Source organism: Medicago truncatula, chromosome 3 (assembly GCF_003473485.1).
Source record: "Medicago truncatula cultivar Jemalong A17 chromosome 3, MtrunA17r5.0-ANR, whole genome shotgun sequence".
NCBI classification, from domain to species: Eukaryota; Viridiplantae; Streptophyta; class Magnoliopsida; order Fabales; family Fabaceae; genus Medicago; species Medicago truncatula.
The window spans coordinates 41,825,753-41,896,698 of record NC_053044.1 but is presented as its reverse complement, the minus strand read 5'-3'; the positions used below and the strand labels follow the sequence as shown (position 1 = coordinate 41,896,698).

General features: G+C 32.0%; 9 protein-coding genes, 1 non-coding gene and 1 pseudogene across 12 annotated transcripts; 6 read left to right on the top strand and 5 right to left on the bottom strand.

Annotated features, from left to right (window-relative positions):
* The first annotated feature begins 4,121 nt into the window (after positions 1-4,121).
* TRNAS-UGA (transfer RNA serine (anticodon UGA)) lies at positions 4,122-4,203 on the top strand. Its single transcript has one exon. It is a non-coding gene; the product is annotated as a tRNA-Ser (tRNA).
* A 4,981-nt stretch (positions 4,204-9,184) lies between these two features.
* On the top strand, positions 9,185-11,314 carry LOC11444168 (nuclear transport factor 2A). Its single transcript, XM_003601710.4, has 2 exons — positions 9,185-9,572; positions 11,011-11,314. The coding sequence occupies exons 1-2, from the start codon at positions 9,276-9,278 to the stop codon at positions 11,083-11,085; spliced, it is 372 nt and encodes a 123-aa protein (XP_003601758.1). The 5' UTR covers positions 9,185-9,275; the 3' UTR covers positions 11,086-11,314.
* Positions 11,315-13,006: 1,692 nt separating this feature from the next.
* Positions 13,007-14,076, bottom strand: LOC11438519 (uncharacterized). 2 transcript variants are annotated; one of them, XM_024779680.2, is made up of 2 exons: positions 13,764-14,076; positions 13,007-13,643 (listed from the first exon to the last, which is right to left on the bottom strand). In XM_024779680.2, exons 1-2 carry the CDS (start codon positions 13,893-13,895, stop codon positions 13,218-13,220), a joined length of 558 nt encoding a protein of 185 aa, XP_024635448.1. In that variant the 5' UTR covers positions 13,896-14,076; the 3' UTR covers positions 13,007-13,217. The 2 variants fall into 2 exon arrangements, with proteins under 2 accessions (XP_024635448.1, XP_003601757.1); XM_003601709.4 differs by having other exon boundaries at positions 13,007-13,640.
* A 571-nt stretch (positions 14,077-14,647) lies between these two features.
* Positions 14,648-24,562, bottom strand: LOC11443052 (calmodulin-binding transcription activator 4). The gene is made up of 13 exons (XM_003601708.4): positions 24,409-24,562; positions 23,528-23,659; positions 23,289-23,404; positions 22,499-22,587; positions 22,118-22,163; positions 21,130-21,487; positions 19,337-19,488; positions 18,853-18,943; positions 18,538-18,758; positions 17,142-17,821; positions 15,904-16,462; positions 15,402-15,695; positions 14,648-15,040 (listed from the first exon to the last, which is right to left on the bottom strand). Exons 1-13 carry the CDS (start codon positions 24,416-24,418, stop codon positions 14,912-14,914), a joined length of 2,877 nt encoding a protein of 958 aa, XP_003601756.2. The 5' UTR covers positions 24,419-24,562; the 3' UTR covers positions 14,648-14,911.
* A 3,472-nt stretch (positions 24,563-28,034) lies between these two features.
* Positions 28,035-28,753, top strand: LOC11442683 (uncharacterized). Its single transcript, XM_003601706.4, has one exon. It carries the CDS (start codon positions 28,328-28,330, stop codon positions 28,535-28,537), a length of 210 nt encoding a protein of 69 aa, XP_003601754.1. The 5' UTR covers positions 28,035-28,327; the 3' UTR covers positions 28,538-28,753.
* A 1,144-nt stretch (positions 28,754-29,897) lies between these two features.
* Positions 29,898-30,670, top strand: LOC11442485 (uncharacterized). Its single transcript, XM_003601705.4, has one exon. It carries the CDS (start codon positions 30,180-30,182, stop codon positions 30,387-30,389), a length of 210 nt encoding a protein of 69 aa, XP_003601753.1. The 5' UTR covers positions 29,898-30,179; the 3' UTR covers positions 30,390-30,670.
* A 3,933-nt stretch (positions 30,671-34,603) lies between these two features.
* On the top strand, positions 34,604-40,059 carry LOC11429077 (probable phosphoribosylformylglycinamidine synthase, chloroplastic/mitochondrial; annotated as a pseudogene).
* A 3,759-nt stretch (positions 40,060-43,818) lies between these two features.
* Positions 43,819-45,529, bottom strand: LOC11438518 (uncharacterized). Its single transcript, XM_003601702.4, has 2 exons — positions 44,871-45,529; positions 43,819-44,273 (listed from the first exon to the last, which is right to left on the bottom strand). The coding sequence occupies exons 1-2, from the start codon at positions 45,244-45,246 to the stop codon at positions 44,257-44,259; spliced, it is 393 nt and encodes a 130-aa protein (XP_003601750.1). The 5' UTR covers positions 45,247-45,529; the 3' UTR covers positions 43,819-44,256.
* Positions 45,530-48,713: 3,184 nt separating this feature from the next.
* On the bottom strand, positions 48,714-52,842 carry LOC11427564 (MADS-box transcription factor 1). Of its 2 annotated transcripts, none has more exons than XM_003601701.3 (8): positions 52,385-52,842; positions 51,038-51,116; positions 49,840-49,907; positions 49,652-49,751; positions 49,526-49,567; positions 49,392-49,433; positions 49,141-49,280; positions 48,714-49,046 (listed from the first exon to the last, which is right to left on the bottom strand). In XM_003601701.3, exons 1-8 carry the CDS (start codon positions 52,567-52,569, stop codon positions 48,968-48,970), a joined length of 735 nt encoding a protein of 244 aa, XP_003601749.1. In that variant the 5' UTR covers positions 52,570-52,842; the 3' UTR covers positions 48,714-48,967. The 2 variants fall into 2 exon arrangements, with proteins under 2 accessions (XP_003601749.1, XP_024635953.1); XM_024780185.2 differs by having other exon boundaries at positions 51,032-51,116; positions 52,385-52,834.
* A 10,399-nt stretch (positions 52,843-63,241) lies between these two features.
* Positions 63,242-65,650, top strand: LOC11436316 (amino acid transporter AVT1H). Its single transcript, XM_003601699.3, has 3 exons — positions 63,242-63,628; positions 64,076-64,689; positions 64,787-65,650. The coding sequence occupies exons 1-3, from the start codon at positions 63,352-63,354 to the stop codon at positions 65,324-65,326; spliced, it is 1,431 nt and encodes a 476-aa protein (XP_003601747.1). The 5' UTR covers positions 63,242-63,351; the 3' UTR covers positions 65,327-65,650.
* A 1,055-nt stretch (positions 65,651-66,705) lies between these two features.
* On the bottom strand, positions 66,706-69,458 carry LOC11436315 (15-cis-zeta-carotene isomerase, chloroplastic). Its single transcript, XM_003601698.4, has 4 exons — positions 69,000-69,458; positions 67,980-68,126; positions 67,631-67,840; positions 66,706-67,251 (listed from the first exon to the last, which is right to left on the bottom strand). Exons 1-4 carry the CDS (start codon positions 69,381-69,383, stop codon positions 66,916-66,918), a joined length of 1,077 nt encoding a protein of 358 aa, XP_003601746.1. The 5' UTR covers positions 69,384-69,458; the 3' UTR covers positions 66,706-66,915.
* Between the last annotated feature and the right edge of the window lie 1,488 nt (positions 69,459-70,946).

Here is a 70,946-nt window from a genome sequence, read left to right as displayed (position 1 = left end):
TCAGATCATCTCCTCTCTTTGGTTATCGTTGTTGATGAGAGGGCTGCCTCGAAAGTTTTATCCAGGTATTCCTAATACCCTAATTCTTAATATCCTTGATAAATCAAACATGTTGTAGATCCGATCATAATCATGTTCAATGTTTTGTTTGCTTCCGCTATTGATTTATAATTGTTGAACATGTATTATGAAATCTTTATATTAAGACCGAAATTTCCAACAGAATGTCCATTGTCTGGCTTATCTGCATGGAGCATGATATGGAATTCATACTTCATTTTGATTTTGATATTATTTTTCATTGTTCTGTCTAATTTTCTGTTTATTTCTCTTTACACCGTCATATTTGTGCTCTCAATAGCTACTATTAATTTTCTTCTTGTTAAGGTGCGTGTAATAAAACAATCTATAAGTTTTAGTTGCAATATTTCTAGTTGGTATGTGTACTGTGTTGGTTTTAATTATTAACTTAAGTTAACACCAAAAGTCTCACGGCATGATGATTCTCTTATTTTTCGTAAAATTATTGTATATAAGACAGAGAAATCTAGTTAAAAAGGCATCCATATCAAATTTCTTGAATTATTCACAAGAATGCATCTCTCTACTTAAAAATATGATTTATTTTTTTTTTTTGCTTGTTTACATGTCGATTATTTGTGTATTTTTGTTTCTAGGACTCTGAAAAGTTTGAAAAATTATTGATTACTTAAATGAGAATGGTATGACCAATTGATCATGGATCCCATAGATTAATACCTTTTTCCATCATTTGAATGGTTTTCTATTCCTCACATTTGTTCTCTAGTAATATTCTACTTGTGTATCTGCAGCTTATGTTCCACATAGATGAAGCAAAGCAAAGGTCGCCCTGAACCGGATAAATGCATGACCATGATACTTGGTGCAAATTCTTGCTTGGAGATATCTGTGGGTATCCTCCAATGGGATCCAAAAGCCACTGCCACCCATCGGAAGAAGTAGGCTGCAAAGAAACATCAGATAGTAGTTTCCTACACTCCTCTAACAACTCTTTCTCCCACACCCACAATCTCCTCTGCCCTTTCCACGCTTCCCCCTTCCTCCCACCCACGCAAAAACATGTTCCTTAATCCTAACCCTTCATCCAAGACAAATTGTGTATGATTATTGGTTTTTATCTCCTTATTTTGACTGAAACAAGATTTTAGCACTCCTATTTCTAAATTTGAGATTTTACAAGGAGTTTTGGTATTTTTCCCTCACAACACTGTTTTAAGCTGTTTTTATGGCATTGCTCAAAAAAAAAAAAAAAAGCTGTTTTTATGGCAAATCATATTAGTTAATGATGTGAAATTATATTCCATGGTGTGACATTGTTGATTTGGATTATAGATCGGATAAAACTTCTGTGCATTTTCTTAGATGATTTTTATATGATTCGTAAATAAATCAACCCTAATTTCCTCAAATCTATCACTTTTTCAAAATTTGTTATAACTAAAAAAATCTATTTTTAATTAAGAATTAAACGAAAAATTCATAAAAAAAATGCATCTAAGTTTTGTCTTTCCATAAAAGTAAAAGTTTATATATTCAACCAACTAAACTGAAAAAAAAAAAAAATATATGTAACATGTTTTTGGTTCAATTCAAAATCCACCTTATCGAATGTAACTTAGTCCTATTCGAACACTTTTTGTACGGATGTGGAGCTCATGGTCGGTATAATTTATTTATTTTTTTTCAGAAAAAGCTTCACATCATTAATAAAAAAAACATGGTATTTCCTCAAAAAAAAAACATGGTATAAAAATTACGTACAAAAGTAGGTTGTGGTATAAAAATTACGTACACAAGTAGGTCGTAGATAAGAATAGTGACACTTGTTGAAATAAAAAATAGTGACAATTGTGAAACAAGATAATTGAAATTTCAGATTTAAATTGAGGAGACTAAGTTTATGTTTCATTTAAAAAAAACAGGAGGAAAAAAAATGTAAACTTTACCCTAAAAAAAAAGCATATGACTCGTGAGCTTTATTAATGACATTTTCATTGTTCAAGCATAAATTATCTATTATTTGTCGGTGGTTAACATTAGTTTTTCAATATTAACCAAAAATTCAAAACTGCTTAAATGATCATATTAAGTGGACCATTTTTTTTATAATAAAAATGAAATATTCTAAGAGACACATTAGCCGACAACGATATGTCAAGAATAACCTTCCCTCCAAAAAAAAATGTCAAGAATAAGTTTTGAAACCCAAAAATGGTATTGAAAAATGCTATTTTATCGCGGGTCGTTAATTTGATACGAAGAAAAGAGAACACACCAACAATCCATTTGTCATTCCTAGCTGACAATTATTGTTCCATTAATAACTAAAGGGTTTGTCTAACATGTAGTCCCTCCGTTTTTAAATATAAGTAAAATTGACTTTTTAGGTTCATTCATTAATGATGTATGTGGTTCATAATATGGACCATATACATCATTAAATGAATGAACTTAAAAGGTCAATTTTGCTTATATTTAAAGACGGAGGTAGTACAACATTACACATGTTAAAACAAGGTCAAATGCATCTAAATGTCCTTTAAATTTTTTCGTTTTTTCCAAAGTGGTCCTTTAAGTTTTAAAAGTTCCAAAGAAGTGCTTTTAGTTTTTGAATCGTTTCAAACAAGTCATATTGTAGATAGCATAGTTGGTAATTGCTTCCTTGAACTCATCTTTGGTACCAAATCTGGCTCCTAACACCCACTTAAAATTAGTCATCTTTTTAGGCATGACAAATAGTAGATAATGCTCTTTGTTGCTATCATCTGAATCATCACCATCATCCTCTAAAATGACTTGTTTGAAACGATTCAAAAACTAAAAGGACTTGTATGAGACTTTTGAAACTTAAAGACTTGTTTGGGACTTTTGAAACTTAAAGAATCACTTTGGAAAAAACGAAAAACTTAAAGGACCTTTAGATGCATTTGACCTTAAAACAACTAATAGTAGTAACTTATTCTTGAAAAACAACAGTTATTTATTCAAAAAAATTGTATCTAATATTAAATGTTCAAGTTCCAATACAGAATTTCTTTTCTTAAGGACCAATACAAAATTTCTATTTTAAACTTCTTAACATGTGCAAAAGATAGAAAAACTCATAACTAAAATGACTAACAAACCGAAGAGTTCAAGATTTAACTAGTAAATTTTTATCTGAATTAATGATCAATATGACTAGTAAATGTAGTCGATCCCACCTAGCAGGATAAAACTTTGTTGTTGTTGTTGTAACGATCAATGTGACAAAGAATTGATAAAAGTTTTATGATTCAGCCATGGATCAGTAGATACAAGTTATAGCATATCAACATTAGTATCAAAGAAGGAAGAAGAATTTGTGTACCTTGAATTATGTTGATGAAGGATAACTGCCATGAGAGGAATGATTACCCTCATTCCGTTTAGGTTTGCACCATGTTGGTCAGAATTCAGAATAGTTTAACCGTCTGATGAGATGACGTTTAAATAGCTAAACGACCGAGGGCAGAGACCTCTAATTGGACTTAGCTAAATGGTTCAACCCATCACGGTTCATTTAGAAAAAATAGTTCAATCACACATATTCATCAACTAATTAATGCTTAACTGAATAGACCATAATTTATATTATGATATTAACTTATAATAATTGAACATTGTCAATCCATAATTAATTAATTAAATAATTAATCCAAGAAGAATTACACTTTCAAAACTTAACATAGTGGTTCGCCCCATGTTTAATCGATTAAGTTAATTCTTGAACTATCAATCTGCTATTTAAAATTAATTAAGGAGCTAACTTGATTATTTAATTGAAAATAATTTAAAGTATTGGGTATATTTCAGTTGCTCAAAAGTTAATTGAAGAGAGAAGGTTTATTCCAATTTAATTTTAAACAATAAACAAAGTATTAAACAGTCACGTCTTTATTCGTCACCAATTTGTGTTGTGGTAATGGACAATATAGTATGCCGACAGATTTGACATGTCAACTCAAAATGCCAATATATAATATAATAACGATTTTTGGACCGTCAGACTCAAAGATAATTTAGTTATATTTATAATCACTAAATGAAATCAACAATAAGTCGATATGTCCGAGTGGTTAAGGAGACAGACTTGAAATCTGTTGGGCTACGCCCGCGCAGGTTCGAACCCTGCTGTCGACGTTGTTTTTTTTTTTTTTCGCGTATGTTATTAAGGATTTGTTGTTATTCGGGAGTTTTTTTATTTATTTTTAATTCAGGAGTTAGTTGGATACGGAGAGGCACAGCGTTTTATATGCTTGTTATTCAGGTGGTACAATGGTTTATAATGATTAGTATCTATCCAAACATGCGGTTATGTGTTAAGGGTCTAAACATGCGGTTTATAATGATTGTTGGTACTTCTTTTGTATTTTATTGCAAGTCGTTTTTACATTTTTACACGTATTAAAAAATGAGAAATGCTATGTCAAATTCTTTGACACACGCCTCTTAACACACGCTCTACAAGCTAGCCACGTCATCCTATTTTTAAGACATGATACTTGCAACCGGCTCTTTTGGTTAAGAAACAAGAAACCCATTTGCAAAACATTATTTTCCTGTCAATCTTTCCAACTTTTAAAGTACAAACCTCCACTCACGAGTTTGAAGCTATTCACCGATCGTTCAACAGCCACCATTTTTTCCACAAACCTCACACTTTTCCCTTGGCATGGTAGATTAATACATGAAAGTGGTTTTTTTCAATCTAATTTATTCTTCTAATTTAATATTCACATTGAATTCTGCAGATTTAGAGCTTATAATAACAAGTGTTTTCTAGTGTCATAGGAACATTAGAGTGTTTATGCCTTAATTTGAAAATATAAAATCAAGAGCTTATAATGAAACCCACACACAAACAACAAATTGTGAAAACTTATATCGGCATCAATCTCCAACCCCCCAACCATGTCTCTGTCGCACCGGCAAGCCACCGCTCACCACTCTACCGCCAACTGCCATAGTTTGAAACTGGTACACAAACAATAGATTTTGTCTGCGACATCCTTTTTTTTTTTTTTTTTTTGTTAATCTCACTTCGTTAGCCACCAAGTGGATAAATCTGTTTTCCTTCACAACCATAACCATCACCAGAAAAGTGTGGTGGAATAGAAAAGTCGCCAACATAACTCGCAATATGTTAGAAGAAGAAAGGTCACGCAATGTTTTGGATTCCAGTAATAAAAAAAGTTTAAAAATTGAAACTTGAAGAACCAGTCATCCGGTAGAGGGTTTTCAAAATGAGGAGACGTGGCATGATTTTGGGGCGTGTGTTAGTAAGGGTGTGACAGAGGGTTTGCCGGTAGCAGTTCTCTTAAAAAATATAGTTAATTTTATGTTAAAAGGAGAAATTACTTAAATTAAGAGCGGTTTTATAAAATTATCTCTTATCATTGTCAAAAAAGAATATCGCTTATTAATGACATGAGAAAAGAGATTAAAATAGTTGAAAGAAGAGATAATAATAAGTGATAGATGGTACACGGATATTGTATAATAGAAAAAAGGTTTAAATATGCATTTAGTCATTGCACTTTCATCAGATTTTGGTATTGGTCCCTACACTTTTTTTGTTTGGAATTGGTCCCTGCACTTTGTAAAAATATTGGTATTGGTCCTTCTATTAACTTTCTGTTAAAAAAAAACACAAAACTATTGGTATTGGTCCCTGCACTTTGTAAAAATATTGATATTGGTGCCACGTGGCGTGAAATGATTGGGCCACGTGGCACTCCGTTGGTTTTGTGTTTTTTTTTAACAGAAAGTTAACAGAGGGACCAATACCAATATTTTTACAAAGTGCAGGGACCAATGCCAAACAAAAAAAAGTGCAGAGACCAATGCCAAAATCTGATAAAAGTGCAAGGACCAATGACACATTTAAACCTAAAAAAAAATATTAATGAAACACTGATATTGTAAAATGACTTATAATAAAATAAAGAGAGAGTCTTTTTGGCATGTTACACTTTTCTTGAAGATTGTTTAATGAGTTGGTTGTCCACACACATTTAATAAGATTACATGTAATATTAATAAATTGGGTAAACAAGGGCTTACTCCTCTTTCATTTGGTCAAATTTTGGTTTACGAAAGATTTTTTGATTTTGAACACTAATGTTATCTGAATGTACACTTAAGCTTATGTGGCATGTTGAGTCACGTTTTTTTATTATGTGGCAATCTGACTTTATAATTTTTTTTATTACATTTTACTTACATGTAATTTTTTTATTTACAATTAAAAAAAATCTTAAAAATACAATAATTTTTTACTCCTCTCTTCTCCCTTCTCCCTTCTCATCTCTTCTGCCATACATCTCTTCTCTCTTCTCACTTCTCATCTTGATATTGGAAAGTTGAAGAGTATGTCCGAACTATTCGTCAACAATTCAATGTAGAGTTTTTCGTTATCGAATCACAGTCATAATCGTATATAAGAATGTAAATTCTTGTTGTACATTTTCAAGTATACATAATTATAGTATTAAAGGTTCCAAAAGTATTAAAGCTTTATTAGTTTAGATAATTTTAAAAAAATTATCTTGGTCTCTAGTACCATACATCTTCCTAGATGTTACATACGTGAAGGTGGTGAAGGTGATGAAGAACAAAGAGAAAGGAAATGGAAGGAAGCGAGAGGATGGTGGCCACGATAAACATTTTTTGCACATTCAGCAAGTCATATCAGCCAAACGATTTGGTCTTAATTTTAAGGGAGAATATAAAGAAAAGAAGTTACCAAGATGTATCCTCAAATTTAGCCAAATGGTAGGGGTGAAACCCTCTTAACCTTAAGAAATTTAAGAGCATTTTAACTTCTTATTTTCTAGCTTGTTTGAAGAGGTTGAATATTTATCACTTAGCATTTGCAAATGATATTATACTTTTCCTTGAACCTTTATTGAAACAAGTTAATATTATCTTGGGTTAATAGTGTTTTTCACCCCTGTAATATAGGTCATTTCCGGTTTTCGCCCTTGTAAAATTTTCGGTTTGAATTGCATCCTTGTAAAACTTTTTTTTTCCGGAAAACACCCCTCCCCCATCCAACTCAGCAAATTCTCTTACGTGGCGCTGATTTGGCATTTTTTTTTTCATTTTTCATTTTTTTTAATTGGCCATGTGTAAAAAATATATCCACATCAGATTTTATATTTAAAAATAAATTTTAAAAAATAAAAAAATTCAGTTTTTTTCCAAAAATTTAAAAAATCGAAAATTAATTTTTAAAAAATTCAAAAAAAATATTAAGATTTTTTCCGAAATATAAAAAAACAAAAAAATAGTCATATTTGTTTCCAAAAAATTTAAAAATCGAAAAAAAAAATAGATTTTATTTTTCAAAAATTAGAAAATATAATCATATTTTTTTAAAATTAAAAATATCTTAAAAAATTCTGGAATTTAATTTTCAAAATAAAAAAAAAAGCAAATTTTCAAAATTACAAATATAGAAAAAATTCAGATTTTTTATTCGAAAATTTTATTCCACAATTTTAATAAAATATTGGGGAAAAAATCATTTCATTCCACAAATATAAGATTTATGATTTCTACCTCCTCTAAGGAAAAGCTTAATTCTAGGAAAAATGAAATTTCCATGACTTTTTTAGAACCCTCTAAATTTGTATTCAGATTTTTAAAAATTATATTTTTTTTCCATAATGTTTTTAAAAAATCTAACCTTTTTTTTTAATTTTGAAAATTAAATTCCAGAATTTTTTAAAATCTTTTTAATCGAAAAAAATCTTTATAGTTTTTTTTTTCTAATTTTTAAAATTTTTGAAAAAAAAAATCAAATTTTTTTTCCGATTTTTCCAAAAAAAAATGACTGTTTTTCTGATTTTTTTATATTTCGGAAAAAATCTTAATATTTTTTAAAAATTATTTTTTCGATTTTTTAAATTTTAAAAAAAAAACTGAATATTTTTATGATTTTTTGGATTTTTTTTTTTTTAAAAATTTATTTTTAAATATTTTAAAGATAAAATCTGATGTGGATATATTTTTTACACATGGCCAATTAAAAAAAATAAAAAATGAAAAAAAAATTCCAAATCAGCGCCACGTAAGCAAATTTGCTGAGGTGGATGGGGGGGGGGGTGTTTTTCGGAAAAAAAAAGTTTTACAAGGATGCAATTCAAACCGAAAATTTTATAGGGGCGAAAACCGGAAATGACCTATATTACAGGGGTGAAAAACACCATTAACCCTATTATCTTTTCTGATATTGATCTCTTTCGCACGACTTCGTGTAAAAAAGTAAGGAAACAATTATCATTTTCTTCTTCTTCTTTTTTATAATTTCCATATTCAACATGATAAACATAGTTTTCTTATGTTGCTTACTCCCTCTCCCTCTCCAACAAGTCGGCCTTAATTTTCTCTCTATTTTCTTTACAGTTTCTTCATTGAATGGTGGTTTTGAGTCAATTCTTGACCTGAAATCACTCCTCTTTATCTTTTTCTCTCTATTTCAATCTAAATAAGTGATTTTCACATAGATCTAGGTTTTTTCTTTTTGATTTCATGATCAAAGTGTGGTGGTTTGTTGTTCGTCGTCTTATATGGCGTTTGATTTTTCGTCTTCGTGCAATGTTCATTTGATTCATATTGAAAGATCGATTATTCAATCAAAGATTTGGGCGTCAACATTGCAGATCTGGAGGCCATGAATATTCCGATCACTTTAATTTTGTCATAGGCATTATGCTGTTATATGCTATTAACTTGGATGCTGTGAGTTTGCTCGCAGATTCATCCTTTACGTTTTTAGCGGTGTTGAATGATGTAATCTTTCGATTTGAATGAATGAATATCATTTTATTTTTTGTAAAAAAAACATAATTTTCTTAATAAAAAAAATAGATAAATATGATTTGTTATAAATTTTTGACAAAAGGTTTGTAACAATTTGAAAGTTACATGTGTTTGTACTTATATTTTTAATCAATTTTTTTTTATATTAAATAATATTTATAATTTACACGCATTAGTGCAGTAAAAAAGCGGAATGATAAACATGGAAATGTATTTTCCGCTAATCGTATATATGTCGTGGTATTAGGCATTTCCCTATATATATATATATATATATATACACACACACACACACTTTATTTATAAGAAGCTGAGTGAGATAGAGAGACTGCGTGAGAAGAAAGCAGAGAAACAGAAAGAGATCGTGTTACGGCGGCGTAAGAGCGATGGATCCAAACGCATTGTCAAAGGCATTCGTGGAACACTACTACACCACCTTCGACACCAACCGTCCCAATCTCGCCGCTCTCTATCAAGATGGTTCCATGCTCACCTTCGAAGGTCAGCAAATTATGGGATCTCAGAATATCGTCACTAAACTCACTTCTCTCCCTTTCCAGCAGTGCCATCACTCCATCACCACCGTTGATTGTCAACCTTCTGGCGCTAACGGCGGCATGCTCGTCTTTGTCAGTGGTAATCTTCAGCTCGCCGGCGAACAACACGCCCTCAAATTCAGTCAGGTCGGGTTTTCTATTTCTTAATTTTAGGGTTTTCTATTTTTTATTTTCTTATCAACAATTTTTGTGTTATTTAGGTTTTTGATGATTAAGATCTACGTTTTGTTAAATCTCAATTTTATTAATTATTACTTAATGAGAGTTTAGGGTTTTGATATTGTTTTTGTGTGATTGTAGTTGAATCTCTCGTTTTGCTAATAGTTTTGTTGTCTTAGAATTTCATTATTGGAGTGAATATCCAATTTAATCCCTGAAATTTGATTGGTATTATCAATATTCTAAATTGATCCTTAGAATTGTAAAAATGTTAATTAGGATTTTTAATCTGTTGGTTCTATTATTGAGAATGAGTCGTAGTCATTGCTCATATGCATGTTTGGTTTTGCGGCGAGTTTAGCAGAATCAGGTCGAGCCTATGTGATTTTGACATTCCAACTACACACTTATTATTATTATTATTATTATTATTATTATTATTATTATTATTATTATTATTATTAGTATGGATTTGGATTGTGTGAATGAAGTTAACTTACAAGTGTAAATTGAACTTTGATGAGCATTTATTCCATGTAGATTCCTCTCTGTATCAATGTTGTTTTCTTTAGGGTAGGGTATTGATTACTTGATGTTGTTGAACATTTATTGTGTGGAGTGGGGGAAGTGTTTGTGGTCCTGTTTTTGTTAAGTTGTTCTCAAATCTCAATGTCATCAACATGTCTAGAAAAAACGTGCCTTTTATGCTTGATTTGTTCACCAATCTAATGTTAGTTAATATGCGCCTTGTGGTCAACGGTTCTTGGATAGAGGCGTGTGCTTTCTTAATTATTTTACTCAGATTTCAGGACCATCCTATACTTCTATACGAAATAGTGAAATGACCATCCCTTTTATCACAAATCAAGTGAATGCCAAATATTGGTTAACTTGTCAACGAACCCATATTGAAGGGTCTGTGGAGGGAAAAGGAAATGCATCGCTAAATTCTCGTTTGGAAGATGGTTCTAGTTCCATCTCTAGACATCAAAGTCTCAGATTGAGTTAGAGAAGAACACGGGTTAATTAGGAAAGTGAAATTATGAAATGATTAACCACGGCATAAACAGTCTATTGCTATAAGAAAATGGTCTGTGTTTGGGCAATGGGCATTACTATTAGGGTTTCTGCCACTAATTCATGATTAGAGTGAAATTTCTAATTTTGAAGTTTTCCTCATATTGATAATGGTGTTTTATGTAACCAAAGAGAAAGACCAAATTTCAGTAACATATAAAGGTGGTCTTTTATTGCATTTACCAGTTATTATTGTCCAGATAGAACTGGGATTGTTAGTCATCAATATCACTTGGTAGTCCTTTATCTTCTCACACTGTTAATTACCCAATCCTACTCTCATTTCTCAATCACGATGAGTGAACTGAACAATTTTTTCTCTTTGCAGATGTTCCATTTGATACCAACACCGCAAGGAAGCTATTATGTGTGGAATGACATATTCCGTTTGAACTATGCATGAAGATAGACTGCTGAATGTATAAGTTTGCGTACAACTGTTTTGCTTCAGACATTTGAAATTAAAATTGGGTCTTTTGGTTTGTGTTAATTCTTAATTGTGTCTCCTGTTCAGAATTGTGTTTAAACTCTTCGAAGGAAAATTTGTTGAAGATCAATGAATATTGGGGGTTGAAAACTTTATACTGGTTCCATATCCATGCAATTTGCATCTAAAATTTGGCTTTTGTGCATTGGTCGATGTTTTAATTTTTACTAGAGTATTTGATTTCATTGCTGAGTTGGTTTTCCGTTATGTAGCCAGCAGTGCACAAGTGTGCTACTGCTAGCCATTTCAATTGATTGCCTTAGATATATATTTGGCAGATCAACTTCCTTCTCTTTTAAAATACTATTCAAAATTTATGCACTGCGACAATTCAAATTTAGAGGTCTCAAATTGCGAAGATGACTTGATCAAAAAGTGAGCCAATCTAAAGCAAGTCTTGTATTAAATGTTTATTACAGTATTGGTTAAGTACTATTGCAGTGTCATGCTTTGGCTTGTCAGTTTAATTGCTGCTTAGTGTTTGGTTGCTTTTCTGGTGATACAAATCAATTTTAGAATATATTTGGAAAAGTGGTACTTTTTTTTCTCATAATATTTGGATAGTTGGTATAAGGTTGAATGAAGTGAAATGGAATGAGCTAATTAGATTTTAGAAAAATACTCCATCTGTTTTTAAATATAAGCTAGATAGATGGATAGATGGTATCCCGTATCCCATTTTATCCATTTGACTTTATACCACAAATTTAACCCTTACCCTATAAATCTCGGCTTGGGTTTAAGGTCGTGACATACAAAGTCAATGGCAAAGTTAGTCCGTTTTTACAAGGAGATAAAAAAATAAAAAATCAAACATATCTATCGAACAATTGAATATCATTTTATTGAACAAGTGGGTATCATTTGACTTTCTTATTTCTATAGTTTTTAACAAATAAATTCATTTGTGGTAGCTTAACTAATTATCAAATATACTAACTTATTCAAACAATAGTAATTTTCTGGCTATCCTATACACACACAGCTACTGTCAAAGAAATTACCGGGTTGAGTCACGATCAGGTCACTTTCTTTAAGACGTTTCGTGGCACTATCCAAGTTGTGAAAGGTAGACTAACAACCACGCCGTCTCCAGGATAAAACAGCCCAGATCATTGTTACGATTATATACTGCACAGTATACAATCGGTCGTAGATATACACTGCACAGTATACAATCGGTCATAGATATACACCTCGAAATATAGTTTAATCGTTTGATTAAAACTATTCAATACGGTACGTAGCCGCTCTATTTGAAATTGAAATGGACATAAATGAGTAGAAGCAGAAGAACAACTCGTTAACACAAGTCGGAGGGAGAAGAGAGGAATCGCACAGGAATCATCGACTGTGAAATTCGGTGTGAAGAATGAGGGGGGCGAGCTCTCCTTTTATAGGAGGAGTTCGTAACAAAAAACGAGATACTTAGGGATTAAGTCTGCTTAATCCTTAAGCAAAAACTTCGGGATACTCGTTTTTTGGATCGGGTCGGATCATAACAATCTCATTTGTTACGCGTAGCGCTTTAATTAATTTATCATTTTCAAGTGACAAAAAAATATATATTATTTTCCACCCACGACCCAGTCGGACGGACGGCGGCGTCGCGCATGTGATATATATGTTTTTGTAAGCGTTCACCCGTTCACAAAAGTGGGTACCCTAAGAGCACACCTTTGGTGGTCACTCTACCCTTATATAAACACTTTTTAGTTGATGTGGCTCACCAATGTGGGACATTTTTAAGTCACACGCTCACACTAGTTCTTACATTGTGTTTTTCTTATCCAATTTTCTCACTAGATTTAACTGGTGCTCCAACAAACACTACACCTTAAAGAAATTTAGATTTCATACTTATTGATTGACTACGCAAATTGCACAAGAAAACGTAACTTCCACCTATTGACAATTACACAAAAATGCAACGTGAAGTGTGAATGAACATTACAAGCAATGGCCTTAATTAACTTTTCAATATAACTTTCAAGCTCAACCAACTGAGAGTGGATGATCAACCACTTAAAAGAAAATGACAATTTTTATTACTTTCCGAAATTCGGTACATCCACGTTGGTCATATCTGGAATCTTAAGAGAAGGAAGAGAAGTAGATTCATTGTTTTCTTTGTCACCAGCAGCATCCTGACCATTGCTGCCAGAAACATCTTTCACCATCTCTTTGAACATATTCCCAACGGATCTAAATGGGTGGTTCATTCCATCCTTCACTCTCATAACAAGTGAAACCTCTGATAGTTGCCAAGCCACAGTGAGGACAATCATCGCTGAAAGAAGACAATGAGTCACAAAATTCTGCTTCTTCACCTTTTTCAACTCTTTGATTATCTCATCCTTGTCACCATCCGCAGTTTCACCTTTTGTTTTCTCAATTGCAGAATCCACCTGCTTTAAAGGACTAGATGCTTCAGATTGCTTAACCGTTTCACCTCCTTTAGACATTTCCAACTGCTAATAAATCAAATTGAGCAAAATGAACATAAAACTTGTTTAATTTGAAAGACATCATATGACATGCAAAATGGACATAAAATATTGTGTTTGAGACATTAAGCATGAATTGTAAAATACCTGAGACACAGAGAATAGGTGGGAGAGAGTTTGTTTGTATTCAGTTTCGTGGTCTTTAAGGTTATGATTGTTGTCGTGAATATGTTTCTGAATTGCTTGGTCTATGAGTTCAAGCCTCCTATCTTGCTCCATAACCGCCGGAGAGAAATCTTTGTTTAGACTTTGTTCTAACCGACCACCGCTAAAAGCTCTATTTTATTGGATAATCAAAAGGAAAAAAACAAACACACAAGAGACGTGCCTTATTGGCTTGCGGTTTGTTGTTAGTTACTACTATATGCCACTTTCCTCTTGGAGTGGGAAACTGCTTTTGTGGACCTTTCCATCAATTATTATATCTTGATTAATAGGTTCATCCACTCAAATTATTATTATTAATCAAAAATATCTTTTATCACATGCTTATAATTTAATTATTTGACTAATTATAACCCTTAAGTAAAAATTCCTCATCCATAGTTTGTTTTTGTCCTTAAATACTCTTACTGTTGATTTATAATTCTTTATACACATTTTTTTTTTTTTTTTTTTTTATGTTAACCTTAGTAATATGAACTTGGATTGAGAGTGAAAATGAAATTTGACAAAAAAATTGTTCCACCCAAAAATGAAAGTTTATCACTAATGATTCTTCTGGTGGAGTTCATGAGTCCAATTGATTAGTTAAACTCCAAGATATTATCAAATCATCTATTATATGCAACATATTTTTTTAAGTCAAACTATCCCATTAAAATTAACATCAAGGAGAGTCGAACTTAAAATCTTAAGAGAAGTACTATCTCAAACCAACATCAGTAACCCAAGTGAGGTATTTTTAATATATGATTGCATCAATTTAGTCGGTGTAAGATTTTTACTAGTTGCTGCAACTACACACAAAATGAGAGGAAGGCTTTGACAAGCAAGAACATATGCAATAAGAAAGTGGCAAGTTACACCACTGACTTTGAAACTCTATCCAACATGCATTCAAGGCCATTTTGTACATTCGATGAAGTGAAAATGTCCATCACCTTTATCACTATGTACAACCTAGACTGATTTACAAGCTACAACCTCAAAGTTTGTTCTACATATCCAAATACAAAAACTATACATAAACGGTAAAGTTACACACCAAAATAGAGACAAATAAACCATGAAGGCTAGAGCGCCCAAGGAAATTGATATAAATCATCATCTTCAATATTCCAAGCATCATCAATATTCCAAGCATCATCCACAGAAGTTGATAACCGTGTTTCCATTTCATCACTCGTGTTGCCATGTTCAGCCTGTAAGAGAATGGTAAGTTATGCATTGTTCAGACCAAAGGAGCTCTCGAATTGACAATTTCGCTAGCTCTAACTGTTTAACTAATTCCTGATTACTTCTCGAGGAAAATCTTTTTCTTTATCCTACTTCCATTACTATTTACTAGATAAAATCTCATACTGGTACCGCTAACAAAGAATGAATTCATGTTATTTAATCAGATCAGCATGGATTTTATTTAATAATAGTGTACAAAAAATAACATATGAAATAACATTTTTCTGGCATTTCTTATTTCTGAATGCAAAAAGTGGGTGATTTCTCTTATTTCCGAAAGCAAAAGGTGGGCGTAAGTAGAGTAACCAAGATGTTAGCCTATACCTCGGCTCGACGACGCATCCCAAGCATGCGATTATACTGATGCCGAGCAGGCACAGAAGAGACCATGGAAATCACCCGTGCCAAAGCCTTTTGAATTGCTGCATGTACTTTCTCTTGCCTGAACACCTTGAGAAAATCTTCATCATCAGTTTCTTCTTTTGAATCTATTTCTTGTGGAGAACTTCGCAAACCAACCCGTTTTCTCCGCCACCTCAGCACAACCTTGTCCAAGATTCCAACTGCCCATATCATTAGCTTGTATTGCCTCCGAGTCTGGTAACCCCTCACATGAGCCTGCCCAAACAAATACATAAAAATCTGAGGTTAATATTAAGTTCTTGTTGTGGCTTGGTGTATGCATGCACCATTTCTACTTAGTTAGCTATATATCTTTTATTTTTCCATCTCTCTCTTCTAGAAACAATTTTATTCACTTTCAAAGTATCTAGAGCTCTCAGAATTTAATGTCTTTAAAATGTAATAGTAACATAACATCTATTACCTGTATCGTTACAACTTTTTGGCGAAAAGCTAAGTACTCTTTGCGAACTTTCCAGCCTCTATATTTCTTCTGAATTGATAAGGCAGCTGAATGGTAATCACGTGAGCTCCTAACATATCCACCAATGCCACCTAAACCGGTGACATATCCATTTAGACAAGTGGTGGAGGCAGCTTCTCTCTCCATCTGTTTTCTGAAAGAATGTGCACGGAAAGCAGCCTGTATACGTGCAGCTGCCTGAGCTGCATTTCTGACAGCACCCAAGGTATTTTTTAGTGAATCCTCATCATCACTGGCTTCAAGATTTTTCTTAGACACACTACTGACAGTTAACTCAGCTTCAAGCTCAGAAGAATCTTTAGGAACTTCACACTTTTCCAATGTGAGGGACGACAGATGACTTGTTAGATCTACTTCTGCAAGATAACCTGCCAGTCCCTTGTGGCCATTGCTGGCCGCAATAGATGCAGCAGTTTTACCATTTGGGTCTTGTGAACTTGGATCCGTCACTGCTCCAGCAGATGCACCAGCAGCTATAAGTGAAGTAACCATTTTTTCCCTACCATGGAATAAAATAGTTCAGTGATACAACATCTAGAGCATTAAGAATGGAACACAGCTAATTCTTAAAGGTTTCTGAAAGCAATTTTTTTAATCATGACGTGATCACCCTTTATTACTGAATCTGGTCTGACATCATTTGATGATGTGAGAAGACCAATCTAGGTTTTCATAAGAATAATTGATCATATGGAAGACAGTCAAATGAGAAAACTCCAGAAGAAAAGAAGCCATTAAATAAATAAACACTTCGATTCACACAACCTTCCGCAAACTTTTTTTTGACATAACAGTGTCATTATTTAACTAACGTAACTGACCTCACATGGTGTGAAAATACTTTTGTTGTTAAAATAAAGCTATGCATTTGCTATGTTGATAAAGCTTTATATACCCGTTCAATGATTAGTGTAACCTGCTCGTTAATTTCTGACATGCAAAGCATTTTTTTTGGGTCAAGTGCAAAACATTTTATTAAACGTGGCTATAATAATTATACCCTATCAATTTCCAATATTAAAACAGGCTTAGTTTCCATCCCGTGCTCTCTCCTTGTATATGTACTTCCTTTTCCCAAGAAAAAAGTAAAGGTTTCTAAACAAATTTTAGGAATCATATTTTGTTCAAAATCTTGAAGCATTGTTTGCTATCAACAGCTCAGTTCAGTTTTCCATTACCTTCCAAACCGTGCAGCCCAATGAAGGGCAGTCCATCCATTGATATCACGGAAATTAACATTCATGCCACAACTGAGAATGGGGTTCAGGGCCCACTCGAAACCCAATCCAGAAACTATGTGTATAATCCCTTGCTCTTTCTTGGACAAAGAACAACCAGCATCTTCATCTCGTTCATTGGATCTGCAAGAAAGCCAGTGCCGCAGCTTATCCTTCAGCAGCTCTTGAAGAAGACAATTAATAGTACCAGATGAAGTTACGTTGCCAACTAGGAGAGCATCTATAATATGGCTCCATGAATCATCATCTGCTTTCTGTTCTGTTGAAAATTGACCTCCAGATTCTGAGCTATCATCCTTTATAGTCGAAGCAGAGAGGAGCATTTCTGCAAATCGAACAAGTAATAACAGTTCTTCTGGACTATGGGCAACTTCTGTTTCCAAAACATTACAGTGAATGCAACTATTGGTCTTATTACGAAACTCAAACTCTTTGATTTCACTGCATGGTTCCTTATTTCCTGAAGTAATGCACAGAGCAACCTTTCCAAGAAGATGGGACGGAGCCTCACAACAGATTACGCCATCCTGAATTATTTCAGTAGGAACTTCAACGTCACCAAACATACAAGCCCAGGTAGAATCCGAGGGGAGGCAGAGAAAGGATCCAACAATGATCACCTACACATGGAAATAGGGAATTTAGGATTTAGAATATATACCGCATCAGTAGCAATAGCATCTGTATTATATCATCCATTAACAGAAAAATAATTGGCGAGGAAAAAGCTTAAAATGAGTTATGCTTAGAGCTTTCATGACATTTACTTAGTTAATAATTGCATTATATAAAAGTAATTATATATATGTTTCAAACATATTGTGCATGCACTTCATGAACCTAGGTAAAGTTAAGCTGGAAACACCAGTAAGATTAATTAAAAGGAATCACACTTCCGTCATTCAGAAGATAGCATTCACTAATGTACAACAACACAACCAAGCCTCATCCTACTTAGTGGGGTCGACTACATGGATCAAATTACGCCGTAACGTAATGTTCTATCATAAACCATATTTGGATCCAACTCATTAACCTCTAAACCTTCCACAATAGTTTCTCTTGTAGTTTTTCTAAGTCTTCCTCTACCTCTTTTGATTTGACTCTCCTCCATCTGATCTACTCTTCATACTACAACATCTGCAGGTCGTCTCTCTACATGCCCAATCAACCTAAGCCTATTTTCTACCATCTTTTCTACTATAGGTGCTACCTCAACGCTCTAAACGCTCTAATGGTGTCATTCCTAATCCTATCCCGTCTAGCATTCACTAACGTACATGAGCCATAAATCATTATACAGAGCATAATAAAGTAGGAATAAAAAGGTGTAAACCTTTGTTGCCTCATTGGCATAACAATATTCTGGGGAGACAGCTGTAATTGTAAATTTCTGTTTCTGGCCAACAGTCAAGCTTGAATATGCATCCCGAGGTTCTTGAATTTGGCTTTGGTCAAACAATGTTTCATAGTAGTCAGAATTAGTTCCTTGAGTTTCTATTGAAGAATATGGAGAAAATTGGACTCCACCAGTGTCTTGAGGAAGTAAAAACCATGCTGATGATATGGAACATAAATCAGAGGTGGAAGAAATTTCATTATGTGCCAAAAAAGTAAATTCTCAAGTTATTAAGGTTAAAGTAAGCCATACAGTTCTCATCATTATTGCTGTTGGGGTGTATCCGGTAACTGGTTTCCTGGTTGGCAATCATTTCTCTTCCAAAAGAAGATAGAGGCGTTTCCTGTTTCAAGTATACAAATTTTATTTCTTTGTAGGTCATAGATGAAAACTAAATATCAATAATATTTAAATAACAGCTGCAAATAACTCAGTTGTTTCAAGAAATGCCGAACTACATAAATAAGTTAGCGTCTTGCTAACAAGTGCCATAAGGGCACATATTAAGGAACCAAATATTGAAATATTCTCTTGAAAATTGTGTATTTAATTCTTTGAAGTTTAAAAATTATTCTTTTGAACATAAATTCGAAGATAATATTTCTATCTTTGGTTCCATAACATGTGCCCTTAGGGCACTTGAGTTGATAGCATTTGCCAATAGGTTATTTGTAAATTTAGCAAATATACATTATGAACTCTTTAAAAATCTGAAATCTAGCTTTGCAGTACTCACATTTTCAAATTCCTTGTATGCATGTTGTTCTGGTAACTTGTTCACAAATGAGGACTTGGATGATTCCAGCATCTCTGTCCAAGATAAGGTTTTTTCATGCCCACCAGGGAAATCATGGTCAAGTAATTCACGATAACGATTGCCACTGCAATCTACAGAAAATGTACTAATATTAGAAGTTTTTCCTTTACCCTCTTTATGGTTGATGTTGAATAACAATAACTAGAGTAAACCAACTACAAAGCATTTTTTAGAATAAATTGAATATGATTCAGAGCTAAATGTAACAGTGGAATATTTTCTAAAGGATTTGAATGGAACAATAATTAATTTTCATTGAAATGCTGAAATAAATAATTTATAATAATCAGACTTTTTATGTAATGTAATTTCACGTGCACAAATAAATATAAACTATTGTTTCATTTAGTAAATAACATAAAATTATCCGCATTAAATATTTAAAGAGTTTTGCATGGTTAATATATTTTAACTGGGATCCCACGAGTTCACATTGGAGTGATTCCAAATACAAGAAACCTAATTGTAAGGTAGTAGTGTCAAACCATTTTTTTTTCCCCTTGGTTATGTGAAGGAGAGCATTGGTGCAAAGGTTGGAGTTGCTGCTGTGAAACTAAAAGTCACGAGTTCAAGTCGTGGAATTAACCTCTTGCAATTACTTGGTAAGGCTGCCAAAAATAGATTAACAAGAGGCCCAACGTTTTCCTGGACTTTTCTATGGTAGGATCTCTGTGGCATGAAGTTGCCCTTTTTGACATTTGTTTATAATACGTGTCCTAAATATCTTTTTAAGATTCACATAAAACAATTGAGATATAGCGAATGAGGAATTAGGTTACCTAGAGAAAATTCATCATATAGAGTGGTTGCAATACCAAATAAAAAAACTCATGACTATGATAGCCTCAGACAGCTTAGACAAGCAGGTATGCTGTAAATTTGGCTCAACAGTTATAACTTATGGCTAATTAGCTATGAGGGTAAAGGAAGCTGCTGGCGTCTCTACCCAGGTAGATGACAAAGATCTATAACCGAATACTTTAAAGACAATCTATTATTAAATATATAAAGGCTGAAAAACAAATTGATGAGTCTACATGTCCTTTTTCTCATCTCTTGATTTTAATCCCTATCATCACCCTCTTCTTTTGTAATCGGCAAAAGTAAATCTAAATACTTTTATGTTTTCATCCAATCTTTGTAACTCCTCTCATTTCATACGCTGTTTTTTAGACTTTTGTTCCCAACATCCTAGTCTCCAAGTCAACTTTTCCCGTCTATTAAATTTAAGCTCCATCATCACCCTCTTCTTTGGTAAGATACAATAGTAACACCTAAAGCCTTTTATCTTTTCGTCCATATTTTCTAACTCCTCTCATTTCATGCGCTATATTTTTAGATTTCATTTGCAACCTAGCTGTTTTTTAGGTTTTAATGATTGACCACTGATTAAGATCATCCTCAAAGCATTCTTTTGTTCCTTTTACTAAAATCAACCAACTCAGTTTCCTTACCATACCTAGTAGCTTCCCTTCTATGTTCTATACACTTAACTAATAAATTATCATGATTATGTATAAAAATATTTTGTAATTAAACAGTGTCTAACTAGATTTTATTCGGTAGCTTGTGCGACATGCAGGTCTACTTTAGGATAAATGCTCAACATAAGGATTAACTAAGATGTTTGACTGAACTAAAACATGTATTAATTTAACCCCCAACCCCCAAAAAACCTATTAATTCTCATCGTGCAAGTTTGTTTAAATTACCTTTTGTTCCATTATATCCATCATATGGTTGTTTATGATCATCTGGTTCAGCGAAAGCAACGGGAATTTCATGCTCACTATAAAAGGGAGGAATTTCTGTGAAGCTGTCATCATTCAAACTTAATTGTTCCTCCAATTGGCGCAGAGCTTGTGCGTTTGTTTTCTCTACGTGATCCGTTCCATTATTCATGATGACTATATCCGAGGTGACCTCTAAGAACCCAGGACTGGAGAAATTCTGATTAGGTTCACATGAATCACCAACTGTGGATGTTGTCTCAGGGTTTGGAGTAGTATATGAGCTACGACTCTGACTAAACGGTGATGATTGTGTGACAGGACCAGAATTGGATGTCCCCTGTAACATATGGGTGATAACAATAATGTCAAACTCAAATGCAAGCTGCACAGAGATACCAATTCACAGGAGGGAATGTAATTAAATAATTGCCATTCAGAAAGTTGAGCCATTATAAGTGAGAATTTGATAACAAAATTAATCACAGTCCTCCACAGAACGGTATCCAAAGTGAATCTGGTCTTAAAATTAAACATTGGCATGTAACATGTAGACAGGTCATATACGTAGTTAGAGAGAGCACCCCGACCAGAAAAAAGAGTACATTTTGGAGGTATGAACCACATAATCCACTTTGGATATTCATGTTTTTGGAGAGTTTTGAACAAAATTACGAGAGAGAGAGAGAGAGAGAGAGAGAGAGAGAGAGATCTGAACTAAAAGAGTATAGAGATATTAGTAATAAAAAGAAAACAAGAGAAAAATTTTATGAGAAAAGAAAAACATAAATTATGTAACAGAAGTTTCAAAAGTGAATATTGAAAAAGGAAGAAGCGCTTTAAGTAAAACTTCTAAAACAGGAAAGAGAGTGAACCCATGTTGTGCAAAAGGGACTCCTATCCCCAGTTTTCACACTTCTAACATGCTGCAATTACTATGTTTATCTGATGACATGTTTTGAAAAATCACCTCATTTGTTTCTCTATAATGCACGAGAACAACATGCTCATATTCCCTGTCAAGACAACAGCATAAGAGCAAATACAAACATTCATTAAATCAACATAATAATATATAAACGAAAATATCTTAAGATTAGCAATGCATACTTAATGTTGATTGTTTTAAAGTAAATAAAACATTACCACGGTAAAAAATATAATCTTACGTTATCTTTATATATGTTTTCTCATAAATATCCATGATTCTATGCTGTTATGCATACTGAAGTATAATCTGACTTTGCCTTTATATAATTTTCTCTAACGTTTTTACGAAGGGTTTGAAAGATACAACATGCAGTGGTAAGCTTAATAATACGAAGGGATTGTCAATTAATAGTTTACTCACGGGTTCAACATCCAATAACTTCGCCTCTGGAAACTACGGTTCTCCTCTCCATGTGCATAGTAGCAGTTTAGAGCTTCAACATTTCCAACCTAATCATGCAGAATAATATGATTACTCAGATTGAGAAAATCAAAATATAAGATCCCATATCAAAACAAATGTTGTCATAAAAGTTATTGCTAATATAGCAATGATGGTAAATTATTTTGAAAACAAAAAACTGCTCAATACCAGAAAAACTGTTGGTCAGAATCAATTATATCTCAAATTTTTGCTATATTTCATATACATAAAAAGTGCTTGCTGAACAAAATACTTCCTACTAGTTCCAAAAGAACCTTGGAAGCTACATGGAAATAGATTTCCAAAAAAAAAATCCAATGAGAATCTTGATTTATTTTTCAATAAGACCTCATTTCAAAATGTTTCAGATGCCTATCCATTAGCATATTTTTGCAGTTAAAATAAGAGAATAAACAAAACCAAACTAGGGATGTATCAGATTACCGTTAATCATTTACCTCCAAATTTGAATTGGTATGAAAACTCCATGCTGTTATTATGGTACAATTACGATATGTTTCCTACATAGTTCTTATGTGACACTAAAAAACATATTTTGGTTTGGCCTAAAATTACAGTGCAAATTGAAGCATTTACATACAACATAAACTGAATCAAGAGTAAGCTGTTAATGTGGACTGCCATATGCTGCAGCAAGAAATACAAATTTGAAACCACCTATCAAGGAACTAAAATAATAATAACACCATATATTCTTTTGGCGCACCTTAAGCCGTTCATGCGCTTCTGAAACAGTTCTTCCATCTTTTTTCTTCCGCCAATTATGACCATCTTTTCGAAAGAAACGCATGACTCGTTTATTAAACAGATACACAGATCCACCTTTAAAAAAAAAAAAAAATCAATTGCCAATGTTGTTGACAATCAGTAATAAAGCACAAATAACCAGAAAATCAGGTCACTTAATTCTTTCATCAACTTTATTAAAGAGAATAAGGATGTTACCACGAGGCTGGTTAAGGGGAAAATCGGTGAACTTGCAGGTATCATGATTCTGCAAAATGTAAAGCACTTCTATAGGCTTGAGCCATCTTTTCTTAGCTTCTTGAAAAAGATCATTGATATTGTATTGCAAACCTGTCATGACAATGTCAAGTTAGTCCAATAATTTAGAAATTAGAACTCTTCTAACATTCAATCTTTTTCATCTCTTCATTTTTATGGAATTCTAAGTTGCTCAAAGTTGGGGCCACACACTGTGACTACTGGCTATAAATGTAGCTCATGTTAGACATAATGATGGTTTATTAGAACAACGGTGAGCCAGTGTGATTTTACAAAAGCTACAAAATGCAGCTTTTGCCAAATCACGGTGGCTCAACGTGATTCTGACAAACTCATCTAGATAACAAACATTCACTGTGTATGGTATAAGCACGATTCTGGAAGGGGTCCCACCATTTTGGTGTATTGAACACAGTTTTACCCTATTCTTTATATAAGAGACAATTTTCAAGATTTAACTCATCAGGTGACAACAACTTTATCCTTGCATTAAAACTCCCCCATACGTGGCAAACTCTTTGTCATACCGACTTGTTTATCGTTAAAAGGACAATGATTAAGCAAACTGTGCAGCAATAAGTATGTTTATTGAAAATACTAGCATAAGTACAATCAGAACTGACTTGACTGGGCATAAAAAGTTACAAACAGAACAGTAAAAATATCAAAAAGGTGCATCGCCAATAATAACACACACACAAATAAACAAAGTTGCAGAGTTTCCATCAACTGAATTTGAAAATTGCAAGGATAAAGTTGAAAGAGTGATTAAACGAGAGGAAGTGAAAAATGAAAAATATGCAGAAGGAGAAAGTTTTTACCAGGTAGCATCGTAATTGATTTCGAAATGGAAGAAGAATATTAGAAGTTAAGCATTTGCGTTTGGGTTAATCAGCTTCTCAAACAAAAGTGATCAATCACTAAAGAACAATTTCAGACACGCTGCACCGTTTTTTTAGTGCTATTTATTTAAGGTTTAATAGTTTTTTAAGCTTACTTTTACTTTTACATAGTGATCGAGTGGGAAAATTGTCGTCTTATCTCTTATGTGGAATTTGGTTTTTCTTTCTATATTTAAGAGGTTCATTTTTTTGACTCATTATTTAAATTCAATTAGATAGATAGTGATGTATTGATAAAAAAAAGTTAAAAGTAATAAAGCAGGATAATTCTAATTCTTATTTTCTAAAGTAGAAAACTTGTTTTTTACCCAATGAGTGTCACATTTAAAGAAAAAATAATGTTAAAATAAATATTTTAATTCGCAATGTAATATTAATTTCTTTTTATCAGCAGTATATTTTATTCTAATTAATATTATGTGCATTGTTTTTAAATTGAGAGGTTCAAACTTCAAATTGATATATTTTCATTTTGAATTCATGGTAATGGATAATAAATCAACACTTGATAAAATTGTTAGTGTAAGTCATCTACACTCTTGTGTCTTTGTAATAAGCAAAAAATCAATATGTTAGATTCATTTATTAAATAATGTACGTAATCTATAATAAAGATTTTATACATAATTAAATAAATGAATCTATCATCAAGCTTAGCTGAATTGGTAAAAATATTATATATTTTAAATGTGTGAGTTCTAACCATGAAGCTACGTAAAAAAAAAAAAATCTAAAATGTAGATCCATCATTTCACAACATGAATCTAATATATAATTTGTACGTTTAACGATTAATTACCGCATGAAACTACACAAACTCGAACAGCAGGGGATTGTGATCCATGATGAATTGTTGCGTGGAAATTTCGTTCCGGAAGATGGATGGAGTGTGTCTGTTCATACATACTACTATGTGCAAAGAATTTAAAAGTGAAAACAAAACTACTACTTACTCTACTGTGATGATGGCATGAACCAAGTAATAAACATATGGAAAGCGTTGTTGGAACGTACGTAGAGCACTCGCAAGACTCAACTAATTTGTGGTTCTTGGCATACATGAACTGACGTTGACTCAAGAAGAATCAACACACATCTTGTAATTTTCTTCTATTTTCAACAATACACACTTGACTTACTTGTTCACATTCAACGCTACGGTTTCCCCTTGTCCTCCTTCCTTTATGTGTAGGGCTATGCCTAACATTTTTTTCTTCCATGAGTACGAATGGATTTGGGATCTATAATTTGAAGCAATAGTAGACTCCTCTTTATTTGATGTCACTTGGATCAATCTGGTTCTAACAATAATAGTAGTATTTGTCATGTGGTCCTATTTAAAGGTTTGGTATCTCATGGAAAAAATGTGAATGAATACTTCCATTTTATTTCATTGGCTTGTGTATGGACTATGTCGAAGTATCACAATTTTGTTATTTGCTGTAGGCAAGATGCTATCAATGGCATATTCAACCATTAAAATGTTCAAGTGCGGCTTTATTTGACAATTGAGTTGTAGTTGTGTTTTGATGACACTCTCGTTGTGGAGTCTTTCTTGTAGTTACATTTTTTTTTTTTTTTTTGTTACATTTGTATTTTGTTAATCTTAGACAAGAGGGATAAAAAAAGTTTTAACTTTAAGTAGCTATTGTGATGTAAAAAGACGAATTATGTAATTTTGACTAATTAATTTATCATGTTATATATTTATAACTAAATACTATGTTTTAGACTCTTTTTTGGGTCCAAAATACTATTAGGCAAAACATATGCTTCAAGCCATCAACATTATTGAAAATACTAATAGACTCAAACTCAAAAAATCAAATGAGAGAATGATATTAATTGGTATTTATGAAACAGTGACTATGGTGACTTGATTACAAAGTAAAATAAGAATGATTCTCTATGATCCTTCACTCTCTTCTAACAGAACTCTTCATACTCTCCCTCATTTCCCATCTTAGCAGTCCTCTGCCCCTTGAAACAACCTTGGGTTTATTTCCTTTCTAGGTCACTAATGTGTCCACTATTTCCCCATGGCCCCCCTAACAATTATATAACTAATAACTAATCAGATGATGTTTCTATTGACATACATACTCCAATCTATTTTGGAACATAGGCTATTTTTCTTTTTTATGAACTTCAATTTGAAAAGAAATTCGGATGATGTTTATTTTAAATAACGTACTCAAACTGTTTCCATTTGTAAATGTTTCATTAAGAATATATATTAAGCATAATATGAATCTTCGGACCTCTTGTTCCAGACTTTGGCCTAGAAAATTGTAGCAGGGCTGTTGGAAGAATGTGTAGCATATTTGGCTTGAAAGGTAATATAATATCTTCCAACACCCCATTCTACTGCTAGGTGTAGAAGAAATACTTAAGAAAATTAATTATGTATTATTATTTTTCCACCATCGTATTTATTTACTAATATGTGTTTACTCTCTCCATCCTTGAATTCATGAACCCTGAAAATTTATACTCATATCGTGAACAAATTCACGTCAATTTTCTTTTATCAATTGTATATATAAGAGTCATGAGAGATACTCGGTATCTTAATTTCTATGTTTCTAAACTTTTTTTAAAAAAACTCAATCATATCATGAAATATTCATCCAAGTGCATAGTCAATATAGGGAGATGGGTAACTCATTTATTTGAGTTGAAATTTGGGGTCTAACTCAACCTTACAAAATCGGCTTGTAAGGTGAGAACTGCCTCCTATATAAACTCTTATTAATAGTCTTATCTATCCGATGTGGGACTTAGGTTTTTCCCAATATAAGAGATAAAGGAGGTAAACTCCTGGATTCAAATCCTGGCTAGAGATAAAATACTAACATAACAGTTAAGATACTAACATTTATCATTCAAATTAAAAATAAAAGTGCATACTCAATAATTAGAAACTGAGAGACAAAAGTAAATCTAAACACTTTCATTTGTGTACATCTTGGCATTAATTTGTAATGCTTAGAGAAGTCTGGGTTGCAATATTTCTTTCTTCTTTATAATCAGAAGCACGCATATATTTGCCCACCGAGAAAATTATTTGTTCATAATAAGCCGTTAATTTTTAACTAATTCAATATATTTGATAATGGTGATGTTTTTTTAGGAAATTGTTATTATACTAAAGCTTTCTTTTACAAAATCCTATATTTATGGAAATAAAAAATAATTTACATATGACAGTTAACAATTATTTTTATAATTGTAGAGTACTATATTTTCCATTTTTTATATTGATAAACATGAAATTAAAATACATTAAATATACTCTTTGATGATAAAGACATAGATATATCTATTGGGTGGGGGAAGGAGACTCGTTTGTTTTAGAAAATTGCTCTTCTCCCAACAAAAAACGCTGACTCCCTTACAAACCGACCAAATTAAAATACCCCGCCGCAGGAGGTATTATGAAAGTCAGCGTTCTTTATTGGCGGGAGGTATTTTGATCAGTTTATATGGGAGTAAGCGTTTTTTGTCGGGAGAAGATATTTTCCCAAAACACAAGTTGCTATAAATTCCTTTCTTCAAAGCCACACTAATAATATGGTGGAAGCTGAATTCTAATTATCATGTGAAGCAAGTTATTCTTAATCCAAATACAAGTACAATCTTTGTGACAAGCATCACATGCACATTGGGAGTGAATCCACAGTAGCTTAATCATCCAAGCCTCCCCCCATACCCACTTATTAAATTAATTATTAGTACATACATACCACTATATAAATTAATCAAATGCATACTAAAATTTGCATTCCATTGCATTGCATTGAAGGTGATCATAGAATTGTTTGAATTAATAATAAGAATGTTTAACTGGGGTTCCATTGTTGTGACAGTGATGTTGTTCGTGTTGTTGACACCGGGGCTGTTATTTCAGGTTCCAGGTCGTTCAAGATGCATTGAGTTTGGAAACTTTCAGACAAGTGCTGCTGCCATAGTTGTTCACTCTCTCCTCTACTTTGGTCTTGTTTGTCTATTCTTGATTGCCATTAGGGTCCACTTTTACATAGGATAGATAACTTATCACTTCCAATTTTACGTATGTTGTTTTTCTTTTTACTATGTTTTCGTTCTTATCGCTTGTGATAACAACGAATGAAGTTTAGTCTTTGTCCCTTGTTTGTTTTTCATGTACTATTTGTTTGTATTCATGACCTAAACATGCATTATTGAGAAATAATGCACGTATCTTTTCAAGTGAGAAGTTGAATTGAAACTTTTTTATATTTAATATACGTACTCTCACTACTCTAGTTAATGTAGATTACATATCTTCATTTTTGGATCATATGAAACTGTTAAAGAATAAATTATTGAAATCTCTTATGTCCAAAATAATTATAATTAAGGGTCATGAAAGTCATTTTACAACAATCTCAAAGTAATTTGAACCATTGTTAAAATTATAAGATTAAGTTTTTATTAATGAACTAATACCTCAAGTTTTTCCACGTTTCTAATCTGTACTCGAATCATGAAATCTAAAATACTACAATGTTGAAAGGTGTTTTTTTAATGTGTTTTTACACTTATATAGATTATATAATCTAAAATGGTTTATCATGCACCAAAAGTGAAAGAAGAAACTCTTACAATTTACTATTTTTAGTTTGAATCCAGCATTTAACATATATGAGCATTGAAACTTGTGAATCCAGCATTAGACATGCATGATCGTTAAAAAATTATAAAGTGCTAAGAAATTGATCCTTAACATTGCAAGATATTATAAAGTATGTAAGAATAGAGAGAAAGAAACAAATAGAGAACATAAGAGTGTTTTGTATTACTTCACAAATGTGTCTTTACATGACAATGTAACTCCTATTTATACGATACAAAAGTTGTAACTTACAATTACATGAAGAACCATGAGACTAAATATCAATAAATTCATTTAATCATACTAGTAATTAAAGAATATAGAAGATCTAGGAACAATGGATATCTCATATTTTTCATTTATTCATAACATAAAAAGAGAATTATATTCAATCTAAATCCTATAAGACTTAAGATTAGTCTCCACATCTTACCTAAGGAGATACACGATTTACAAAGAAGAAGAAAAAAAACAAATATGTCACAACTTGCACCTTTACAACTATAGACCATAGAGACACAAATGAAATTGATTTGATTTGATTTTATCTTGCACGGAATTAATTCAATTAATGAAAAACCACATATTAAAAAGATATGCTGGCACGTTATGATTGCTTTGATCGTTATCCTTCTACGACTCTCCCCCAGGCCACCATTGGCACCGACTATGACTTAAACTCAAACTAGCCTCTATTTATTTTATTTGTATCTTTGATTGATTCTCCTTTTTATAGTATTTCATTTATTCCTTCTTTGCTTGTTTAATAGAGTTTGCCCTTAATAAATTATTATCCACTAAGGTGAAAATTCTTAAATAATTATTTAATTAATTTTCAACTATTTAGTATACTAAATAAGCTGCCAAGTGCCACCAATCTCTTTACCTTGCTTGTTCATTCACTCCACCAAACCACTCCACACAACATTAATTAATTATGCTAAACGCAATATGTATCAGATTATAGTTTCACGTGTCAAATATATATATATATACATATATCTATGTGTGTTGTAATTTGTAAAATATTAGGAAAGAAATTGAGTATAGTAGAATGGCGGATTGGGGTCCAGTGGTAATAGCAGTGGTGCTGTTTGTGTTACTAAGTCCAGGGTTGCTGTTTCAAATGCCTGGAAGAAACAAAGTGGTGGAGTTTGGGAACATGCAAACCAGTGGTGTGTCTATTTTGGTCCATACCATCCTCTTTTTTGGACTCATTACCATCTTTCTTATTGCCATCGGTGTGCACATCAATACTGGTTAATTTATTAATCACATTATAGGTTTCATTTTTTGTTTGTTTTGGTTTGACAATGTGTTTTTCTAATTATTCTCATTTCACATCCTTGTGGGATATTTGATGTGCCTCCTTTATTATGTTTAGATTGGTCTTTGAGATTTTGGATTTAGGGTGATCTTTTTATTTGTGTTGGATAAGACCGGAATGACCTACATACACTGGTATCATATGATGTTCTATGTTTTGATGTTGTTTTCTTTGCTCAATTAAATCAATAAATTGCAAATAGGATCATGTTATGTATACCTATGCTATTTATTGTATCATAATTAACCCAATCTCCGATTCTTTTTCTTTTGAGTGAAAACTCATTTGAGAACCTCAAAAAATACGAAGGACATATTAGTCCATTACAAAATAAAATGATTATTTTGGTCCTTTACAAAAATCAATCGATGCATTATATGGTTCCGTACTTTCCAATTTTTTGTGTATTTGTTTTAAATTTTAGGACAAAATTGTCTCAAAAAAATTGTTGTAGAGATCTAAATATCACCTTATTTTTGTTTAAAATACACGTGAACCATTCATTATATGACATGCAGACTACCGTATAATCCAGTCATGATTCAAAGATGAAAAAAAAAAAAAAAAACACTTATTGGAATTTTATTCAGCAAAAGGACCAAATTGTCTTTATTTATCTTTGCAAGGGACCGCAAAAGATTATTTTCTTTATTAGGGACTAATTTTATCCTCCATATTTTTTCTGAGGACCCAAAATGATTTTTTTTAGTTCAACTTCTCCACGAATTCATATATTAAAAGCATATAAAATATTACATAGAGAGGGATTGGCATATAGTAGGACATTTCCCAACCATGTTTTTTTATAGTGCACAAGTAAGACAATCATTGGATAAACAAATTCCACAATTAAAATAAATGAGATACTTCTTCAAAAAAAAAAAAAGAGATATGATAATGTATTAATTTAATGGTGAAAAACAATATTTGTTTATGGTACAAGACTATTTTACTCATGCATGTTAGATAAAATTTGTTTTAAAATATCAAAATTGTTAGGTCGGACGTCATGACCAGAGTTCGAACCCCGATACCCCTACTTTATGTGTGTGAGTTTATAATGATTTTGTCATCTCGTCTATCCACTAAAAAAACTTGTCTTAAATCCTATAACTTTTGCTACACCAAGTTCATGCGCTACAAAGAAACTTTTGCACCACCTAAGCTACTCATTATTTCCTTGCAATAATGAATAATGTGGTTTATGTTAGCTACCTACACAGAGACCTGGGAATTTTGGTTTCCGTGACTAAATATAATATGGGCAAACTCTCATAATTATATTCTAAGAATTGTTTCATCTATGCCCAAATGCATAGATTAAAAACTTAAGGTGTCAAAGTGAAAATAAAACAGTTTAAGTTTCAAATTTACAAAAAGTAATATCAAAGGACAAATGTTTAATGTATAATAGCACTAATATTAATACAAGTTTGAGAGAGAGATTTATTAGTAGAAAAAATCCGGTTAAAGTTATCAATATAGGTTTTCCAAAGTATTTTTTTTTGTTACCATAAAAGGGAGCCGAATGTGTTTATTTTCCTCCTTAGTTTTATTTTTGAAGTACAATCTGACCGTTAGATTTCTTTCAAAAAATATTAACTTAATATATTTGATTGAGTTTAATCGGCGACAAAAAAATGCGGTAACTCACGTTCTTTTCGAGGTTACCACATTATCATTCCACCATCTATTCTATTGTATCTCATTATATTAAACAGTTGATTATTAATGAAATAATATAAGCATGTTTTACTAAAAAAAAAGGATGATCTGTTGCACCAAATATAAAAAAAATAAAATAGGATAACTTGGTCACTAAGATGAGAGAGTTAAGGAGATATGTTGAGTCCCACCCTCGACATGAAAATTAACAGCACTAACATTGGTCTTTTAAAAATAGATTTTTTCTAGATTACCTTTGAAAAATGGTGGATAATTTACCCACCAACCAATGAAAATGAGCAATTTGTTGGTGGGGTCAAGATAGTTCATGGATACCACTTAAAAATGTGCTTACGTGGCTAATGTGTATTGGTTGGGGTAAATTACCCACCATTCTTCCATGGGTACCCTAGTTGTCACCTTAAAAATAACTTATAATATATTTTTTGAGTGGTTAATTAATATTAATTTTTTTTATCAAGTAGTTTGGTGGCTAGAATTTATCAGATGTTTATGGCTCGAACTTCAACCGTACATATAACAATGCATTGTCTTTGCTAATTGAGTTATACTTATGAGAATAATTAACAATATTTCTTATATCATAAATACCATTCAACCCGTTCTATTTTAAGTGTCATTTAAATACGGATTTTGTGTTCATATTTAATTGTTATTTTGATAGGTAAAGAATACAATTTATCAATTATACATTTTCTCAATTATTAGTGTTTATTATTTCTCAATAAAACTAATTAATGTTATCCATTTGAAAAATTCAAGTTTGTTTTGGTTTTTTTGCAAATTTAAACTTCTTTCAAAGAAAATTTTGTTACCAATATTAACGGTTTCATGAATAGTTAAAATTTTATAAAAAAAATAAATCAGTAACGTTGTTCAAATTGAAAGTGCAAAATATGAAAACAATTTTGATGGAAAAATAAAAGATTTCATTAATGTTTAAAAAGAATTAAAAGTGAAAAACTCATTGGAACAAAAGTAAATAAAAAAATAGCACATAAAATTTATTGAAAAGAGGTATATTTTTTTAAATATTATTGGAAAGAGATAGTGTGTAAAAAATATGTATTTTTTTTTTGTGGTGTCAGGACCTTGCATATATTTTGTATTGTTCTTACCAACTAAGTTAAGTGAATTAAAAAAATATATGTATTTGCTAGTGGAGTAAGATGAGAGTATAAAAGAAAAAAACTTAAAAAATTCACTTCCTTAAATAATTATCAAAGAAATAATTATTTTATTTAATATAAAAACATAATTTTTGTTGAGAGGAAAAACATATTTTTTTACTCAAGAGTATAAAAACATAAATATATTATAGAAAAAAAAAATATGGTTAGTTGTTCAAATTGACGCTGTAATATACATGATGTCTGAAAAATGACATTGTAAAATAAAAAAAACACATATTTTAACCCTGTAATTTGAGATTCTTCTTATTTTTTTACCCTATAATATACGCGTAGTCCAAAAAAATAACCTAAAAGTTGAAATTTTTCATAATTTTTTCCATGCATTTTGGGAAGTTCAAATATGGCTTACACTAAAAATGATTTTTTCACGACCAGACGGATTAATTACGAATTTTTATTTTCCATAATCATGAATTTGTTAAATAATTTATAATTAATTTGTCTCTAGTTTAAAAACTAAAAATTTTTACGGTGAAGGTTCTTATGATGTTTTAACTATGTCTACAAAATTTGACCCGTGAGTACACTCTTACTCATAACTAAATATCTATTTTACATTTTTTGGTTGAAAAATAAAAATAAATAGAAACGTTTTAGAAATGCTATGAAACTTTTCAAATATTTTTTTATGTGTTTTTATAGTTGTGTATGAAAACAATCAACTCAAAATTCAATTTTTAGGTCAAAATTTCCATTGCTTTGTTTTTTGAGTTTTTGACACTTTAAAAATTCATAATTAGTTCTACTCCATTCGAAAATTCTAATTTTTTTGTGTTAAACTGTATTTTAACGTCTTAAACATGCATGAAAAAATTCATAAAGAAATTAAACCTCTAGGTCGATCTTTTGGACTTCACGTATATTATAAGGTCAAAAATGAGAAAAATCTCAAATAACAAGGCTAAAATATGTGTCTTTTTTTTTGTTTGTCAAGTAGCCTAGCGGCCAGAGAAATTCACCTTAAAGGTGAATAAGTGGGGTGTTCAGAGTTCAAACCCTGACCCCTGCATATAATATGCATTATCCCTTACCAAGTGGCTAAGCTCACAAGAATATGTTTTTTTTATCTAACATGACCATTTTTTACACTTGACGTATACGAGGAATGCTAACAGCACTCTTTTGAGCATTCTCTTTAACACTCACTCTCTTATTGGTTTAAATTATCGTGGATCTACACTTTAAAAATTAAACCCACACAAAATGGTGGGACATACATTGATCTTATCTAATGAGAGAGTGACTGTTAGAGAAAATGCTAAAAAGAGAGTGATGCTTACATTCATGTCGCTTATATTACATAGTCACACCACTTTGTTCCGCTAACACAGTCGCCACCGCACCCTATCCCTCTTTCTCTGAATCGCCGTCAACTGCATCCGTCGTCAAAGGTATGTTACTGGCTTCTCTCACACCCCTGCTCTTTTTTGTTCTTAACAATTTGTAATCGTTTTTTTGTTTCTGCAGAAAACAACCTTCGCCTTTGTCACTCACTCTTTCGTTTCTCTGTGCTCAATTCAAAAGGTACTAACTCTACTCTCTTCTATTCATTCATTCACACCAAAATGTTGAAACTTAATTTGTCAGTTACACATATATCTCAACCTTGACTGTGACCACCTGCATTGTTAATGTTATGGTGCTGTGAAGTTAAAACTGGATTGATCAAGTACACTTATATCTCTACTAAGTTTATTTAAGTTGATCTTGGCTTGTGACCTCAAAGTTTCATTACATCATATTTAATTTAATTGTTTGGAGGCAGCAAACTCTTAGACCAACAACCAACAGATACGTTATGAGACAGATTTTAAAAAGATATGAAAATTCAGTTATTGATTACGAGAGACCATTAGACCAAGCTCTCGAATTCTTCTAAGGGAGAGGCCTTGCCTTGAAATAGTAGACTATCTCTTTCCTTAGTTTGATTTATTTCCCAAGTTGTTGTGTTGTAAAAGAACTCATTCTCTCTTCATAGATTATGAGAAATGCAGTTTTGAATAACTTATCTATGACCGATTCCGTCCTCTTTGTTTCTTGTTTACTTAGATTGAGTTTTGATAGTTTGTCCTTAATGTTTAAATTCTTATTAATCAGTATTGAATGCACTATTATATGCTGTTCAATTTGTTTATGGTTTATTTGATGTGTATGTTTAAATCTATGCTCTATAGGTTGGTTGTATCGTATGTGTCAATTATGTTGTTTGTGGGAGGAATGTAGTTACATAGGTTGGAGTGATAAGGTAATTCTTACATAGGTTGGATGGAAATGTTCAGCCAACCAATCTCGACATTTCAACCAGTCCTAAACTAAAGCAAATTTTAATGTGTTGCAATGCTGTACAATACAAGCTTTAGAACCTTTTGATTTGAGCTATGTTACTAGGTTAAAAAAAGTGGTAAATAGAGCAAGCATTTTTTTTTTCTTACTACTCACTGCCATCACTGGGGTCTTAGCAGCGACATATTAGACTAACTAAGACCAAGGTTAATATGGGCTCGTTTTGACATTTGTTTGCTGTGAAACTTAAACAAGAGAGATTAACTTCATAAGTTGTGCAGCTTTAAGCCTGATGGTAAAGACCTAGTTGCTGAAAATCTAGAATTTTTTAAATCAGTGTAGGTATCAAGATATCTAAGACCTGATGGTGACATAGTCAGTTTAGTGATAGTATTTTGCAAATATTATGTCATGATATGAACAGCTCCTAAATTATGTACATACAAGTAGTTAGGTTATACTCTCTAGTCCAGTCATATTCGACATAAATAAATCGTTAAAACCCCTTATGGTTACTAATTGGTGTGATACAATTGGTTGTTTACGCAGCAGATAGAGAAGAGAAGTTTGGCTTCACAATATCTAAAGGAGACATGTTTCTAAATTGGGCTCAGCCATGCTCGCCAACATAATCTTAAGTAGAGGAAGCTCGCTTCTCCCCTTTGTTTCAGCTCAGAGTTGTGCCACCCTCTCTTCCTCAAGTTGTTTGCAACACAAAAAGTTGGTAAGTCTTTCGTTCCCGCCTTTTTCATTCTACATGTGTATTCTTCATTCTTCGATTTTTCATAAACACGGTTGGATCCAATTACTGCATCCTAGCATCATCACCGTTCAGTTCACATAACCACTATAGAAACTATGAACTGTTTTAGCACATATATGAAATGTCAAACAACCTTGATTAGTTACCTTTGGACTTAGACTTTGTTACGTGATGCTACTGTTTAGTTGAAGCTACTCTTTTCCTGAATGTGTTTTTTCTTCTAAATTATGTATTAATAACAGTTAGACTGGCAGGTTCTTTCCATTATCTTACTTACACACTTTTCTCTCTAGTAACTCACTTACACCCTTTTTTCTCTATTGCATATTTGCATTGCACCTCCAAAGCACGGACACCTCTAGGCTCTAGCATTAAGCGCGTCCCATTGTTCGACACCCCTGTTACACTGTTAGACAAGTGTCCCAAAACTTTGCTTCGACACACTTTTACACTCCTTAGACACCCGCGTCACACTTTTTTCTCTTTTTTCTTCTTCACAATTTCTAATATTTTTTTGTTACTACAGAAAACCACCGTGCAACCTTCACAGCTGTCAGTTACTCTTTCTTTGCACCCATCCTTGATCAATACAAAAGGTACCGACTCTACTCTATTCATTCACACCAACATATACTACTTACTTACACCCAGGGACGGAGCTAGATGGGGGACCGGCAGAGGCCATGGTCTCCCCTAAATTTATTTTAATTTTTTTTTACACTAGTATGTAGGGTTTATTTCAAGCTTACGCGGTTAGAGTACTTACCAGAAGATGTTTTAAATTTTTCTATACTAGTATGTAGGGCAACCTCAACAGAGGCCATGATGCCTCCAATATTTGTTTTGAAAAAATTTACACTAGTATGTAGGGTTTATTTACTAAAAATCAAGTCCTTTTAATTCAAATGGATTTGGAAATTGGAGGCAAGTAAATAATGGAGAAGATTGTACATTTTTTTTATCTCATGGGAAAAATGTTAATTCCTCACACAATGTTGCTCTTAAATGAATCATTGCGCTTTTAGAAGATGTGACGAATCATTGATAACTAGAGATCAAGGCAATTTTCTTCAAACAATAAAGATTTTGACTTCTTATAATAAGTATATATAGGTTAATTCTTTTTATATTTGTTTGGCAATATTAAGTTTTGATATATATTTCTTAAATTTCTTGTACATGCTGTGCATTTGAAAATTTATTTTTTCTTTACTAAATTATACCCTAAGCTAAATTTTTGGCTCCGTCCCTGCTTACACCCTTTTCTATCTATTGCATTGCACCTTTTTTTCAGTCTCTCATTATTTTGTATACTTCTCAATTCTCTATTTCAGAGCTTTCAATTACTTGATCGCCTATATGGCAGCTTCTGGAGAAATTGGCTTATCTGAATTCCTTCAGGTTGCTTTCATTTTAGTTTACTCCCTTTCTTTCTGTTATCATCATAAAATACTCATACTTAGCACAATTGTGTTTACGGGGTTTGTGATTTTGGTTTCAGGGTACATGCAGGCAAACATTGTTTTTGGTAAAGAAGCCTCATAAACAGACACGTCAATTGCTTTGGGGTACCCTTTGTAATAGGGGCCGTGTTCTGAGTTCAACTCCAAAATCATTGCGTTTGAGATGTCAAGCTCAACAAAGTCCAAGAGTTGTGGTTTCTGGTGGCAGTGCTGCAAGTACAGTACAAGAACAATCTGGTTTGGTGGTTGAAAAGTCTCCTGCGCAAGTTATTCATTTCTATCGTGTACCGTTTATCCAAGAAAGCGCAGTTGCAGAGGTGACTTCACTTTCTGATGTCAAGGCAAGTGGAAATTGGATGTATGCTGCCAAGCTTGATGGGGAAGGGGCTGCCATGTATGATGCTGCGGTATCTTTGTCGGAAGCAATGATTGAACTTGGTATTGCTATTGATGGAGGAAAAGACAGCAGCTCATTCCGGAAGCGAAGTTGTGAGGGCTCCAGGAAATCTTGTAATCAGTGTTTATGTTACTTGTCCTGATATTACAAAAACTGTGACTCCAGATTTAAAACTTGAAGACAACAGTGTTTTGCTTCATATTGATTTATCAAAGGGAAAGCGCCGATAGGTGGATCTGCTCTTGCACAGGCATTTAACCAAGTTGGAGATGAGTGTCCTGATTTCGATGATATACCTTACCTTAAAAAGGTCTTTGAAGGTATTCAAGAGCTTCTTACTGAGGAACTGATCTCCGCTGGTCACGATATCAGTAATGGCGGACTACTAGTTTGTTCCTTAGAGATGGCATTTGCAGGTAATTGTGGACTTGTTTTGGACTTGAATTCACAAGGCAAGAGCCTTTTCCAAACACTATATGCAGAAGAGCATGGGTTAGTTCTTGAGGTAAGCAAGAAAAATTTGGCTATTGTGATGGATAAATTGAACAGTGTGGGAGTTTTGGTCGAAACCATCGGTCATGTTACTGTCAATCCATCGATCGAAGTTAAGGTTGATGGGGTGACTTGTTTAGAAGAAAAAACTAGTATTTTAAGGGACATATGGGAAGATACTAGTTTTCAGCTGGGAAAATTCCAAAGATTGGCTTCTTGTGTGGATATGGAGAGAGAAGGACTAAAACATCGATATGAGCCCTCATGGAAACTGACATATACTCCTTCCTTCACCGATGATAAGCACACGTCTGCTGCTTTAAAACCTAAAGTAGCTGTGATAAGAAAAGAAGGAAGCAATGGAGACAGAGAAATGGCTGCAGCATTTCATGCTGCCGGTTTTGAACCATGGGATGTTACTATGTCAGACCTTCTTAATGGATTGGTCTCTTTACAAGAGTTTCGTGGAATTGTGTTTGTTGGTGGATTTAGAAATGACAGTTTCAAGAGTTTTACAAGCGTCCCGATACTTTCAGTTTAGGTGTATGCAATGGTTGTCAACTCATGTCTTTGTTGGGATGGGTACCGGGACCTCAAGTTGGGGGTGTGAATGGTGTTGGTGGGGACCTATCGCAACCTAGGTTCATTCACAACGAGTCTGGACGATTTGAATGCCGCTTTACAAATGTGACAATAAAGGATTCACCGGCTATAATGTTCAAAGGTATGACTGGTAGTACAATGGGGATATGGACTGCTCATGGTGAGGGAAGAGCTTATTTCCAAGACGAAGATGTGTTACAACGTGTTGTTCATTCAGAGTTGGCTCCTATAAGATATTGTGATGACGCTGGTAATCCTACAGAGACATATCCTTTCAATGTGAATGGCTCTCCTTTAGGAATAGCAGCTATTTGTTCTCCCGATGGAAGACATCTTGCAATGATGCCTCATCCAGAGCGTTGCTTTTAAATGTGGCAGTTTCCATGGCATCCAAAGTCGTGGAATATTGATAAGAAGGGACCTAGTCCTTGGTTGCGCATGTTCCAGAATGCTCGAGACTGGTGTTCCTGAAATGATGGCCAATTTCTCTGTTTTTTTCTTCTTTGCCTAAAAGCTCTTTTCCTTGTTTAAGTTGATGGCTGGTTCATTGACTGTTTGTTTCATAATTTGAATTGACGACTCTTCTTTTGATACAACTTTCATTGAAAGTAGTAATACGAGGATATTCTTTGGGTTCTGGAGCATCTGTTTTGTTGCCTTGTTTTTGTAAAATGTCTTTCATAATAATGACCTTAATTACGAAAAAAAAGAAGTTGATTGATGACAATACTTGATAGGCTCAGGAAACTATTTTCATGATTAAATGCCCAATTTCATTTTTGAAATTGCAAAATGTTAATTTCCTCTATTACTACATGAATAATACGATAGACGAATTTGATAAATGATAATAGATTCAAACAGACAGACAAATCTGATTAACATTTTGTGATTTTAATGATCATTTTTTATTATTAACATTGCAGAGGGAGACTAGGTTAATATGATCATCCAGTTGAGTACTAAATTGGATGTTTATTTTGAGGGGTAAATATTATCATTTTTAATCATTTTAGAATGTCAGAACGATGTTCATGTCGAAATTGAATTGGCAATAATAACTGGCAATATGAAAAGCTCATCTACTGCCTTTTCTAGTCAGACCGGTCCAGACTAACTGTCCCAGTTGACAAAATTGATGTAGGCAGCAAGCATTTGCCATGGTCTTGAAATTATAGATAGTCATCGTAGTGCAGCTTTGAGGCAGTCATCATATAGGTTATCCTTACGACCAAGAGAGTCCAGACTAACTGTCCCAGTTGACAAAGTTGATGTGGGTGGGCAGACCTTTCATGATGACAATATTGAAAAAGATTCTATTTTGTTCACCTGTAGTAACTGTAAAAACAGAGCGCAACTTGATGTCAATGAGGCTGACAATAACTCAAACCTGCAGTTGGTACCTTTTGATTGTTCTGGGTCTGCTGATAAGCCAAAGAAGCAAGTTCTCAAAGTAAGTGTGACAGTATTAGTGCATTTTTCAATATAATTAGAATTCCTTGCTCTTGGGTTATAGGCAGTAGAGAAGGTCTTGGCAGGATCGATAAGGAGAGAAATGGCACTAGAGGAGTTTTGTGCAAAGCAAAATTCTGAAATAATGCAGCTTAATCGCTTGGTAGGTTCCCTTTGTCTACCAAAAACCATCTTATTATTTTGTGATTTGTGACTGTTCCACCATGTTTGCAGGTACAACAATACAAGAATGGGAGGGACTACAATGCCATAATTGCACAGACAAGGGATGAAAAAATTCTTCGCCTTGAGAGCCTTATGGATGGTGTCTTACCCACCGAGGAGTTCATGGATGAAAATTCTTCACCTTGAAGTAAGCCTTATTATTCATTATTAAGTTATTTGAAGATCGTTTGCAGTGTTTTGTCTTTTTGACTGTTGTAATTGCTGCATAGGAGCAAACTAAACATTCTGATGAACAGCTTAATTATCAGTGCCAAATGCCAATGCTCTTTTCTTGAGGTTGGTTGATTGACTCTATATCTTTCAATGTTCCTGGCATTCACCTTGTAATTTTAGTCCGCATAATAACACAAAAATTGTTTTTGCTAGATATACAATGAACAAATCACAGATCTGTTGGATCCGAGTTCAAGGAATCTTCTGGTAAAATCTAACATTAAAATACCAATGGATTTTAGAAGAGGAAAATGTGGAATAGTGGCCAAACTATATTATGGCAGAGATGTGGGTGATTTTTGGAATCAACGATTTCTATTGGAGCTGTACAGCTAGTTCTTAATGAGGTTAAATTGAACTGTAGGAATTTGATAAACATTCTCGCGGAAGTCTCTCAAACAGGAAAGCAGCGGCACATACCATACAGAGATTCCAGATTGACATTTGAAATGTAGCATGTAATCCACCGGTCATTTGAAATGTTTTCCCTGGTAATCCTTTTGTATTATAATTTTTTACAAGACTTGGTATTCCGATTGTAGGAGTGAAACTTTCTGTACATTGAGATTTGCACAACGTGCCAAAGCCATCAAGAACAAGGCAGTTGTTAATGAAGTTGCGGCAGGATAAAATCAGTCATGTTTTTATCCTAAGGTATATTCTCTTCCAGTATTCTCAGTCATGTTTTGATTTAGCCATTCTATGAAAATTGAAATTCATTTGAATAACTCAGAAGTGTAAGATATGAACAGGATGAACTGCATCAAATTAAAGAAAATGTTGACAATCCAATGGATCCAAGTGGAGGTCATTCAGCAGCTTGGGTCCGAAAAAGCTTGAACATATTACAGTTTAGCCTTAATAGACCGTCATCATTATGCTGTGTTGATGAAGATGGTGATGAGGAGATGGAGATTGACGAGGAAGATGTTGAAGACCACGTTCAAGTAAATTTTGTATCAGGAAATCACAACAAAATGAACATTGCTGATCAAGATTTGGCTCAACTTACTGAGAAGAAAAATAATCCTTGTGGATTTCAAGCATCAATCAAAGACAGTTTTGAAGTAAAACTTGAACAAGAATTAAATGGACTGAGGCAGAAAGCAGGTGGATTTCTCTTTCTGAAGAACTGAGAGCTGATCTTTAAGCTAACAGGTTGTTAGCTTAAAAGAGGAAACACGAATGAGATGTTGAGAGGGAGTGTAATAAGGAACTTCAGGAAGCCATACATATGGCTATTGAAGGCCATGCACAACTTTTAGAACAATATGCAGATTTGGAAGAGAAGCACGTCCAATTGCTTGCAAGGCATAGAAGGATTCAGGAAGGAATTGAGGATGTCAAGAAAGCAGCTTCCAGAGCTGGGGTAAGAGGAACAGAGTCAGTTTATAAATGCTCTTGCTGCAGAAGAGCAGAAAGGGAAAAAGAAAGACGAATCTTAAGGGACAAAAATAGAGGGCTCCAAGCCTCAGATCCTCAGGTGTGTACTACGTATTGATGAACTATGAGGAAAGCATTCGACCTTGTGTTGCATTTTTCCTGTTATTTTTTATTCCATTTTGATAAAGTATTACTAACAAAGCTTTGGTTCTCTTTTGGCAAAGCAAACCCCTACAACATATAATAATGAAACCCTGTCCCACATAAATAAATAAGTATACATGAAGAAAAACATAAGATTGCTTCTTCCCCACCCATCTAAATTGTGTCTACTTTTTCAACCTTTGTGACCTCAATCACACAAAAGAAAAGTTAATATCTTCTTCACACAATCACAAACCCTAAAAGTCGACCAATGTTTTGTTAATTCATTTATAATTAGAAAAATAATAATTCAAAGCTATATTTTTTAAGTCTTGAAATAAATATCGAAGTATTTAAAATTACTACCTCATAAAAGGCTTCTGATTATAATATTGTTGTGTTTAAGTCTTGGTTCTTTGTTAAACTGAAAACTAAACTATGTGTTGAAAATTGGATGAAAAATACAATTAAGCTGTGTAATTGAATGAAAATGCAATTAAGCTGCGTAATCAATTTTTCTTATGCTCCTAAGATGAATAATCAAAACTAAACTTTGTGCTGAAATTGGATGAAAAATGAAATTAAGGTGTGTAATTGATTTTGTAGGAATGTATTATATAATCTAAATGGGGTAAAATAAGAAATTTAGAAGGCGCACCACAAAGGGTGAAAAGTGGAAGACAAAAAAAATGTCAAATAAATTTTGTTGGCGGGCCTAAAGCTAAAGCTTTATATATCCTCACCTTTAGGCCGATCCTAGACAAACATTTGCCACCAATAAATATAAAAAAGATATTGTCAAAAAAAAAAAAAAAAAAAATATATATATATATATATATATCAATTTATAATTTTTTTAATGTTACGTTTCTACAAAAAGTAATAACTATTGTTAATTTTTTTAATTTGCTAAATATATTGACAGTTTATTTTTTTGAAAGAAATTCTTTTTTTTAGATAAAGACTACTCCAATTATAGGTAAAAATGTCAGGCAAAGGTCAAAATCCATGGAGGATAGAGCAACCTCAAAAACAGTAAGTAACGATGTGCCAAATAAAATAATTTCGGCTGGTATGGTACATACAGATTCCAAATATTCTTTCTTAGTACAGCCAATGAGCCAAATCATATTTTCCTTCTCTTTATAGTTTATGATACAGTTAATGATATGTTTCAAACTGAACAAAAGGAAATTAACAAATCCTAATATTAAGATTTCAATTATAAACTCATGTAAGTAAAAACAACTTATAACAGGGGAAGGAGGGGGCACATAATTTTTACTTCCCTATATTTGTAATGCAAAGAGATTTCATATCCACAAAATTCAGTAACTTGATTTAAAAAACCATATATCCACGTTTCTTGCATCTAATAATAAGAGGAGAAGGAAGCTCCATAATGTGGAAATTGTTATATACGTAACTTGCATGATGCGCCACAAAATCAAACGATGTATCTTCGATTTCTTTCTCCAATTGGTACTCACATTAGCTTCCACGCTGCAACAACACAAATTTGAAAATTAAGCCACACATGATAAAAGGGACCGCAGCTACGACAACATTTTTTTAAGGGCACCAAAAAGCCAAACATCAAATTTTGAGTAGTATAAGCTGCTTTTTAAGAAGGTAACACAAATAAACCTAATGCTACAAAAAGCCAAACATCTCAAGTGAATCTATATACATAATGTATTAAGATTTTGGATAGACATGCAATGCATGGGTATCTTAATGGTCCTAAACGTTTAGTTCATTACATTGCTCCTTACGCTCCCACAAAATTCACACACACCTTGTCTTTTATGATCAAACCAACAAATTTTGCCTATCGCACCTCTAATTCAGCTCAAAGAAATCATAGGTTCCAATCAGCCAAAATCGAACATATTTGGGGTTATGTCCAAAACATATCACTTTGCATCCTATTTCTTTGGAAAATTTGAAACATTTCCCTATATGTTCTCACACGCCCAAAACCCAACACACACACAAAAAAAAAAAAAAAAAAAAAATCAAAATTGAACATAAACATTTGTTAAATCATTGAACAACAAACAAGTACGAGAGAAAAAAAGGAAAGATTTGTTATCTTACCTGGAATATCTTTACGCGGCGGTGGCTCCGGCGCCGCCATGATATAACAGAGAACAGAACGACCTATATCAGAGAGAGTGGTAACAATTCCAGCAACATAGAGAACCATAATCAATCCAATAACCCATGGCATCAAAACAAACCCAATAAAGAACGTGACAGATCCACAGAGCATCAAAGCCATCGAAATTCCCAGAAGAAGGGAGGCAAAACCCGCGGGTGAGATTTGAGGTGGAGGTAAACGCCGTAACGGTTGCTCCGGTGGATGATTGGAGAAATTCAACGGCGTTGGTGGTGAGCGGAGGAGGTTGAGAAGGATTGCAGATAGGTCGTAGAAAGCACGTGATTGTTCATCTTCACGTGTTCTTCTCATCATCTTGGTTGAAACAGAGAGAGTACTATGGTTTATGTTTAATGTTTATGTCTTCCTTATCTTGATGAAAAAAAGAAAGAAAAAAAGAAAAGATTAAGGGTTTATTGGGAGAAACGAGGCGAATGGATAAAGTTGAAAATTGGGACTGACTGAGTTTGGTGGAAAGAAAGATTGGTTCCAATGAGATAAAATAAAGTGTTGGGGTTTGAATTGAATGATAAGCAGCGAGGTGGTAAGGGGTAACAAGATTTATTGAATGATTCAATCTGTAATAACGACATTCTGTTTTTGTTTTTGTTTGGTTTGGATTATGATGATGATTAAAAAGGTTGAAAAAGTGTATTGGGTTGGAATGCCAGCAAGGCAAAGAGGTTGCTTTATCTTGAAGGAAGCAATAAGATAAAATTCATTGGTACACATCATCATACCTCATGGTTTGTGGTTGGATCCATTGTTTTTTTTTTTAGTTCAATGTGATCTTTAAATTTTAAAATAGATCAATTTGCTCATCTTGTATCCAATTTTTTTTTTGCTTATCTTGTAATTTGATCTCTTCACTTTAAAATTGGTTTTGTACAAAAAAAAAAAAAAGGGTTAATCTGGCTTTAAATTACATAAATTAACTCAACTTGGCCTTTAACTTATAAAAATATATTTCCTACAATCCTTATTATAAGAAAAACAAAAAAAACATTAACATCAATGCAAATATTTTTCCAAATATACCATCATAAATAATTGTAAAGCATTAAAAACACTCGATAAGATTAATAAGACACATTAAATAAGATGCATCCTATAATGTGTATGATCGAAATATGCAACGCTATGTAAACATATTTTGTCTTTTCCATTTATTCCTTTATTTTTTTTTGTGTAATTTATCCCTTTATTAAAATTTTGAATTTTTTATTTTGTTTTATATAATAAATAAATAATTTATTATTTTTCTTACTGTTTACAATCAAAATTTGATAAAAGCCACAAATAAATATAATGTGTATCTTATTAAGATATTTTAAATTAACTTACAAATATCATTGCATATCATCATACTGAACGATGATGATACCCAAAAAAGATACTGAAAATGATAAACAAAATAAAATGTAACATAAATTAAAAGTTGTATGTGAAAGTTAACATGAACATTTTTTAATAAACTGAAAATCAAACATTATAAAAACTAAAGATTAAAAATGAATTACACTCTAGCAGTTTTGTTTTTGTTGAAACATTTTAGCATCATTCGTCAAAATAATATTTTATCATTCTATTTATATATACTAGTAGTACGTAAGATTTTCATGACGTGTGTGACCTTATGGTCCTTATCTAGTTGAAATATTAATGGCGTTTTCCTCAAAATAAAAATGCTTGTGATGCCTGTTGGCGTCCAAGGGGTTATGGTGAAGGTTCCTTTGGATCTTTGCCTTCCTCGATGGTCAATACAACATGTGATGTGTTAGTTTCTTCTCTTTTAGTGCAATATTGAAATCATATTAATGTTCACAGCCAAAACTAATCTCCTTTTTTGTCAAAAAAATAAATAAATAAAAAGACAAAATTGACTTTCTATTCGTTATAACACATAAATGATTAATGAAATTGTTAATAGTGTAACTTAACTCACGTTGAATATAACACATACGTGACTTAAGTTATGTGTAAGGTATTTTCGTCAGTTTGTATGAGAGGGAGCAATTTTGGATGGGAGAAGAGTAATTCTCCATGAGTTGCTCCTTCTCTAAAGACACAAACCTCAACACCAATCATACACTCAGAACTTTGAGTAATGGGATGTTAAAGTAGACAAACCTTTTTGTTGTCAAAGAACTCAGATTGAAAGAAGGAAAAACTCAAAGCATACAACATCCGCATGTATGCCCAAATATTGACTTAAATTTTGTTTGCGAGTTTGACGGGGAAGAGAAGAGAAGGGAAAGTTTGGAAAAAAAAGGAAAGAATAAGTGGAAGAAATAGAAGATATTGGGATGAGGGGCTTATTTTTCTTCAAAATATTAGAACCTTCGTCATTTAGGGGAACTAAAAAATTGTATTGGATGAGAGTCTTAGAAGGTTTGTATAAATTCTTCAAATTTAATATATATTATTATAATATTCTCAAAATTTAAAATATATTAATTATAAACATTAGTTTATCACTCTTTAAAAAAACACTCTTTTAAAAAATGTGAAAGATTTTTAAATTTTATCTTATATTTCTGTTCTCAAAGTCTTTCATTCCCCTCTTCTCCAAACTACCAAACAAAATTTTAGGAAACAACAAGAATATCTGTAATTGAAAACTCTTAGAAAGAGTTTTTAAGCGGATGACACACCTAAATATCACTCTTTCATAATTTTTAAAAGTAGTAAGCATATAACCTATTCAATGTGACACTTCCAAAAATTATTGAATATGTTACTCACTCTGTCCCATATTATAAACAAAAAAAATAAAATCACACTTATTAAGAAAACTAAAACATAGTAGTTTGTAACATATATAGTTTTTTGTGTTATCTTTGAAATAAGTTTTATAGGGAGATGTAAAAATAATTTTCATTGGTAGTTAATTATAGAGAAAATGAAAAAGAGAGAAAATTAAATGTACTTTGCATTTAATTTTCTTTTGGAAAAGATTATTTTTTGAAAAAACATAATTAAATATGATAAAAGTTGATCTTTTTTGCTTATAATTTGGGACAAAGAAAATGAGTTTTTTTTGCTTATAATTTAGGACGGAAGGAGTACTTAATAGTAACTTCAAATCATTATATTTCAATATTGATTTATATTTTTCTCTTCTTCGTTCTAGTTCGTTCTAGTTAAGGAGAAAGTTTTGGCTGGACACATAACCAATACTTTAATTTTGGACACATACTTACATAAAATTAACAAAATTAAATAAAAAGTATTTAGTCACGTCAATTGATATATTATAATTTTTATTTTTCTTTAATTTTTTCTTGGTTTAGTGTGTGCCGAAAATTGAAGTGTTGAGTATGTGCCCAACCAAAACTTTCTTGTGGTTAAGTATGTATTCTAATTATCGTTCAATAGAGGTAGCTATTAAACATCACTTGCTAATATATAAAGAAACTCCATTGGATATGGTTTAAAGAATGTCTCATAAGAGTGAGATATCCAACTATACAAACTTCGACTTCTTGTTGTAGCGTAAAAATGATATAAACTAGGCTCCTTTTCTAAAACGAGATACAATAAGTTAATTACTGTACTTTGTTATTTTGCAGAAACTAAAAAAAAAATACAATTAGACAAACTGTTCCTAGCTACAAATCATTATAAGAGAAACAAACTTGTGTATTAATGTCATGTCATCATAAGTGAACAACAAACTCCAGAACTAGAGGATAAAAATAGAAAATTCCAGGCAATGGATGCACCCAAACAATTGCTTTTATTAATATAATAATAATAATAATATGTAATGGGAGAAAGAGTGATGGAAGCAATTAAGGGGAACATTTTATGAAAACTTACAAAGAACAAAACACTGCTTACTATATTATTCTGCCTACATGGTACGTAGACATTGATATAGCTAGTTAAGTCAATTACATTACATGATAGTATTACAAATTATTTCCCTTTTGCTTTGAGATAAAATTGAAAGTTGGAATAGTGAGATTGATCTTTATGCATGCATGCTTCACACTCTCTCTTTATATAGCTTTAATTATCATCATCATCATCATCATGGTAACCATCCACCCATGTAGTTATTCATGCTTGGCCCTGCTGTCACCACCACTGATCCTGGATCAGCCTGATATCTGCATAAGCTTAAACAAAATTTTATGTCAAAAATATACAATTAAAATCTTAAACATATGATTTATTTTTTAATGAAGATTACTAAACACCGACCCAATTTGTAACGTTGGTTCACACTCAATAGGTTGAAATACATCATGATCACCCTGGTTTTGACCTGGATGATGGCGTCCATATCCCATATCTTCAGCACTCAGATTCAGTTGGAGTGAATTTATTTGATACCCTTCCATCTGAAACAAAAACATCACAAGTCACTATCATTAACCAACCCCTCAAATTTCAATACCATATGTAGGAATATATATAATTATTCACAATAATATCATGAGTAGAAAAAATACCCTTTGTCTAAGAGCTCTGTTTGCCTCACATAGCAAGTGTTCCTTCACAAGTATAGTGATGCAAATTACAAAGTGAGCATGAGGAATATGATAGAAAACATGATAAAGGGAAAGAAAGATTGTTCTCATCATACCTTACGTTGAAGATCACCTAGCTGATCCAGCATGAATTGGGTCTATAGAATAAAAAATAAGTCCAAAAAATGTTACTCAGCACATAATGAGACAGACAAAAAAGGCAACGGTGTAAAGTTGAGTACCCTTGTGGATCTGATTTGCTTCAATGAAGAATCTAGCTGCCTTTCAAGTGTTTCAAGATCTTTGCTGCTTAGAGGGCCAAGATCTTCTCCCATAAGGTTCCTAATGTACAAGTCAAATACTTCATTGGCTCATTATTTTCTACAATCATGTACTTATTTTAGAAGTATATATGATCAAGTATCGGTACCTCTGAGTGCGTTGTAGAGATTCATAACGTGCCTTCAGCTTCAAGTATTCCTGTTGGCTGCTTAATTCCTGCATTTTTGGCAGGAAAAACGTTGCATCTTAAGATCTTATTTTATCAAAAACATATCATCAATGCATATTCATCATAAATGTCCAAAATCTTATTAGTGAATCTATTCATAATTATTTGCAGAGTATTTACCGATTACATACAGTAGAATATCTCTATCGATTACATTTTTTTCATTTACAATCCTCAAACTTTAAACTTCACTCAAAAGATATGAATCGGTTCCACACTAAAGGAAATATCAATTGATAATACTTCCCCTTTGTCATTTGTGTATACCTTCTTCATAGAAAAGGTCAAATCTAGGATAAACTAAGACAAAATGTCAAGTTAGGAGAAATAAGGTGACTTTGTGTTTTAATCTTGATTATGCATGCATGTGTTGTTGGTAGAAAAGAGACTATTACTTGTCATATTTTCTGATTTATCACTTTCTATTTGATCCCATTGGAATGATTAATTTTGTTTTTCATGCCTTGTAGATTATGTTGGCATTAAATTTGAGGACCAATGTGTTAATATTTCTTTAGTGAATTTTAATTGTATTAATGTTTATATCGTTTATTTTCTTATTGGACCTTATAGTGGGGTGGACAATATTCTTCATTTGTGTAGGTTATAAATAATAATGTCGTGATAATTTTTCATTTAATTAATGCATTAGTTTTGATATTGAATATTGGATTGAATTGGGGGTTAGTTTTGCTTCTCAAGGTTCTTGGATGAACCAATTCTAATCAATAACATTCTTATTCTTCTTGTCGTGGATCCGCATTCGATCTTATAGTTCATCATAAATGCGGAAATCGTGCTTTTCACTTCTCATCTCATTCTCTCTATATGTTTCTTCTCCCTTCCTAATTACTTGTAGAATTTTCCTTAGTTTTTCTCTTAGATGTTCCTTCATTTTCTATTTTTATTCAAGCCATTTACACTTGCGAGGAGGGATACAAAAAGATTCGGAGTGATGAAGACGACATGAGTTTGACTCTCTTAACCAACAAATTAACAACTATCAATTAACATTTTCCATTCAAAATTGTTTTATAATTCAACAAGCTAAACCTAAACAAAAACAAACACAAATTGCTGTGATCAAATTAGGCAAAGTTAGATGTATCACCAATACCAAAGCTTCCTTTGAGTGAGCATTAGCCTCAGGTGCTCCATAGTTGCATTTCTGATACCTCTCAAGCGTTTTGAGCATGCTGCACATTAACATTAAAATAATATATAAACATTCACATAATCAAATGAACCACAAATGCAACTGTTGGAAATTGATGCAAATTTCTACCACTAGTGAGGTAGCTCATTTATGAGCCACTTTTCAAATCCACAAGTAGATCCATGGAACACACCATTGTTTGGTTTTGGTACACAATTAGATCTTTAAGATCTTAGATGTTTTCCAAGAGAGAGAGATAAAACACTATACACTCTACATATGTAAACAGCTTTAGATGAATCATGATGAAAAGGAAAACATCAAACATCTTACTCTCAATCTCAATAAAGCTATGTTAACAAGAAAAATAAATGGTTGAGTTGAAGTGAAAAGTTAAAACACAAATAACAATATTATAAAGCTTGATATAATAATAAAGAGGGGAAAAAAGGAATCTATGGAAGATTGAAAAAGAGAAAAAATTTAATTAAGACAAGAGAACAAGAGAAGAAAGAAATGAAAAGATTGTTAGAAAACAAAGAAGAACCAATTGTAGAAACAAAAGAAAATAAAAGAAACCCTAGTTAGACTCAAAGATGTAAATGAGTGTGTGTGTGTTAGCTTGTAATTGGATGAAAGAAAAATGAGACATGAGTTAGGTTGTCTGAGTGTTTCAAAAGCCAAAAGCAGACACAGTACTTGCTCCTAAAACTTAACATAATTTAATGATATGTTTGTGTTCCCAACACCAAATTGCACTAAAATGAAGCCTGAATTGCTTTAGGGAAAAACTTTTGAACCAGATCTGCTTGTAACACAAATGAAGCAAAACCAGAAATTTTTGGATTGATGTGTTGATAGCTAAAAGAGGGAAAGAAAGTGAAAGCCAAAGGGTTTGGGGAAAAACAAAATTAGAGAACAAAAGAAAAAAAACAAACACTTCAAGATAGAATATACAATACAACAGTGTTGTTTCTTGTTTTTTTTTTTTTTTTTTTTTATATTATAAATGTTTTGTTTGTTTGGGTTAATTGTTTTTCCAGATGCAGATCTAACATGAATGCATTCACAGAAATACTCAACCTTCTATAAACGCCAAGACATTCACACAAAAGGCAAAAACTCAAACAGTGGAAAAAGAAATTCAGTTTTTTCATATAATAAACAACAAAATAGATACACAAACCTTGTAACAAGAATCAAAAGCATTTAGTAGAGATGTTTATTAATAATGTTCTTTAACTATATATGTTAAGTTAGACTTAATTATTAATCATTCTCATTTGAATGAATACGTATTTATTATACCTTGAAGTGCTGCAAAACTCATAGAGTTTTCCTCTATTGGAGAAGACGATGAGAGCAACCTCTGCATCACAAAGAACAGAAAGTTCATAAGCTTTTTTCAAAAGACCATTTCTTCGTTTTGCAAAGGTAACTTGTCTGTTGATCTTGTTCTCAATTCTCTTCAACTCTACTCTTCCTCTTCCCATCTTTCTTCTCTTCAACCTCACAAATCTTCTTACACTCAAATATTTATATATCCACTCACAAAAATTACAAAATATAAAACCTAAGAATTTTTCTTTTAGTATTTTTGCATTTATTTAATAATTAAGAGATGGTATTGGTGTGTGTGTGAAGTGTTATAACTCATCAAGTTGTGATGGTGAGAGGTACGTGTATTAAGAATGTGAGCAAAACCATCTTTATCAATCAAGCCCTAATGAGAGTGCTAATGCTAACTCCAAAATCAAATAATGTAACGTTTTTTGACTTCTCTCTCTCTTCCTGTCAATTTCTCTCAGCTTGGCTAGCTAATTATATTTATCATGGTGGCCTGTGCTTTGTTGAGCTAAGCATATACAAATCAATGATAGAGACATTGTTAAAAAAAACTAATTCAAATTAAAAACTAGTATATGGTAAATGTAAGTGATGAGGGAGTAAAAGCATTTTTGTGTTACACGTAAAGTGTACCTATTAACCTTAGGGAGATGGGGTGGGGTTGATGGAAAAAGTTAGAATAGATCGGACGGTGGAAAATGATTGATGTTTAATTGGAAAAAATTCAAAGAAAAATGGAAGAAGAAACCTTAAAATGGTTGGAGGGGACTGGTGATCACAGTTGACTACTTGACTTGACTTATGGTGAAATCAAACGAAAAGTGACACGTGTCGATTGATTAAGTGGGGGGAGAACATTATAATCCACCTGATGTTTTTGTGTTTGGGCAATCATGTGAACTTAACCTTAAGAAGGTGAACCCTCATAGTCGTAGGTGGTTCGTACTACCTTTATGATATACAAACTATTTACCTAGCTACCCTTTTTCCTTCATCCATCTTTACAAGTTACAATACAAATTTTTAGAGTAAAGTTTGGTTATATTATCTAAAAAAAATAAAAATAAACTAAGAAGATGGTCTTTGACTATGAGAATACTCTAAACACCGAATTGATGACATTTTAACAATACTCATGTGGTAAATGCATAACATTATGATTATGATTTTGATGGTGCAATCGATTAATTTTGTAATATTTGTGGCTTATCATTTGAGGATCATGTAGACAATTGTAATCATTTTGATTGGGTTGATGAAGTGTTTCGTCGGGAAGTTAAAGTAAGTGAATCTGTATCTATTGTGAGCGCAACTGGTGCAATTAGAAAAGACGAAAAAACAATGTCAAAGGTTATGCTCAACTTTGAATGGGTTTTAGTTGAACTTAGAATGCCAAGATTTTGTGTTAGTGTTACTTTGACGGATTTTATTTTGCTAATTTTTATGTTGTATTTGAGTTGTAGGTTGTCGTGATCGTAGGACAATCCTGTTTATGGTCAGATTTTAAAGTATTTTGAAGTTTAAGATTAATTTGTGTTCTCTAGTTTCTGACTCTTGTTATTAGTATGTAGCAGCCATTGTGATAAAGATTGGATAAAGTTTTATTTTTTATTTTTAAGGAAAATATTGAATTAAGACTGAATCAACTCATAATATTTTATTTTATTTTTTAAAAAATATATTGAATTAAGATTGAATCAACTCAAACATAGCTTAAATTGAGCTACATAAAGGAACATATATTTATTTTTTAACAAATCAAAATGAGATATATTATTAACCCAACGGTGTTGCCCCTCGCACAAGGAGGACACCGGAAATATTTACAAAGTTATGGTGCCTAAAAATAAAGCACCAATCACAACCAAAAAATTACAAACGAACACCCGTACAAAGAATTGAGTGTTTCCACCAATCGTGGTAAGTATAGGCAAAAGCCACCTGTTTAGATTTCATCCAAAGGAAGGAATGAAGCTTCACTTTTTCAATGAGAGTAAATTGTGTAGAAGCCAAATTTTGAAATACCCGACTGTTCCTTTCCTTCCAAAGGATCCAAATAGTAACAAACCAAATAATCTTGAAAAATAAATGAGAATAGGTTGGCATACCCGCCATCTTAGTGAACTGAGTAAAATGTTGTCGGAGCTCACCAACATGCACAAATGAAATGCCTAACCAATTCTAAACAAGAGCCCAAAGATCAGCTGATAAAGTACATCAAAGAAATAGATGTGATACTGACTCATAAAGGAACATATTGCAACAATATATATAGGCCACCCATAGGCTGCATCCAAATTAACGTTCACAAAGTAGATTATCCATAAACTAAAGGCATAACATGCCATTTATATAAAAACATTCACAATATAGAGATCATTTTATAAGCTAAAAGCATAACATATTAACATGTCATTTACATTCAAAATATCATCCAAAATGTATATCATTAACATCCAAAGCAAGTTACAACTAAATCAAAACATGCTCTAAAATAACTAAGTTGTTTGGACTTCGGTAGCAAGGAGCTTCTTCCAAGGACGTATCTGAAGAATACCGGTTCGATTCTCAGGGGAAACAACGCTCGGCAGTGCGTATGTTTCTACGCATGAGCCGGATTAGTCACCCACCAGTGGTGGGTCAGAGACCGGTGTGAAAGAAAAAAAATGCTCTAAAATAAAATCAAAACATAATAAAAACTGCATTTGGAGTAGCTATCAAGGCTAATTTACAGTCGGACGATGCAAACCAGGTGTTTGCATAAATTTCATAGTGGTTTATGCCGCCCATAATGAAGTTCTAGTTTGTGGTGGCAGTGGAAATGGTACTTCAAAATGTGGGGTTGACCCTCTACAATAATTTACTTTTGCATTTTAACAACCACTACGATTTTTTAAATTCACATTTGATTTAAACATGCCCTAATTCATTGAATAGTACATAGTACATCAGCATACACTTCAACTAACAAAGACAAGGAGAGGGACCAACACGACTCATTTGCAAAATTAGGGTGTTGAAAGCTCCCACTTTTTCAATTTTAAGAGATTAAAAAATATATTTAAGTGTCAATTTATCTCATCATTAATTAAACCTTAAGAGATTAAAAAATATATTTGTGTCAATTTGTCATCATTAATTAAACCTACACATTTTGTATTTGAGAGGAACTATCAAGAATGATCCAAAAATTAATGAGTCAGATAAATATATAGTTTTTGATATATAACATTATATATGATGTCATTTTATTCATATAACCATTAGCCAACAATTTAATTAATTGTTGCTTCTACATTTTCATTCAACTTAACTTCTCCCTTATTTAATTACTTCTTCCAATAGTGACTTGCAACCAAGTGATCTCTACGATAATTGGCAACTATGATATGACTATATTCATTTATAACATAGAAAGATTAGTTAAGCCTAGTTTTGGTCAACAAATAAGATAAAAATTAAGCCTAATACTACACTTAAGGTGATAATGAAATAAGAATTTAGTTACGGCAAAGTCATGTAGCAGGACTACTACCATTAGTTTCCGGGATCTCTTGTTTTGGAAGTGTTCAAGGACCTTGGTTGAGTTAAAATGGAAATTTCAGTTCATCACGTCTCTAATAATTAACTGATATTTGTAGTAACGTGGGGTGGACTTATCCTTTTAATTGAAACGCGTTTCCTACTCCAGTAATTAACTTCACGATATCGTTCATTTTCATAGTGAAAATGACATGCAAATACCTACCTTTTCATAAGTTTTACCAAAGAATTTCATTTATTTTATTTGACTTTTTATTGCAATAAAAACCTCAATTTCACCACGCCTTACCTTTTGAATTAGTACATTTTACTGAATTGTTTGAAGAATTCTTAAAACAGCTGCAGACATGTTCTGTTTCATTCACATGATGAGGTGGGAAAAACGTACTTCTATATCAACTAGACATGTTATTACCTTTGCTGCCAAAACATTTGCTTCTAGTATCATAGTTATTCATATATCTTGTTTTGTGAAAATATTTGGAAACCAAAATCATCCATTCCATGGTAATTTATGACATGCCAAATTAAGGTTCGTCACAAAATTACTGTGTATGTGGTGTTTGTATACTAAAAGAAATTAAAAAATAGAAACTCTTTCAACTTTTTAGTAAGGGAAATTATATGGTGAAGTCATGAGAATGACTTTTTTGGTGAAGTTAAATGGTCAGTCATTGAACATTTGTGTATTTAATCCATGTCATGACAGATTATATGATGTATTGCACATTTGCCCATAATGTGTGTCATTATATATTTACTTATTGCAATTGTGTCCCTGATTAAATCAAAATTAAACATAGATTTTCATTTATGCACTAAGATTGAAATTTCCCTTAATATTTTGTAAGATGACTGATTTGTAATAATGTAAAATTTAGTTTTAGAACGGTTCACCAACATGACACTAGCTGATATGATATCAGCAGTTATATTATTGGCTAAACAAAATAACTTTTCTAAAAAAGTCAATTTTCTAACTGTACTGTATAAGCCTCATTTATTAAACCAGGATATCTCTACACATTAGTGGAGGATTTATGTAGGATTCAGGTGATGCGCTTTTTTTTTCCTCGGTAGGAAAAGCACTTGTATGCTCTGAATTTTTTTAAAATTGCAACTATATAATATATTTTTTTAATAGAAACTATATAATGATTATTATAATTTTAGAGTTACTATTTTTTATTATTCTTTTTATAATTGAACCCTGCTTAAATGTGATACGAATCATCCGGTTCCTAAGAAAAAAAAATTATAATAATCCAGAGTTTATTCGAGAATAAGTACAGTCTAATCAATAATTATTAAGTTCATCTAAAAATTAAACTCAGCTCTTTCAAACGATTCATTTTAAAGGGAATTTATTAACCAATTGATCTCTCATTTAATTTCACATTAGATTGGATGTGTTTGGTTGGAGGAAAATGGAGAGGAGGGGTAAATAGGGTTTTAAGTTTGAGTTGTTTATCTAAATAACAAAGAAAAAAGATAATAAAGGACGAGAAAAGTTAAGAAATATTGACACCTCTCATGTCAATTTTGTACTATTGAGATAGACCAAACAAAATTTTAAGATGGTATCAAATTTTACCTATCATACATTAATGACATACTTTTTGTCAGATCACTATGTCTAGTCGATCTTCGATGTGAGGAGATTGTAAATCTCACATTTAATGACATATCACATGAAAATGTATTTTTATGTGCGAAACATCTCACTTTACAACTCGATTTTGTATAGTTAAGTTAAGTCATAGTTCAAATCCAAATTTTAAGAACTCCTTTGGTTTCTTACCTTTAATTTGTGCTCTTTAAAGAGTTGTGAAATAAGTATGTGAAGAATTTGATTCTCATTCCCAACATAATACTAACTATACTACTAACATTAACCGTTAAATAAAAATAAAAAAAAAACTTTGCCCTTAATTGTGTTAGAAGGTACAGAAAATAAAGGAACTGAGCTGGGCCATATTTCTGCATTTCTAGTACTATGTATCTCTTAAAGAGGGATAGGCATGAACAAGCTGCATATGGACATACACATTGAATTACTTATGAATGAATGTTACTCTTGATAACAGTAGGAGTAACCAGTGAAGTGAACAATCTGAATTCTAAGATACAAACATCATGGGACCCAACACGTCACACTCGCATTATGTGCATGGTGGCCAAAATAACACCACATGGACCCCACTTCATTTGATAAGTACTTGATGAAAACTGTGGAAGTGGTCCAATGTTGCAAGAACTGCTGACTGGTGGACCATGGAATCGCAATCAACTGTGCCCATGGGTGTTAGCTTAATACAGAAATGGAAATTATAAACATCAAAATTATTGTTGTTCTACTTTATTTTGATGATTGAGACTCCCATGTGAGATGGGTGGGTGGGGTTCTTTAACTTGTTAGATAGTAAGAAGAAATTCTACCAAAAACATTTTTTATATTATTTCTATTAAGGTTGGTCCAATGTATTTGTAAGCTTAAATTAAATTTTAAATTGAGAACATAAAAATTAAGAACATTAAATATATAATTTTAATCTAAGACATATCAGACACTAAATATGAGTATCGCTCTATGTCAGAATTTAAACATTTATTCGTCGGATTGTGCGAGTATAACTCTTTCCGTTAAACTCAAACCCATTAGTTCAAGAATGTTTTTAAATAAAAATTTTATTTAATTAATAGTATATATTGAAAATAACATTTAATATATGGACTCTTTAAAAAAAATATATTTAATATAGACATTATTTATCAATTATTAAATGATTGTTTGCTAAGTGATCGTTTTAAGTGTTTTACTATCTCAAAAGTTTACTCGTTAATTAAGATATTTTAACGCCTTTCATTTCTATATGTCACCTTCCTTCAAAAAAAAATTTCTATATGTCACCTCTCTAGTTGAATTTCAAAGAGATTTGGAACAAACCCTGTACATGCAGGGAAATGACAAGTGAGTCAAGTTGAATTCGAAAAGATTCCAATTCATTTCATAAGAATTGATTAAGTTTGAAATTTAAATTGAATTCAACTCAAATTTAATTTTAGTTCAAATTCAACTCATTTTAAATTTACGGAGAGGCTGATTCAACTAGTTGAGTTCATGTCATTTGCTAAAATCATACATTTTAATAGTAAGTTCTTTTTGTTAAAAAAGTCAAACTTTTAAATCTTTAACTATTTTTTTTTTTAAAAGGTAAAGGTTGAATTAAAATAAAATATATCCCAAACATAAGATAAGGTGTAGAAAAGACAAACATAAATAGCATCATAAATATGTACAAAACAAGAAAAACAATTTAAAATCAATTATCTAATTTAACAAATAATAAATTAAGTGTGTGTAATCGAATCTTCTCACAAAACAAACAAAAGAAACTATAAATAATTAAAATTCAACTTACTAGGTTTATAAATGAAGTTCGATAAATAATTATATAAAATTGAGTTTTAAATTTATTTGGTTCATTCGAGTTAACCGAACTAAATCAAACTAAACTATATCTTAGCGCTTCTCGAGCTTTGATCGTTCTATTTTGCTCATAAAAAATTAAACTACATGTTTTTTTATGGGTTGTGTTCATGAAGAAAAAAAAAATTGTTAATAATGTAGTTTTTGTAGTCTAAATGACAATTATTTTATTAAGGGTTTTTCTATCATGTGCAAATTTGCACATGTTAAGAAGTTTAAAGTGGTAATTTTGACTTGGAACTTGTGCATTTCATATTAAATATGTAGCTTTTTAATAAATAAGTTTTGTTTTTCAATAAAAAATTACTACTTTTAGATATCTTAACATGTGCAATGTTGCACATGTTAGACAAACCCAAATAAATTACTACTTTTATTAATAATGAATCTATGTTTTTATGACACAAGCACCACCACCTATTGTGACTTTGGTCTTGATTTTCTGAATTGTGACTTGTATTTTGTAGCATTCACACGTCTTACGTTTTGAGTAATTTATTAACATATTTCTTTGGTTTATTAAAAAAATGTGATGAAAGAAGTATTCGTGTACGCTTTTCACACCGAGGGTGAAATAAACATTTGAATTGTACTAGAAACATACTCTAAAACAATTTTTTCAGCATACACTCTCTAATTCATTGACATTTAAATAAATTCGTCTGAAATCATATGAGATTTACATGATTTATTATAATCCATTTGTATTTTAACCAATTAGAAAATGTGTTTAGAAGCGTGTTGCAGATAGTGAGTGAGTTGATAGTTTTCTTCTAAACAATTTTCTTGTTATGATATTTTTTACAATCTTAATTAACAAGATTTTATTCACTATTTCTTGGTAGCTAGGTCATAAATAAATAGTATAGCACACATACACGTATTATTTGGTTGCATTTGTTCAGCAAGCTTCTCCCCCTAACAATCGTATCTTCATTTTTAAATGAAGGAAAATGTTAACAAGCGCTTCTGAGATACTCTTTAAGTTTTTTAAATAGTAAATTTTTATAAAAATATGTGTAATCAATGCAATGAAAATCAAAATATTTGACTTTTTTATAAATTAATTTCTTCTTTTAGAATCTTTAAATAGTGCCCCGGAGGCACTCAGACCCTTAAATGAATCGATAATCTGGTATCTTTGACTGGCGTAGGTAACCAAATGAAATTCCCTCAGCAGTACGAAATGGAATATTTAGCCCCAACAAAAATAGAAGAAAGAATATCAAAAGTTTCTACCAAAATTTTAACAAGAACATCAAACCTGAATGGGAATAACCAATAAGATGAAATTTAGGCACTGAAGAATTTATGTGCAGTCCACACCTATTTATGGGGGTTTTTTGGGTTAAGTCGAACTTGTCCAAATCTAATACGTAAATTATTCAATTGTTTTTTGTATTTTTAAGGTTAAAATCGAACCAAATTAACCCAATCATCAATGAGTTAATTTGGATTGGGTTAGTGTACATAATGAGAATGAGATACTGTATTTAACTTTAACTAGCAACTAGCAAAGGCTATGCGAGCATAAGCTACGTCATAGCTTAATAGAGTTCATGTTTTGTTGATAAACTAACCTTAGAATTACAGGGTACTATCTCTCTTGAAAAAAAAAAAAAAGAATTATAGGGTAAAACATATTTCTCATTTATTTATATTTTGACAAAGTATTTTCTGAAAAATATTTGGAGTAAAGTCTTTTCCTAGTAATCTAGTTTTGTAAGTGTTACTTGATTATTTTTTTTTTTTTTTTTTGTGGTGACCGAGATTTGAGCCTCAGATCTTGCATATATTATGCATTGTCACTATCAACTGAGCTAAGCTCACGAGGACTATTACTCGAAAAATAATAAACAAAAGTATTTAAAAATTTAGAAAATTATTATTATTAAAAATAATATCGGGAATTTGTATTTAACATACACAAAACTATTTATACTAAATGATTTTAAAGATTGTAAAAAAAATGAGTTTAAAAAGTATAAAAAGTTTTTATATTTCACTAAATGAAATTTTATTTCATCATTGAAAAAATGAGTCCACTCCTTTTTTTCAAGATGTAACTATAGAAGACTTTATTACGGATTATGATCCTCTCCTTCAAAAAAGAAAACAAAATAAAAGAGAAAAGAAATAAATAAATAAATAAGAAGAAGAGGTGAGAAAATTTAAGAGAGATAGGGATTAAAAAAATTGATGAAAAGAGACAGTGATAAATTATTGAAGCAAATTGTAGTTGGAAAGAATTATGGAAATAAATTATGATATTTTTTTCCTAATATATAGACGAAGTGTGACAACACCACTATAAATTTATACAAGAAATTCGAAACACCACGAAAGATATTCAGTTTAACAATGTTGGTATTATCGGTCGGCGATTATGTTAGATCTTACAAATATAAATGATGGCATTTTATTACCCAATAACAATTTTGAAACATTTATTTTTTTCTTCTAGTTAGAGTCATTTGTTTACTAAGTAATTTTATATGATATTATAATTATGCCGTATCTCTTGACCCAAAAAAAAAAAAAATTATGCCGTATCTTATGATGTTGAAATGCACTGTATTCATCATATTCTTGTTATATTGTTCGATCAAATATCCATGTTCCCTATGTCATGGTGGGAAACTTTTGGAAATAGGGTAGATTAGAAATACGTTGAGTATGTGATTCCAATTTCCAAATACTTAAGAAAGAAACAGATCCAAGTTCTAATCAATAATCATACTAACTTACCTCTCTTTAATAATCATACTAACTTAACTCTCTTTTGGCTACAAGACATTAGAGGAGTAGATATTGATAGACTTTTAGCAAGTGTGCTAACAAATGTATCGAAGTTACGGTGAGTAGTCATTCATTCTCACGAATTCATGTTTATACATGATCAGTATATAAAAAGCATTAAAACAATTGAATTGAATAAAACTGAATTGATATTCATATATGAAATAGAGTTTCACAACAACATGGTTGGTTCAAAACAGAATACATTAGATTCATCTCAGACCTAATCTCTAAGAGATTTAGAAATAAGAAAGATAGTAGAAAAATTAAACCAATAGAGTTCTGATGTGTTGCCTGTGTAGCTCCTCAATTCTCTTTCAATTAGAGTTGTTCTTGTTTCTCATTCCCATGTGCCGTCACTGTTACTCACCAAAAGTGATGCATGAATGGTCTCCAAAACCACCGTAAATGCTTGCAGCTCTTTTCTTCCAAAACCGTCCTTCTGGTCCTGTGCATGTTGCTTCTTTATATAGGTTCATCTAACCTAGCTGCCTTTCCAATTAATCACGTTTTTTCCTCTTGATCAACATACCCCATTAATTAATAGGAATTCTTAATTGCTTTTTTGTCACCTCTTATTTTTCCCTTCTTTGATCATATATCAATAATCATGATAGTAAACAACTAATTTTAAGCATTTCACTACTTGACTCAATAACTCTAAAACGACAATTTATTTAAAATAACTCAAAATTAAATACTAAATAAATAAAAATAGAATTAAAACTTAATTAAAATAACTCTAAAAATAAAGTGCATATATTCTGATATGACAGCTTCTCATTCTCACTATTATCATTATATTTTTCTTGCAAGTTTAAATTAAGATAGCATTACGTTTTTGAATTTGATATGATTCTTTAACACACAAATCCAACAAAACAATATGGCCAAATGGACAATGGCTTATGTCATTTTTAACCACATCAAACTCTTTATCCAACTATAAATATACATTTTGCATGCCATTTAGTTAACATTTTTAAAAGACCTTAATTACTTACTTCAATGCTTTCTTCGTTCTGTTTTCTTCTTCTAATCTAATCAGTTTCCTCTTAAATAAACTATCTATCATAAACTTATTAGTATAATTAAGATGCTGAAATCTTTGACGAAAATCTTATCCCTTCAATCAAACTACGGCATAAAGCAAAGGCGTGAACATGATGAAAATATAGTCGCTTTGCCTGTGCAGTTGGCAAATTGCAATGTTTGCGTAGAGGAAAACAGACACTGCAATTGTGATCACACCATTGCTGAGGATAGAAATAACACTACTACTGCAGAAGGCGTCAATGTCGACGTGGAACATGATTCTAATGCTGATAGTTCTTTTGCTCATGCTGTTATCAACATGGTGGGAATGCTCATAGGTAAATTTTGCATATTGCTTCTTATTTGTGATTCCTTGTGTTGCAAGAAACTCAAAAAATGGTTTGTAAATATAGAAAACATGTGTTGGCTGGGAACTGATCTTCTTTCGTGTGATAATTTTTACCGGAAGGTGTCCAGAGGAAATTTCCACCCTTCAATTCTCTCTTAACGACTTTGACGGCATGCAGTAGAAATAAATAAATGATTGAGATTTCACTGCATAAAACTTTCATATGAAATGATATGTTCTAGGTGTTTTCTGTTGGGAGATATTATTTTTCGGATAAATTTATTAAAGAATACCGATAAACTTTATCCCTTGTTTTAATTAGGATTAAGTAATCATAATCTAAAGTGGCTTGTTCAAGTAATAATTATTTGAAAGCTTTAAATAAATTAGAAATTTTGAATCCAAAAAAGATGTTGAAAATAATAAAATATTTCAGGTTTGGGGCAACTATCAACTCCATATGCTGTTGAAAAAGGAGGGTGGGCATCTACCTTATTGCTAGTAGGACTTGGGGTAATCTGTGCTTATACCTCTCATATACTTGGAAAATGTCTTGAAAAGAATCCAAAGTTAACAAGTTATGTGGATATTGGGAATCAAGCATTTGGATCAAAGGGAAGATTCTTAGTTGCAACATTCATCTACATGGAAATCTTCATGTCACTTGTTTCCTACACCATCTCATTACATGACAACTTGATCATAGTATTTTTGGGGACACATCTGAAGCTGAAATTGGCCATATTATCAACATCACAGCTCTTAACTTTGGTGGCAGTCTTGATTGCTCTGCCTAGTTTGTGGATCAGAGATTTGTCTTCTATATCTTTTCTTTCATCTCTTGGTATTCTTATGTCTCTTCTCATTTTTGTGTGTGTATCAGTCACTGCAATTTTTGGAGGTTTTCAAGCTAATAATAATCATAGTATACCTGTCTTCAAGTTACATAATATTCCATCAATATCTGGCCTTTATGTCTTTGGTTATGGAGGACATGTTGTTTTCCCTGATTTGTATAAATCCATGAAAGACCCCTCCAAGTTCACCAAAGTATGTATTATAGTCTTTATAAGCTTTTAATTTATTATTGCACTTTTTTTTTTTAGTGCTTACTTAGCAAAATTAATTTTTGGTTTGTGAAATTCAGGTTTCAATTGTGAGCTTCACAATAGTTACAGCACTTTACACCTCAATGGGATTTATGGGTGCAAAAATGTTTGGAAATGATGTGAAATCTCAGATAACTCTCAACATGCCACCAAATCAAATTATAACAAAGATTGCTCTTTGGGCAACTGTGTTGACACCTATGACCAAATATGCACTTGAATTTTCACCTTTTTCAATTCAGCTGGAACAAACACTTCCAAATTCAATGAGTGGGAGGACAAAATTGGTAATCAGAGGATGTGTTGCTTCATTTTTGCTATTGACCATACTAACCCTTGCTCTGTCGGTGCCATATTTTGAGTATGTACTTAGCCTCACTGGTTCACTAGTTAGTGTAGCCATTTGTTTGATTTTTCCATGTGTTTTCTATATGAAGATTTTTTGGGGTAAAATAACAAGGCCTCTCTTAGTCCTAAACATTACTCTAGTCATATTTGGGGTTCTTCTTGGGGTGATTGGCACCATTTCCTCTACAGAGTTAATATTGAGAAAAATTATGTCACATCATTCAACTTGAGGCATTTGTGATGAATCGGCATATATACCATCATCCCAATTCCCTTCCTCTTCAGATATATCTTCCTATAAATCATAGAATATTGGATCTATACATATATATATATAGTAGGTCCTACTAAAATCTTGTATTGCAAGAGTAGTCAGTATCTGTATGGCCATGATTCCAAGAAGAAAAACAATTTTGGGTTCTCGATGATGTGTTATATATCTTCTATATATAGTTTTTTTTAAAATATTTTGTTGTAGTGAGAATCATTCTCAAACTCTGTAAAACTATGGATGGTGGTACTGTGTTAATATAATAACTTTAACATGAAAACAACTGGGGAATCTTGTCAAAAAGAAAGCAACTGGGGAAACTTTTTATACGTTTCTGCTGAATAATATAGAATCTCAAGCTAGTTGAAAACAGATAAGTAGGATTTCATTTTTGCAGCAAATAAGGTGCAGAATGGTTACTACTTACTAGTACACCATAACATACCAAACAATGAAAGGAATGGCGAGTTAATAGGAGTTGATAATGCAATGAAATGGATCCTCAAATGTGTAATTTTCACATGAGATAAGAGGATAAAGTACACGAAAACACAATTACTATATTGAGTATGATACGGAAGAACAAACAACTGGACAGTAAAAGAAAATAATTGTTTTCAAAGTAACCGTCAAATACACTTATTTACAAACATTATGTTAACAAAATATTTATTTTTGAAGGAATTATTAATAAAAATTATGTACATGTAAAATACTTGTAAAAAAGATTCATTGATGATTCTTCATTAATATATAATTATAATGAACACCATTTACAAAAGAAATTATTTGCGATCACAACACATTATAGAATTTTTGTCTAAACTATAACACTACTATATTTTAATCTCTACATTAGAATACCAAAACAAAACATCACTAAAATAACTCAAAGTCAATCTTTTCTAATGCTAACTAATTAATTCTCTTCTCTCATTACCATCATCGTGTACTCTTCACTAATGTCTCACATGAATTCTACATACGTATTCTAGATATGTATATGTAAGTATCATTAAAGTGGTAAAATATTTTCTAAAAAATAAAATACATAATTCGGATACTTCTAGGATGTATATCCATGAAGTATCTGATCCCAGAGTCTCCTAACCAAAATGCCCCTTCCCCACTCTCTCTACTCACAATAAGTTCTCATCCTACGACAAACTCTCCTAAAATATAGCTCCACGTCACTAACTACTTCCATTTTCTCCCCAAAGGTCCCACTGCTACTAGAATGTAGCTAGGTGTTCTATCATATCTATTGTTTTCATGGGTGATTCTAACTTGGACCACGTCTACATATGATCTATGGTAGTGTAACTGATCAATTATAGATTGTTTAGTTACACATCAGCAACCAATTTAAGTTATAATTTAGTTATGAAATATCAATTTGGTCTATTTTTCCAATCATTTCTATTTTATTTTCTTTGATCTTTCATCCCTGTGACCCTGTCTATTGATGCACACTACAGCACGTGGCATTCGCGTTTCGCTACTATACATTAGATTTTACATGAAAACGATATGATATTTTCTTTCCACCTACCAATGGAGGTTGAAACTAGCAGTCTGCATAAGAGGGTGTGCAAAGTAAGCTCCTAGTGTTAATGCAGTAATTACTAAGTATGGTAATCTAATAAACTCCTTGTAGAAATCCGCAGGTAATCTTTGACGGCCATCAAGGATTGCTGCAAAAGGGACAATACTTGTTCGACGCTTAACGATCTCAAAATCTTCTCCATGTCTTTGAGCTAATCGCCTATCTCCATTCCAAGCACCAAATAGATGATGTGAAATTAAGCCAATTGAAGCTGCAACAGCCACAGAATTTCCAATCCAAATTGTATGAGCAAGACACCAGATTACCTGACCAACCATCTGAACAGCAAAACAAATCCTTCACTCAGAGCAATTGAAACCAAATGAAAGAAATGTGTCTAAATACAGAAGGTGCCAATCATTTCTATTTAGAAGAGCATTTGGACAAATTTATCTCGTATTTGAGGATGTTTTAGGAGGATATAATGCTACTCTTGAGGATGTTTTAAGAGGATATGATTTTACTCTTAATAGATATAGATATAAGGTATCAGTAACGTTCTAAGCATGTTAGTTTGCATCTAGAAAAGCAAGTGCCTTCTTACGAAAAAACATTAGACTTGAATTAAAAACAGATTAATTATTGAGCAAAGATATGAAGACCACAAAAATCATGTCTATCCATAAACTTATTGGTATAGAGTGTTAAGATTAATACCTGTGGATGCCTGGTTATTCTTATGATGCCAGTTTCATATAGATGTATTTTAGGCTTGTCAACTGCTGCAATTTCTAAAAGATTAAAGGTTGAAGGATATAGGAAAAAGAAAGAGATGAAATTGGAAAGCCACAGAAGTTGATGAATCCCCGGAGTACTCTGGAGCTGCCAGAGTTGAATTCCATCATATCTGTGATTAATAAAATACACCTGCACCATAGATGAAAAATCAAGTTAGTTTGAATCAACTTCCGTTAAACCATTATCATATTGAAATGTTAACGGGTCCAAAATAAGTAAAGCATTTTGCTATGAGGAGAAAAGATATTGGCACGAAGTAGTAACTTACAATAGTGGTGACAGCTAAAGGTAGTGATATCCCTGCAAAAATAACCCGAAAAGCTCTTTCACCAATGATTTTCTCACCGGTATTCCGTAGGCTAGCCATGCCACTGTGGAAAACGGCAAATACGAGAATTAGGATCAACATTACCACCTGCGGAGTAACATAACAAGGGTCATTCATGAATCAATGAGACAATGACTAATGTAGCTTTTGAATAGCTAAGTTCACGAATGATATATAGACAACTAACTACTAAACAATGGATACTGCTAAAAGAAAAAGCAAAGATCTGCATATGAACTGTGCTAGAGGATGTGTAACTACGCCTGCAAAGCAAAAACCTTCATGATAATGTCAAGCCCTTGTATTAAAAAAAAAAAAAAATGAGTCACCGCTTTGTATAAGAGACAGGACCTGTCTCTAAGCTCAGCAGTTGCCAAGAGAAAAGAGTGGCAGAACTATTCTGTGTCTTGGTAAGCTTTTAATAAACCCTATTTGGAAAATTGATTCTGTTTCAATTGATTTTAAAGTAAAATGATTTATATTTGAATTCTTCACTTTCAAAACAAGTTAAATGTAAAACCCATCATAACTTTTTCAACTTAATGCAAAAACCACTTTTTATTACCTCTAGTCAAATTGCAGTTTGGGTGTATATATGGTTCTGAATTGGATTTGTAAAATTGAGTTGAAATGAAAGTAATTTATGTTTGGATGGATACATTCATTTAAAACTGAGTTGAACAAATCTAAATATCAATTGTAGAAGCAAAAGCTTCATTGAAATTAAGTTGTGATTCTACCAAACTCACCGCGAATTCGAATGAACATCCAGAGATTGCAGTTTCAAATTAAAATCAACTCTAGAGACAGAATCAACCCTATATTTCCACAATCAAACTCTCGTAATCAAAACATGAATGTATTTGCCTAAAATTGTCTATCTAAAATAAACACACCAGTATATTTTCCACAAAAATCACATCACATGTGTCAAGAAGCAAATGGTACAAAAAATAGTACCTCGTGAGAATCGGAGAGCCCTGAAACAGCATCGACGAAAGCTTTACCAAAGCCAGTTGAGTTATCAATCCATACCACATTTAGAATGAAGAGAACAACTCCCAAAATTGCGGCGAAATAAATCCATGAAGTTATTTTCTGTTCAGTCAAATTAAAAGCTGCGGAATCCTCTCCCACGAAGGTGGTGTCTTTTTCCTTTACTGAAGAATGGGTAACGAAGCTGAAGTTGAACCTGTGAGAGAAAGATAGTGGTTTTGAATTTGGAGATGAGAAGCGTTGAGAAGTGGATTTTGGTTTGGATAATGAAATGGAAGAAGAGGAAGAGAACAAGGATGGATGATGGGTTGGAGAGAAAGAAGTAGAGAGTATAACAGAGGCAGCCATTTTCGGTAGTTTTAAGGACTTGGAAGTTGAGTTAGCTCTACTCTTTTCTCACAACAAGAGGAGGTTTGATATTTTTCTCTTCAAATAATAACTATATCGGTCACAATTTTCTCTGTTAATTTCATATTATTTTTTTATGATTTCTTTCTCTAACTTTGTTTATTTTCTCATTTTAGTGTGGTGTTTCTTTGATTTAGCTTGAAAAGATTAATTTTGATCAAGTGCAGATTCAATCAATGATTTTTGCGTCGTTAACGTTGCTGATCCAAAAACATGAGTATTTCAGTGGTTTAAATATAATTATATTTGTAGGCGTATGTAATCTTCCGTTTTATGCTATTAACAACATGAATGTTGTGAGTTTGTTCACAAATTTATCCTTTTTGTTTTTAACAACTTTGAATTTGTATTGTATCAATGTACTTTATCAATTTGAATAAATAAATATCGTTTATGTTTGTAAAAAAATATTTTTAATACAAGCAAGTACCACCAAAAAAAATATATCATTTTTAATACAAAATTACATTTTTTTTAGACCAACGAAATTACTTTTATTGATTCCATAAACAATGTCGTTAGAATATTTGTTAAAAATAATTTATAATTATATATTAGTGTGTAATAATTATGTTAGTACTTAGTAGTTATATTACCATTCTCCTTTTAATTAATCAAAATGGAAAAATAAAAGCAACAAAAGAAAAAAAAGGCTAATGTGTTATGTCTAGGTTTGATGATCCCTAAACATAAACTATAAGGAGATATTTTTTTGTGGTGGTTGGGGTTTGAACTCCGAATCTTACATATATTATGTATTGTCTCTACCAATTAAATTGAGTTTACAATGACAAAATATAAGAAGATTGTTAAAACTGAACTATTACTTAAATTAAAATAATACATGATTTTTTCAAATTTAGTGTATATATTTAGTTATTATTACGAGAAGATTACAATTTTCATATTTAATAGGTCAAGAGATACAACAATTAAAGAAGAGGACTAGAAATCTAGAAAGGTGAGACAAATAACTAAAAACGTGGAGAATTCTTTTACCAAAATAAAGTTACAATTGGTTAGCTTTCTTTTTTGCACTCTTAATCTTTATCTGAGCGCGAATTCTTTTGATAATATCCATTTACTAGATGATTATTCACCTCAGCAGGTTGCACAACCAAAATTCAGCTGCTACAGTGGAAAGGGGTGCCGTAGGCTGCTCTATGTAGCTGGTTCAACACCTACGTGTCTTTTTCTTACATATTTAATCTTCCTACTATTCGAACCCACATCCTCTTGCTCCTTTAAAAACATTTTATACCACTTGATCAATTATTAATTACAGGTAATATTCGCCACTGATTAACATGATTATTTACCTCAGTTGATTCACACTACAAACAAATAAATGCAGGTGTTTCTTGTAACACCCTATTTCTATTAAAGCGATAAAACACACGAATAATATAAATATTTAAGAAATAGACGTTACATCATCAACAAAAATCCAAACAACATGAATATATAAAAATTCCCGACATATGGGTAAAATCTCAATAATAA

Coding starts and splice junctions, on each gene's coding strand:
- LOC11444168 (XM_003601710.4), top strand. CDS start 9,276: ATGGATCCAAACGCATTGTCAAAGGCATTCGTGGAACACTACTACACC. Junction 9,573..11,010: donor ACGCCCTCAAATTCAGTCAG/GTCGGGTTTTCT, acceptor TTCTCTTTGCAG/ATGTTCCATTTGATACCAAC.
- LOC11438519 (XM_024779680.2), bottom strand. CDS start 13,895: ATGGAGCAAGATAGGAGGCTTGAACTCATAGACCAAGCAATTCAGAAA. Junction 13,644..13,763: donor ACCTATTCTCTGTGTCTCAG/GTATTTTACAAT, acceptor TTGATTTATTAG/CAGTTGGAAATGTCTAAAGG.
- LOC11443052 (XM_003601708.4), bottom strand. Junction 19,489..21,129: donor TGGATATAATGGAACAAAAG/GTAATTTAAACA, acceptor CATTTTCTGTAG/ATTGCAGTGGCAATCGTTAT. Junction 16,463..17,141: donor TGGGCTGCACGGTTTGGAAG/GTAATGGAAAAC, acceptor ATTCCATGGTAG/GGAAAAAATGGTTACTTCAC.
- LOC11442683 (XM_003601706.4), top strand. CDS start 28,328: ATGTTTAACTGGGGTTCCATTGTTGTGACAGTGATGTTGTTCGTGTTG.
- LOC11442485 (XM_003601705.4), top strand. CDS start 30,180: ATGGCGGATTGGGGTCCAGTGGTAATAGCAGTGGTGCTGTTTGTGTTA.
- LOC11438518 (XM_003601702.4), bottom strand. CDS start 45,246: ATGATGAGAAGAACACGTGAAGATGAACAATCACGTGCTTTCTACGAC.
- LOC11427564 (XM_024780185.2), bottom strand. CDS start 52,569: ATGGGAAGAGGAAGAGTAGAGTTGAAGAGAATTGAGAACAAGATCAAC. Junction 49,568..49,651: donor AGCAAATCAGATCCACAAGG/GTACTCAACTTT, acceptor TTTATTCTATAG/ACCCAATTCATGCTGGATCA. Junction 49,434..49,525: donor TAGGTGATCTTCAACGTAAG/GTATGATGAGAA, acceptor ATACTTGTGAAG/GAACACTTGCTATGTGAGGC.
- LOC11436316 (XM_003601699.3), top strand. CDS start 63,352: ATGCTGAAATCTTTGACGAAAATCTTATCCCTTCAATCAAACTACGGC. Junction 63,629..64,075: donor CATGGTGGGAATGCTCATAG/GTAAATTTTGCA, acceptor AAAATATTTCAG/GTTTGGGGCAACTATCAACT. Junction 64,690..64,786: donor ACCCCTCCAAGTTCACCAAA/GTATGTATTATA, acceptor TGTGAAATTCAG/GTTTCAATTGTGAGCTTCAC.
- LOC11436315 (XM_003601698.4), bottom strand. CDS start 69,383: ATGGCTGCCTCTGTTATACTCTCTACTTCTTTCTCTCCAACCCATCAT. Junction 68,127..68,999: donor GGCTCTCCGATTCTCACGAG/GTACTATTTTTT, acceptor GTTACTCCGCAG/GTGGTAATGTTGATCCTAAT. Junction 67,252..67,630: donor GAATAACCAGGCATCCACAG/GTATTAATCTTA, acceptor TTTGCTGTTCAG/ATGGTTGGTCAGGTAATCTG.